This window comes from Cornus florida, unplaced genomic scaffold (genome assembly GCF_030987335.1).
Source record: "Cornus florida cultivar Cherokee Brave unplaced genomic scaffold, ASM3098733v1 CherokeeBrave_3.0.0_Hap2_Chr03, whole genome shotgun sequence".
Lineage (NCBI taxonomy): Eukaryota > Viridiplantae > Streptophyta > Magnoliopsida > Cornales > Cornaceae > Cornus > Cornus florida.
The window spans coordinates 65,909,943-65,982,031 of record NW_026775573.1 but is presented as its reverse complement, the minus strand read 5'-3'; the positions used below and the strand labels follow the sequence as shown (position 1 = coordinate 65,982,031).

General features: G+C 36.1%; 2 protein-coding genes across 8 annotated transcripts; one reads left to right on the top strand and one right to left on the bottom strand.

Moving 5' to 3' along the window:
- Positions 1-23,161: 23,161 nt before the first annotated feature.
- Positions 23,162-36,470, bottom strand: LOC132300704 (uncharacterized). Of its 7 annotated transcripts, XR_009480539.1 has the most exons (5): positions 36,122-36,469; positions 35,915-36,035; positions 33,041-33,102; positions 32,803-32,840; positions 30,175-30,398 (listed from the first exon to the last, which is right to left on the bottom strand). XR_009480539.1 is itself a non-coding variant. In XM_059797904.1 (4 exons), exons 1-4 carry the CDS (start codon positions 36,274-36,276, stop codon positions 24,196-24,198), a joined length of 390 nt encoding a protein of 129 aa, XP_059653887.1. In that variant the 5' UTR covers positions 36,277-36,470; the 3' UTR covers positions 23,162-24,195. The 7 variants fall into 7 exon arrangements, 2 of the variants coding, with proteins under 2 accessions (XP_059653887.1, XP_059653888.1); XR_009480540.1 differs by lacking the exon at positions 30,175-30,398 and adding an exon at positions 23,162-24,278 and having other exon boundaries at positions 35,915-36,470; XM_059797904.1 differs by lacking the exons at positions 30,175-30,398; positions 33,041-33,102 and adding an exon at positions 23,162-24,278 and having other exon boundaries at positions 35,915-36,028; positions 36,122-36,470.
- A 25,507-nt stretch (positions 36,471-61,977) lies between these two features.
- Positions 61,978-65,615, top strand: LOC132300703 (protein NLP3-like). The gene is made up of 6 exons (XM_059797903.1): positions 61,978-62,103; positions 62,214-62,345; positions 62,459-62,650; positions 62,910-63,624; positions 63,751-64,876; positions 65,024-65,615. The coding sequence occupies exons 5-6, from the start codon at positions 63,988-63,990 to the stop codon at positions 65,482-65,484; spliced, it is 1,350 nt and encodes a 449-aa protein (XP_059653886.1). The 5' UTR covers positions 61,978-62,103; positions 62,214-62,345; positions 62,459-62,650; positions 62,910-63,624; positions 63,751-63,987; the 3' UTR covers positions 65,485-65,615.
- Positions 65,616-72,089: the final 6,474 nt, after the last annotated feature.

Genomic DNA, 72,089 nt, shown 5'->3' with positions numbered 1-72,089 from the left:
AACATACTAAAACTTAATTTCCTAGAATACCACAATTTAATTCCATGTTATACGCAAAGCCATATGAATTAAATCTCAAATATAGAAATTAATTAAATTAAATTCTAAATCTTAAACAAAACATGCTCACAAATTGTATATGCTCATATAACAATCAATACAACATAAATATAATCCTAAGACACCCCCTACCTCAATTTGAGATGAAAATCTCAAAAGTCATCAAAACAAAACAGCTCCGAATCCGACGAAACTCCTAGGTTTTGTCGGGGACAACACGATCTATATGAATCTCCAAGAAGTGTCATGAAAATCCAAACTTGGCCTAAATCCCAAACTCAAAATTTGGTCAGAAATGGTTTCTAATAAGGGGTAATGGTAGAGCATGACGAGGCGAGCAACTAATGCAAAGGTCGAAGGATTTTCACTTAGGAAAAGTAGGTTAAAGGAGGAGAGAGAAGAGAGAAGCTCCATGGGCATCCATGGATGCCTTTGGTTGTGCAAGGAGAGGAGGAAGAAGAATAAATTTTGATTTTTCTTCTTTAAGGCACCTATTTGTAGTAAATCACAAAAAGTGCCCCGAAAGGGCCGCGCCGGGTCCGGAAAAGTGGTTTTTGAGCAAACGCACTCAAACAGAAAAACTCCATGAATGAAAAAGATTCAAAATGAGAAAACATGAACAACGAAAGAAACGGTGTCAAAAACCGAGTCCCGAGCAGAAAGTTATGCAACCGGGTCAAAAAACTCTAAAACTGGAGAAAAAAGACCAGAACAGAATTCTATGAATTTACAAGTGAACAAAAAGTGAAAATGAATCCCATACGAGGATCAGGCTCCAGATGAGACATTTTGCAATAACTTTCGTTAATTACACAATAGCCCCTACAAAAAGGGTTAACTGCGAAACTACCCCAAAATGAAAATATCTTCCAAAAGATATTTTCTTAGATGCCCCTGAAATAAAATATCTTCAAAAGATATTTATGAAAAATACCCCAAGAAATGAAATTAATTCCAAAGATTTATGCATCCATGCCCCTATGGGTACCGGGAGCAACCAGAGTACTTTCTTGCAAAAGTAAAGATACGTATTTCGTGGAAACCACTCACGATAAGGATACATGAAGTCAAAAACCAACTCCGAGTACAAGAAGCGAGGTTGTGCCAAAAACTGACAAACGGAGATAAGACGAAATAAGGAAAATGACAGAATAGGGAAAAGACGAAATAGCGTATAGTGTCCAAAAACGAAAAATGCGAAAATGACTCGGTCCTCAAAAGAAGTTGTCAATTCACATGAAAGAGTCTCAGAAACCAATTCTGAGCACTCGAGATGACACTAAGCGACAAAAAACCATCTACAGAAAAGAAAAGACAACGAAAAAATTTATCCGCAAAATTTGAGGAAAAAGGGAAAAAGAAGAAAATGACCGGGTCATTACAATTTTTTTTTCCCTCCATGCAATGCCCATCAATCTGATTGGCCATTCTAGAGTCTATGTTATAGTCTCAAGTCTATCTCTCTCCATTTCTCCTTTTTTTTTTTTTTTTTTGTCACATAAAATAAAATAAAATTCAGAAGCAACAACCTATAATCGTGCAATCCTTCTAATTGGATTTTTTTTTTTTTTTTTATCACGAATAGGTATGCACATAAAAAGAATATATATATATATATATATATATATATATATATATATATATAGTATATGTGACGGTTGTATTGTGAACCTACTAATAGCATAATTTCATGAAAAAAAAAAAACAAAAAAACAAAAATTTAAGAAAAAAGGGGTGATTTGTACCGGTTAAAAAAAATCTAAAATTTGAATGTATCGTATTTTAGATTTTTTTTTTCTACCAAAGTGAAATTGAGAATAACCCTAATTCAGTTGAAGCAAAATAGACTAAAGTAGTCAACCAAAATAGATAAAGATTTAAAACCAAAAGGTGCACATGATATAGTTTTCTTGGATAAATTTAAAAAATCATGTAGTTTACCACTAGAAGGAGGTTTCACCTCAACGATTCCATAAGTAGGTTCTAAATTTTATGAAGAAACATTTTTTTTTTTTGGAAAGGTTTGGTGAAGCAGCTTCCCACCCGTGTATACAATTAAAACATGGAGAGTCCATAAAAAATAAAAAAAAATAAAAATGAAAAGGGTAAAAAAATTCATTTTAGTTTTTATATAACTTTATTGGAAATAAATTTCAAAAGAAGTGGACTTCTTTTTCATATTGAAAATTTTATAGTACTGAATTATGTTACGAAATAAGGATCAAGTAGGAGTTTACGAGAGCAAGAGAAAAAAATAAATGACAAGAAAAATAAAATAGCGCACACACAAACGAGACAAGGATTTACGTGGTTCGGCTATGCCTACGTCCACGGAGAGAAGACAGATCAATATTTCACTATAGAAATAAAGAGATACAAGGTTAAGTGGCTCACACCCAAAACCCAATTACACCCAAAACTCTCAAACACTTTGCTTTTCTTTACTGAGCAAACTCACTCAATTGTTGGATGATAAAACACTATGGGAGCAAGGCTATTTGAAGCTAAAATGTCATCACACAGTTTGTGAACTTGGTGACCACGTATGGGGTAGCTTGCTGAATACACACCTTGGCTGCCAAGCATGATGAAGTAATAGGTGATCCAAGAGGTGATGTAAATGATGACATCAGTATTGAGCCACAAAAGTCAACAAATCTCCACCTTGGTGAAAATTCAAATGAGCCACTATATCTCTACAAAATAAACTGTCTTCTCCACTAAGCCCTTAAGGAAATTTCAACATTTGAGAATACCAACCAAATCCAAACAATGCTTGAACTTGAGAGCCAGAATGGACTTTGTCATCATATCCGCCGGATTTTCAGCTATGCCAATGTTTTTCAATGTAGTAATTCATCTGATATGACATCCCGAATAAAATGATATCTTACATCAATGTGTTTGGTTCTCTCGTAATACATTTGATTTTTTGGTCAAACATATCACACTCTGACTGTCATAATAAATAACAGTTGAGCTCTGCTGCAAACTCAAAACATTAACCAAACCTCTCAACCAAAGGGCTTCCTTCACTACTTCAGTGGCCACCACATATTCTACTTCTGTAGTAGAGAGAGCAACTGTAGATTGCAAAGTTGCTTTCCAACTAATTGCACAACCTGAGAGAGTAAAGACGTATCTTGTCAGAGATCTTCTTCTGTTTAAATCACTAACACAGTCGGAGTCCACAAAACCAACAACACTACCAAAATTATAATTGATTTTCTGATAAACCAAGCCAATATCTGTAGTGCCTTTCAAATACCGAAGAATCCACTTCACGGCTAGCCAATGCTCTTTTCCTGGATTATCCATATATCTGCTAACTACACTGACTGCGTGTGAAATATCAGGGTGAGTGCAAACCATTGTATACATCAAGCTACCAACTGCACTAGCACAAGGAACACATGACATGTGCTCCTTCTCCTCTTCGGACTGCTGTGACAAAGCTGCAGAAAGACAAAAATGTGTAGCAAGTGGTGTAATGACCCGGAAATTTTCGGATAAATTTTTTCCATTGTCTTTTCCCTTCTGAGTTTGGTTTCTTGTCGATTAGTGTCATCTCGAGTGCTCTGGAGTGATTTCTGAGACTCTTTTCTTTGGATTGACAACTTCCTTTGAGGACCGAGTCATTTTCGCATTTTTTCGTTTTACGACACTATTTACTTTTTGTCTTTTCCCTATTTTGTCTTTTTCCCTATTTTGTCTTTTCCTCGTTCGTCACTCTGTTTGCATAACCATACTTCTTGTGTTCGGAGTTGGTTTTTGACTTCACGTATCTTCATTCTCAGTGGTTTCCATGAGATACGTATCCTTACTTTTGTGAGAAAGTACTCTAGTTGCTCCCGGTGCCCATAGGGGCATAAATGCAAAGTTCTTTGGAAACATTTCCTTTTCTTGGGGTGTTTTTCGTAAATATCTTTTGAAGATATTTTATTTTAGGGGTATCTAAGAAAATATCTTTTGGAAGATATTTTCATTCTGGGGCAGTTTCATAGTTTTCACTTTTTAGAAGGGTCATTGTGCAATTAATGAAAACTATTGCTTAATGCCTTATTTTGAGCCTGGATCCTCGTATGGGATTCATTTTCACATTTCGTCGAGTTGTAGACTCTTAGAATTTCCTCCTGGACAATGTTTTCCAGTTTTAGGGTTTCAGGCCCTAGTTTGCCCCAAACTTGTTTTGAGCATAACTCTCTGCTTGGGACTCAGTTTTTGACGCCGTTTTTTCCGTTATTCATATTTTCTCATTTGAAATCTTTTTCATTCACGGAGTTTTTCCGTTTGAACGCGTCTGCTCGAATTTCACTTTTCCGGACCTGGCGGGGCCCGATCGGGGCAATTTTTGAGTTTTTTCTATAAATAGGAGGTCTTAGAAAGAAAAATCAGATTTTTCACTCTCTCTCCTCTCTCATGGCCGGTCCAAGCTCCTCCCATGGCTGCCACCGTCTCTGTCCTCTTTTGGACTTCTTCCCTTCATTAAAAAGTGGTAATGCCTTTATGTTTATTGTTCCCCTCGGCGAGGCCTTCGATTCCAACCGATTGGAATCTCGTTTTGGTCATTTCTTGAGTTCAGGTTTGAAGTCAAGTTGTGTTTTTGATGGGGTTTCCTCGGGATTCATGCTCGTTGTGTTGTCCCCGACAAAACCTGGGAGTTTCGTCGGATTCGGAGCCAATTTATTTTGGTGGGGATTTGAGATTTCATCTCAAATGGAGGTAGGGAATGTTTTAGGCTTTTGTGTGTGCTGTATTGAGTGTTTAGCATGATTATACAACTTATATATGTGCCTTGTATCAAATCTAAAAAGTTAGTAATTTTTAATTCTTTGTATAAGATTTAAAATTCATGATGATATATAACTTTGATTTGAATTGTGGCATGGTAGAAAATCTTATTTTAATATGTTGGTTAACATATATTAAATTTGGATTAATTAAATAAGAATTGCTCTTTTTAATTAATATTTAACTTTTGTGAAAGATTAAGGTTCATGGCTGTACCTTGCATGAAATTGAGTTGTATTATGCTTCTAAATTAAGTTTTGGCATGTTTGTTAACATACTTTAATTTGAGAACATTTGGTTGAGTTTAAAAATTTAGAGACTTTAATTAGGAGAATTAATTAAAATTTAATTTTGTGGTTTCATGGGCCTAATTAAGCTTTTGTGTGAATATATGTAATGACCATGATATGTCTATTAGCATCTATTAAATTAGGGCCAATGGGAAATGGTTTGAAATCTTGAGAGTTTAATTATTTTGATGTAATTAGATTCTATCTTGTTTATCCATGGATTTAATCATGTTTTAGAAGGTGCTTCTATTTTAAGATCATGGATTTAGACTTGTGAAGTATTCACTTGATTGTGTTATATGCATTGAAGGACATTGTTGTTAAATTTATATTCATGAGAGTATGTTTCTAATATGAATATATTATTGGCTTGTGATTTCATAGCATTATGGATATGAAATGCTTATTATGCACAATTGAGAGTTATATTGCTAACTTTTTACTATGTAATAGTAATATGTATAAGTTATGAACTTATTTGGCTTATTTTGGAATCTTGGAACATTGTTGAGTTGAGATGGCTAGGGTTTGGCTCTAGTACGGGGACGAGAGTCCTCTAAGTCATTGAGATAGTGCGCACTTAGGGTGGTCTTCCCTACGGGTTAGTGCCCAGAATAACCACTGAGGTCTCAGCAGAATTCCGAGCGTGATGTCCAAGTCTTCCACTGTTTGTTTTCGCATTCAATTCTAAGTTGACAATCATGTTTACCTTGTTGACTTATGGTTTTGGCTATTGGCGATTTGATGTTGTCAAGTACATTCATACTAAATTGCTATATTTAGTTGATTTCACACTTTTAGATTTCTAGTTGATAACCTAGAGAATCTATGTCTTGATGTGTGGTATTAGATATTCTAATTATGCTAAATTGTTATATTTAGTTGATGTTGCATTTTAGACTTCAAGTTGATAACCTTGAGAATCTATATGTTGTTGCTTTATGTAAGCATGAGCCTATGTTGTTACTTTTTGTAAGCATGCTCCTATGTTGTTGCTTTGTGTAAGCATGCTCCTATGTTGTTGCTTTGTGTAAGCATGACTATTTGTTGCTAAAATTGCATGAATGAGGTGATTGATGCTAGAAATAATCTTAGGTAGCTAGGATGCTTCTTGAGTCTCACATTTGACATAGATGTTAGGTTGAATGAACCACAATAATTAAATCATGCAAACTTGTAAAACGTAGGTCGATGCATGCTCATTTCCTACGAGCAACTTTATATTACTCACCCCTATGATATAGGGGCATATTTCAGGTACAAGAATTAAAGTTGAGACTTCCATTATGCTTGGATGACTTGTGGACTCGAAGACTTCCATTTTTATGAAGGTTGGCTCGGAATGCCAATTGTAGTCTTAATTGTCAAAGGTGTATAAATGATTCGAAACTTGTAATATGTGCCTAAGTACACTGTTGATTCTCATTTTATGTATATGACATGAGGCCAAGGGCCAAACTTCTTTTAGAATCTTATTTATGTCATGGATGTTGATTTTTGCCTTTAATGAGATTATATGAAATTCATGCGTTTTAGTACGCTATTTTGCACCGGAGCCTGTATTGTGTATGAAATTCATTATCTAGAATTCATTTAACATGTATGAGGTGTGGCCAAGGGCCAAACATCATTTTGAAACCATCTCATGATTTTAAATTCCAAGTTTTCGTTTCAAACTTCATTTATGGCATTTTGGCCGTTGGGGGGTCATATTTTGTATCATCCATGGACCATTGTAGCACATCTTACTAGTGAAGTTATGTTTGCATGCATGGTCATTTTCAGGCAAAGCTTCTTCTTTGGTGAAATGAGCCTCCTACGGACTCATTTTACACTTTTGTTGCATAATCTGACCTAAGGGTATTTTGGGAATTTTTCTTGTAAAATAAATTCCGTTCTTCACATAGTTGAATAGAAAATGTGATTTTAGGGGGGTTTCTTCTTCATGATTTTCCAGGAAATGTCTTCTTGGCATCGCAAATTGATCCCGAAGTTTAGCTCTCAGTTTTTAAATTTAGCAGCTTTTTGGACCCTCTGGACCAGTTTTTTTGGGAGGGCATTTTGGGCATTTCAAAGTGCTTATTTTTTTTATTTTCCTCTCAAGTCGCGTAGAAAACTCGATTTTGAGGGGGGTTTCTTCTTTGTGTTTTTCCAGAAATTGTCATCTAGGCCCTCAAATTTCCATTTTTTCCGGAAAAACCCCTGCTGCCAGGTTTTTGGGTCACACCCTTACTGCCCTTTCACATCTAAACGTTTAGATGGGGTCTTGTAACCGGTTCCATGAGTGTGGGCAGCGTTTTTGTCACTGTTTTTGGCCTTCTAACCGGTTAGATGGTATCTAACTGGTTAGATGTTCTTGGGTTTGTACTTTTTGACTGTTTTGCCCTTCTTCTTCCGTTAGCCATATCTTCTTCATCCGGACTCCAAATCAAGTGATTCTTGAGTCTAAATTCATTAATTTTTTGTTGTCTTTCCAATGGTGTGCTCAGTGGCACCCACTTTTAAGCTGGAAATGATCTTTTTCCCCTAGGTTCATTCTTGTTTGTTTTTGAAACGTTGCTTCCGTATTTATTTCCTTTGGGTTCCGTGACCTTGTTGAGGGTCACATTAGTGTCTTAGAGTCATGTTATATCTCTAGAGACCATTGTTTTGTCTTTTGCTTCCACATTTTGAGTCCGTTATCGGGTCATTTTTCGGTTCATCACTGACGCACCGGGTTGAAAAACTTAGGCCTTCACAAGTGGTATCAGAGCTCCTTGGTTTGAATACCTTGGACGAAGGGTTTTGGGTGCATATCATGCTTATGTTGCCATGCTCTATGTGTTTATATGCTTTATGATAACATGTTTTGGTTGATAACATGTTTATGTGTTTACATGCTACATGTTGTATGACGTTTGTTTAGCATTGTTTTATTTTAATGTAAAGAGCATGACATGTAACGTATGCTAGATTAGAATTGTATATGCATAATTGTGTTGTATACTTGGCATGACACGGGATTGGTCATTGAAGCATGAGTTGAGGTTGATGGTGATTGTAGTCACAGTCTCGTGGTGATGTAGGTTGTTGTCGACCTAGTATTGGTTTTGAGGTAGGTGGATGGTCACCTTTTATTTAGGCTCTTATGAGATGAGTCATTTGGCGTTACCGTAGTGGTGGATTTGTTGGTTTTGGGCCATGATGAGGTTATGGACCTCTTAGGATCCTTGATTGTTCAGGATGATTCCTCTGGAACTTGCGTTTTTTCGTAGGCGGGTACGTTTGTGGGCGAGTGCATGGCACTGTCATGCTACTATGCTGGTTAGCTACAAGTATAGTTCGGATGGAATCAATATTAGTTTTGTTTTGATAGGTGTTGTCCTTTTGATCGATGATGATGATGGTTGTTTTGGAGATCAGTCATAGTGATTGATTTGGTTGTTATTAGTATGGCTGTAGTTGTCATTTTCCTTGAGGAGTTCTTGCGTGATGACACTTTTGGGATCAAGTCAATTGATTGATGTTACGGATAGTGAGAGCACTGCACTATTAGTGTCACTTGTAGTGTCACCTTTAGATTCAGAGTTAGATTGTTAGAGTTTTACCGTTGTAGTAAGGGCTCACGTTTGTTTGGAGACAGGTTGTTATCGCACTGGTTTTGGAGTTAGTTTATGGCTAGGAATTGTCTTTCCTTTTACCTAGACACTCTAGGATACGATGTCCATAAGGTTCATTGTTTCATCATGTTGTCTTATGCTGTTTTGTTTACTACCATGTTAGTAGTATGATTTATGATATTGTGATGCATGAGCAGGTGGAGGTGTATCCACATTTGCCTTCTTGGTGTGTGGCATTAGCATGCCTTCTTTATATACATAGAGATACCATGTTGTTTATGTGCTTTACTAACATGATTTCGTGTTTATGTGGAGACGTGTAACATGTATTTTTGATTTTTATCTACGTGAGTAGATTTTCTTTCTGGTAGTTGCATTCCTTATCATATGCATAACTTCCAGGTTTGGTTTTCCCATTCATTTCCCTCAGTCACATATAGTGTGTATGCGGATTTCCACAAAGGTTTCGTGTTTGGTTCAAGTAACGGACTTCACATGGAGTGAGTCTCTTCTCTTTATTGCGTTATATACATTTTTGGGGTTGACTGATCCGTGAGGGTCACCATCGTTGTCTTGAGTCCTTGGTGAGGATTTGTTAGATTGTGGTCGACTTACTTCCATGTAGGGGGTGAAGTCTTTGGCCTTGTTGTCTTTCGTTACAGAGATGGAGTCGTAGAGTTGTCCTTTTTAGGACTGGTGGTTCCCTTTCTTTCGAGTCTTCCCTTGGGGAGTTTTTGTCATGGTTGTTGACAGCTGTGGTGCTTAGAGTGAGTTGATTGGTGTGAGATCATTTTGTGGGGACTTATGTCCATACCATTGAGGATTCGTTTGATTCGAGGGGTGAGCTCGATGCTCTTTTGAGAACGTCTTTTAGAGACTTGTTTCAGTTTTGGAAATCTTGATTTTGTTGACTCTTAGGAGGAATTTTGAAGGATCGCTGTTCGATATGACTGTTTGTGGAGTTTTCTCATCTTAGTTATGGCTAGGCGTAGTTTTAAGGAATCGTAGTTCCAGTGGTTGTTTATGGATCGATAGAAATTGAAGAATTTTGATTTAGTTTGGTGTTGCCAAGCATGGTTTTGAGAGATTCATCTTATGACCTTGGTTGTTGGCATTTTGATGTATGTGTCACTTGGTGGATTTGTATTTTGAGGATTTAGTTATCCAGGATAGGGATGCGGATCTGATGTTTGATTGCGGTGTTGTCTTGTAGTTGATCTGTTTCAGGGAGATATGAAGGACTTTCATTGAAATGTCTTATTGTGAGGTTCATTTTGATTTCTGTAGGCGTTGATTTGCTTGTCAAGTTTTGGATTCCTGATTAATGTTGTTAATAGGGGTATTTTAAGACATTGGAGATGTTGGTTTTGCTCTATTGAGGATTTGGGGCCTTAAGCATAGCGGTACCTATAGCATTATTGTCAGAGTTTTGGGATTGGCCAGGATGGTCGGGCCGGACATCTTTGGACCATATCTCAACTCTCCCAAAATGTTGGTCCCCGTAGTGCTTTTGGTAATGATCATTTTTGACATTGATATCATTTGTATCGAGAGGTTTCATGGGTAGACCTAGTGGGGGGCAGGTTATGAACTAGTGCCTTTTAATGTCATGCTATCGTACAAGTTGTGTGTTGTGGGCGAGTACTAGTTGCCGTCAATGCTACCTTACTGACGAGTAAGTGTGGGCGGGCACTAGGTACTGTCATTGTTACCACACATTTGAGTACGTTGTGGGCGGGTTTTGGTCACTATTTAAGGTGGGAAGGTTGTAATGACTCGGATTTTTTCGGATAAATTTTTTCCGTTGTCTTTTCCCTTCTAAGTTTGGTTTCTTGTCGATTAGTGTCATCTTGAGTGCTCTGGAGTGATTTCCAAGACTCTTTTCTTTGGATTGACAACTTCCTTTGAGGACCGAGTCATTTTCGCATTTTTTCGTTTTACGACACTATTTACTTTTTGTCTTTTCCCTATTTTGTCTTTTTCCCTAGTCGTAGACTCTTAGAATTTCCTCCTGGACGATGTTTTCCAGTTTCAGGGTTTCTGGCCACAATTTGCCCTAAACTTCTTTTGGGCATAACTCTCAGCTCGGGACTCGGTTCTTGACATCGTTTCTTCCGTTGTTCATATTTTCTCATTTGGAATCCTTTTCGTTAACGGAGTTTTGCCGTTTGAACGCGTCTGCTCGAATTTCACTTTTCCGGACACGGTGGGGCCCGATGGGGGCACTTTTTGAGTTTTTTTCTATAAATAGGAGGTCTTAGAAAGAAAAATCAGATTTTTCTCTCTCTCTCCTCTCTTATGGCCGGTACAAGCTCCTCCCATGGCTTCCTCCTTCTCTCTCCTCTTTTGGACTTCTTCCCTTCATTAAAAAGTGGTAATGCCTTTATGTTTATTGTTCCCCTCGGCGAGGCCTTCGATTCCAACTGATTGGACTCTCGTTTTGGCCATTTCTTGAGTTCGGGTTTGAAGTCAAGTTGTGTTTTTGATGGGGCTTCCTTGGGATTCATGCTCGTGGTGTTGTCCCCGACAAAACCTAGGAGTTTCGTCGAATTCGGAGCCGATTTATTTTGGTGGGGATTTGAGATTTCATCTCAAATGGAGGTAGGGAATGTTTTAGGCTTTTGTGTGTATTGTATTGAGTGTTTAGCATGATTATACAACTTATATATGTGCCTTGTATCAAATCTAAAAAGTTAATAATTTTAATTCTTTGTATAAGATTTAAAATTCATGATGATATATAACTTTGATTTGAATTGTGTCATAGAAGAAAAACTTATTTTAATATGTTGGTTAACATATATTAAATTTGGATTAATTAAATAAGAATTGCTCTTTTTAATTAATATTTATCTTTTGTGAAAGATTAAGGTTCATGGCTGTACCTTGCATGAAATTAAGTTATATTACGCTTCTAAATTAATTTTTGGCATGTTTGTTAACATACTTTAATTTGAGAACATTTGGTTGAGTTTGAAAATTTAGAGACTTTAATTAAGATAATTAATTAAAATCTAATTTTGTGGTTTCATGGGCCTAATTAAGCTTTTGTGTGAATATATGTAATGACCATGATATGTCTATTAGCATATATTAAATTATGGCCAATGGGAAATGGTTTGAAATCTAGAGAGTTTAATTATTTTGATGTAATTAGATTCTATCTTGTTTATCCATGGATTTAATCATGTATTAGAAGATGCTTCTATTTTAAGATCATAGATTTAGACTTGTGAAGTATTCACTTGATTGTGTTATATGCATTGAAGGGCATTATTGTTAAATTTATATTCATGAGATTATGTTTCTAATATGAATTTATGGTTGGCTTATGATTTCGTAGCATTATGGATATGAAATGCTTATTATGCACAATTGAGAGTTATATTGCTAACTTTTTACTATGTAATAGTAATATGAATAAGTTATAAACTTATTTGGCTTATTTTGGAATCTTGGAACATTGTTGAGTTGAGTTGGCTAGGGTTTGGCTCTAGTACGGGGACGTGAGTCCTCTAAGTCATTGAGATAGTGCGCACTTAGGGTGGTCTTCCCTGCGGGTTAGTGCCCGGAATAACCATTGAGGTCTTAGCAGAATTCCGAGCATGATGTCCAAGTCTTCCACTGTTTGTTTTCGCCTTCAATTCGAAGTTAACAATCATGTTTACCTTGTTGACTTATGGTTTTGGCTATTGGCGATTTGATGTTGTTAAGTACATCCATACTAATTTGCTATATTTAGTTGATTTCACACTTTTAGATTTTTAGTTGATAACCTAGAGAATCTATGTCTTGATGTGTGGTATTCGATATTCTAATTATGCTAAATTGTTATATTTAGTTGATGTTGCATTTTAGACTTTAAGTTGATAACCTTGAGAATCTATTTGTTATTGCTTTATGTAAACATGGGCCTATGTTATTACCTTGTGTAAGCATGCTCCTATGTTGTTGCTTTGTGTAAGCATGCTCCTATGTTGTTGCTTTGTGTAAGCATGACCCTATGTTGCTAAAATTGCATGAATGAGGTGATTGATGCTAGAAATGATCTTAGGTAGCTAGGATGCTCCTTGAGTCTCACATTTGACATAGACGTTAGGTGGAATCAACTACAATAATTAAATCATACAAACTTGTAAAGCGTAAGTCGATGCATGCTCATTTCCTACGAGTAGCTTTATGTTACTCACCCCTACGATACTGGGGCATATTTCAGGTACAAGAATTAAAGTTGAGACTTCCATTATGCTTGGATGACTTGTGGACTCGAAGACTTCCATTTTTGTGAAGGTTGGCTCGGAATGCTAATTGTAGTCTTAATTATCAAATGTGTATATTTGACTCAAAACTTGTAATGTGTGCCTAAGAACACTTTTGATTCTCATTTTATATATATGACATGAGGCTAAGGCCCAAACTTCTTTTAGAATCACATTTATGTCATGAATGTTGATTTTTGCCTTTAATGAGATTATATGAAATTCATGCGTTTTAGTACGCTATTTTGCACCGGAGCGTGTATTGTGTAAGAAATTCATTATCTAGAATTCATTTAACATGTATGAGGTGTGGCTAAGGCCCAAATGGCATTTGGAAACCATCTCATGATTTTAAATTCCAAGTTTTCGTTTCAAACTTCATTTATGGCATTTTGGCCGTTGGGGGGTCATATTTTGTATCATCCATGGACCATTGTAGCACATCTTACTAGTTAAGTTATGTTTGCATGCATGGTCATTTCCGGGCAAAGCTTCTTCTTTGGTGAAATGAGCCTCCTACGGACTCATTTTACACTTTTGTTGCATAATCTGACCTAAGGGTATTTTGGGAATTTTCTTTGGGAAATAAATTCTGTTGTTCACATAGTTGAATAGAAAATGTGATTTTAGGGGGGGTTTCTTTGTCGTGTTTTTCCAGAAAATATCGTCTTGGCATCAGAAATCGATCCTGAATTTCAGCTCTCAATTTTTAAATTTAGCAGTGTTTTGGACCCTCTGGACCAGTTTTCTTGGGAGGGCATTTTGGGCATTTCACAGTGCGCATTTTTCGATTTTCTACCAAACTCATGTAGAAAACTCGATTTTGAAGGGGGTTTCTTCTTTGTGTTTTTCCAAAAAATGTCATCTAGGCCCTCAAATTTCCATTTTTTCCGGAAAAACCCCTGCTACCAGGTTTTTGGGTCGCACCCTTACTGGCCCTTCACATCTAAACGTTTAGATGGGGTCTTGTAACCGGTTACATGAGTGTGGGCAGCGTTTTTGTCACTGTTTTTGGCCTTCTAACCTGTTAGATAAGCCATCTAACCGGTTAGATGTTCTTGGGTTGGTACTTTTTGACCGTTTTGCCCCTTCTTCTTCCGTTAGCCATATCTTCTTCATCCGGACTCCAAATCAAGTGATTCTTGAGTCTAAATTCATTAATTTTTTGTTGTATTTCCAATGGTGTGCTCCGTGGCACCCACTTTTAAGATAGAAATGACATTTTTTCCCCTAGGTTCATTCTTGTTCGTTTTTGAAACGTTGCTTCCGCAATTGTTTCCTTTGGGTTCCGTGACCTTGGTGAGGGTCACATTGGTGTCTTAGAGTCATGGTGTATCTTTAGAGACCATTGTTTTGTCTTTTGCTTCCACATTTTGGGTCCGTTATCGGGTCATCTTTCGGTTCATCACTGACGCACCGGGTTGAAAAACTTGGGTCGTCACAAGTGGTATCAGAGCTCCTTGGTTTGAATACCTTGGATGAAGGGTTTTGGGTGCATATCATGCTTATGTTGCCATGCTCTATGTGTTTATATGCTTTATAATAACATGTTTTGGTTGATAACATGTTTATGTGTTTACATACTATATGTTGTATGCCGTTTGTTTAGCATTATTTTATTATAATGTAAAGAGCATGACATGTGACGTAGGCTAGATTAGAATTGTATATGCATAATTGTGTTACATACTTGGCATGACACGGGATTGGTCATTGAAGCACGAGTTGAGGTTGATGGTGATTGTAGTCACAGTCTCGTGGTGATGTAGGATGTTGTCGACCTAGCATTGGTTTTGAGGTAGGTAGATGGTCACCTTTTGTTTAGGCTCTTGTGAGATGAGTCATTTGGCGTTACCGTAGTGGTGGATTTGTTGGTTTTGGGCCATAATGAGGTTATGGACCTCTTAGGATCCTTAATTGTTCAAGATGATTCCTCTGGAACTTGTATTTTTTCGTGGGCGGGTACGTTTGTGGGCGGGTGCATGGCACTGTCATGCTACCGTGCTGGCTAGCTACAAGTACAGTTCGGATGGAATCAATGTTGGTTTTGTTTTGATAGGCATTGTTCATTTGATCGATGATGATGATGGTTGTTTTGGAGATCAGTCATAGTGATTGATTTGGTTGTTATTAGTATGGCTGCAGTTGCCATTTTCCTTGAGGAGTTCTTGCGTGATGACACTTTTAGGATCAAGTCGATTGATTGATGTTACGGATAGTGAGAGCACTGTACTGTTAGTGTCACTTGTAGTGTCACCTTTAGATTCAAAGTTAGATTGTTAGAGTCTTACCGTTGTGGTAAGGGCTCATGTTTGTTTGGAGACAGGTTGTTGTCGCATTGGTTTTGGAGTCAGTTTATGGCCAGGAATTGTCCTTCCTTTGACCTAGACACTCTAGGACCCGACGTCCATAGGGTTCATTATTGCATCATGTTGTCTTATGCAGTTTCGTTTACTACCATGTTAGTAGTATGATTTATGATATTGTGATGCATGAGTCGGTGGAGGTGTATCCGCATTTGCCTTCTTGTTGTGTGGCATTAGCGTGCCTTCTTTATATGCATAGAGATACCATGTTGTTTATGTGCTTTACTAACATAATTTTGTGTTTATGTGGAGACGTGCAACATGTACTTTTGATTTTTATCTACGTGAGTAGATTTTCTTTCTGGTAGTTGCATTCCTTGTCATATGCATAACTTCCAGGTTTGGTTTTCCCATTCGTTTCCCTCGGTCGCTTGTAGTGTGTATGTGGGTTTCCACAATGGTTTCGTGTTTGGTTCGAGTAATTGAGTTCACATGGAGTGAGTCTCTTCTCTTCACTACATTATGTACAGTTTTGGGGTTGACTGATCCGTGAGGGTCACCATCGTTGTCTTGAGTCCTTGGTGAGGATTTATTGGATTTTGGTCGACTTACTTCCATGTAGGGGGTGAAGTCTTTGGCCTTGTTATCTTTCGTTACAAAGATGGAGTCGTGGAGTTGTCCTTTTTAGGACTGGTGGTTCCCTTTCTTTCGTGTCTTCCCTTGGGGAGTTTTTGCCATGGTTGTTGACGGCTGTGGTGCTTAGTTTGAGTTGATTGGTGTGAGATCATTTTGTGGGGACTTGTTTCCATACCATTGGGGATTCGTTTGATTCGAGAGGTGAGCTCGATGCTCTTTTCAGAACGTCTTTTAGAGACTTGTTTCAGTTTTGGAAATTTTGATGTTGTTGACTCTTAGGAGGAGTTTTGAAGGATCGCTGTTCGATATGACTAGGCATAGTTTTGAGGAATCGTAGTTCCAGTGGTTGTTTATGGATCGATAGAAATTGAAGAATTTTGATTTAGCTTGGTGTTGCTAAGCATGGTTTTGAGAGATTCATCTTGTGACCTTAGTTGTTGGCATTTTGATGTATGTGCCACTTGGTGGATTTGTATTTTGAGGATTTAGTTATCCATGATAGGGATGCGGATCTGATATTTGATTACGGTGTAGTCTTGTAGTTGATCTGTTTCAGGGAGATATGAAGGACTTTCGATGAAATGTCTTATTGTGAGGTTCGTTTTGATTTCTGTAGGCGTTGATTTGCTTGTCAAATTTTGGATTCCTGATTAATGTTGTTAATAGGGGTATTTTGAGACATTGGAGATGTTGGTTTTGCTGTATTAAGGATTTGGAGCCTTAAGCATTGCGGTACCTATAGCATTGTTGTCAGAGTTTTGGGATTGGCCAGGATGGTCGGGCCGGACATCTTTAGACCATATCTCAACTCTCCCAAAATGTTGGTCCTCGTAGTGCTTTTGGTAATGATCATTTTTGACATTGATATCATTTGTATCGAGAGGTTTCATGGGTAGACCTAGTAGGGGGCAGGTTATGAACTAGTGCCTTATAATGTCATGGTACCGTACAAGTTGTGTGTTGTGGGCGAGTACTAGTTGCCGTAAATGCTACCTTACTGACGAATAAGTGTGGGCGGGCACTAGGTACTGTCATTGCTACCACACATTTGAGTACGTCGTGGGCGGGTTTTGGTCACTATTCATACTGCCATGTTGTGCTTGTTCTGTACCCTGATTTGATATATGGTTATCTTGGAGTTTTTTTGGTGGTTTTTTTTGGTTCCTTATGATGGTTTGTCAGGAGGGACGCTTACGGTTGTTGTTTTTCGTTCTTTTGTCTGACCTTGGGTTCTCTGTGTGAGTTTAGACTTGTCATATGGCCATGTGGTCACTTTTCCCTAGAGGGGTTATCTTGTCATGTGCACTCGGGTGTAATTGACAATGGTTTGTGTGTTCCTTTCAGCTTCGAGGTCGCCGGTGTAGCACATTGTGAGGGATACTCGGAGATGTACTCTGTAGTTATCCTAGTTTTGCTTTCCGTTTCGTTGGGCTGGATTTTGGGGACGAAATCCCTTTAAGGTGGGAAGGTTGTAATGACCCGGATTTTTTCGGATAAATTTTTTCCATTGTCTTTTCCCTTCTGAGTTTGGTTTCTTATCGATTAGTGTCGTCTCGAGTGCTCTGGAGTGATTTTCGAGACTCTTTTCTTTGGATTGACAACTTCCTTTGAAGACCGAGTCATTTTCGCATGTTTTCAGTTTACGACACTATTCACTTTTTGTCTTTTCTCTATTTTGTCTTTTTCCCTATTTCTTCTTTTCTTCGTTTATCACTCTGTTTGCGTAACCACACTTCTTGTGTTCGGAGTTGGTTTCTGACTTCACGTATCTTCATTCTCAGTGGTTTCCATGAGATACGTATCCTTACTTTCGTGAGAAAGTACTCTGGTTGCTCCCGGTGCCCATAGGGGCATAAATACAAAGTTCTTTGGAAACATTTCCTTTTCTTGGGGTATTTTTTGTAAATATCTTTTGAAGATATTTTATTTCAGGGGTATCTAAGAAAATATCTTCTGGGGCAGTTTCGTAGTTTTCACTTTTTGGAGGGGTCATTGTATAATTAATAAAGTTATTGCTTAATGTCTTGTTTTGAGCCTGGATCCTCGTATGGAATTCATTTTCACATTTCGTCGGGTCGTAGACTCTAAGAATTTCCTCCTGGATGATGTTTTCCAGTTTCTGGGTTTCTGACCCCAATTTGCCCCAAACTTGTTTTGGGCATAACTCTCTGTTCGGGACTCGGTTTTCGACGTTATTTTTCTTTTGTTCATATTTTCTCATTTGGAATCTTTTTCGTTCATGGAGTTTTTCCATTTGAATGCGTCTACTCGAATTTCACTTTTTTGGACCCGGTGGGGCCCGATCGGGGAACTTTTTGAGTTTTTTTTCTATAAATAGGAGGTCTTAGAAAGAAAAATCATATTTTTCTCTCTCTCTCCTCTCTCATGGCCGGTCCAAGCTCCTCCCATAACTGCCACCTCTCTCCTCTTTTGGACTTCTTCCCTTCATTAAAAAGTGGTAATGCCTTTATGTTTATTGTTCCCCGCGGCGAGGCCTTCTATTCCAACCGATTAGAATCTCGTTTTGGCCATTTCTTGAGTTCGGGTTTGAAGTCAAGTTGTGTTTTTAATGGGGTTTCCTTGGGATTCATGCTCGTGGTGTTGTCCCCGACAAAACTTAGGAGTTTCGTCGGATTCGGGGCTGATTTATTTTGGTGGGGATTTGAGATTTCATCTCAAATGGAGGTAGGGAATGTTTTAGGCTTTTGTGTGTGTTGTATTGAGTGTTTAGCATCATTATACAACTTATATATGTGCCTTGTATCAAATCTAGAAAGTTAGTAATTTTTAATTCTTTGTATAAGATTTAAAATTCATGATGATATATAACTTTGATTTGAATTGTGGCATAGTAGAAAATCTTGTTTTAATATGTTGGTTAACATATATTAAATTTGGATTAATTAAATAAGAATTGCTCCTTTTAATTAATATTTATCTTTTGTGAAAGATTAAGGTTCATGGCCGTACCTTACATGAAATTGAGTTGTATTATGCTTCTAAATTAAGTTTTGGCATGTTTGTTAACATACTTTAATTTCAGAACATTTGGTTGAGTTTGAAAATTTAGAGACTTTAATTAAGAGAATTAATTAAAATCTAATTTTGTGGTTTCATGGGCCTAATTAAGCTTTTGTGTAAATATATGTAATGACCATGATATGTCTACTAGCATATATTAAATTGGGGACAATGGGAAATGGTTTGAAATCTAGAGAGTTTAATTATTTTGATGTAATTAGCTTCTATCTATTTTATCCATGGATTTAATCATGTTTTAGAAGGTTCTTCTATTTTAAGATCATGGATTTAGACTTGTGAAGTATTCACTTGATTGTGTTATATGCATTGAAGGGCATTGTTGTTAAATTTATATTCATGAGAGTATGTTTCTAATATGAATATATTGTTGGCTTGTGATTTCGTAGCATTATGGATATGAAATACTTATTATGCACAATTGAGAGTTATATTGCTAACTTGTTACTATGTAATAGTAATATGTATAAGTTATGAACTTATTTGGCTTATTTTGGAATCTTGGAACATTGTTGAGTTAAGATGGCTAGGGTTTGGCTCTAGTACGGGGACGAGAGTCCTCTAAGTCATTGAGATAGTGCGCACTTAGGGTGGTCTTCCCTGCGGGTTAGTGCCCGGAATAACTATTGAGGTCTTGGCAGAATTCGGAGCGTGATGTCCAAGTCTTCCACTGTTTGTTTTCGCATTCAATTCCAAGGTTACAATCATGTTTACCTTGTTGACTTGTGGTTTTGGCTATTGGCGATTTGATGTTGTTAAGTACATCCATACTAAATTGCTATATTTAGTTGATTTCACACTTTTAGATTTCTAGTTGATAACCTAGAGAATCTATGTCTTGATGTGTGGTATTAGCTATTCTAATTATGCTAAATTGTTATATTTAGTCGATGTTACATTTTAAACTTCAAGTTGATAACCTTGAGAATCTATATGTTATTGCTTTGTGTAAGCATGCGCCTATATTATTGTTTTGTGTAAGCATGCTCCTATGTTGTTGCTTTGTGTAAGCATGCTCCTATGTTGTTGCTTTGTGTAATAATGACCCTATGTTGCTAAAATTGCATGAATGAGATGATTGATGCTAGAAATGATCTTAGGTAGCTATGATGCTCCTTGAGTCTCACCTTTGACATAGACGTTTGGTGGAATGAACCACAATAATTAAATTATGCAAACTTGTAAAACGTAGGTCGATGCATGCTCATTTCCTATGAGTAGCTTTATGTTACTCACCCCTACGATACTGGGGCATATTTCAGGTAAAAGAATTAAAGTTGAGACTTCCATTATGCTTGGATGACTTATGGACTCGAAGACTTCTATTTTTGTGAAGGTTGGCTCGGAATGCCAATTGTAGTCTTAATTGTCAAATGTGTATATTTGATTCGAAACTTGTAATGTGTGCCTAAGCACACTTTTGATTCTCATTTTATGTATATGACATGAGGCCAATGGCCAAACTTCTTTTAGAATCACATTTATGTCATGGATTTTGATTTTTTCCTTTAATGAGATTATATGAAATTCATGCGTTTTAGTATGCGATTTTGCACCAGAGCGTGTATTGTGTATGAAATTCGTTATCTATAATTCATTTAACATGTATGAGGTGTGGCCAAGGACCAAACAGCATTTTGAAACCATCTCATGATTTTAAATTCTAAGTTTTCGTTTCAAACTTCATTTATGGCATTTTGGCCGTTGGGGGGGTCATATTTTGTATCGGCCATATTTTTGGGACATGAACCATTGTAGCACATCTTACTAGGTAATTTATGTTTGCGTGCATGGTTGTTTCCGGGCAAAGCTTCTTCTTTGGTGAAATGAGCCTCCTACGGACTCATTTTACACTTTTGTTGCATAATCTGACCTAAGGGTATTTTGGAAATTTTCTTTGGGAAATAAATTCCGTTCTTCACATAGTTGAATAGAAAATGTGATTTTAGGGGGGTTTTTTTCTTCGTTTTTTTTCCGGGAAATGTCGTCTTGGCATCGGAAATCGATCCCGAAGTTCAGCTCTCAGTTTTTAAATTTAGCAGCTTTTTGGACCCTCTGGACCAGTTTTCTTGGTAGGGCATTTTGGACATTTCACGGTGCGTATTTTTCGATTTTCCTTTTGATTCACGTAGAAACTTGATTTTGAGGAGGGTTTCTTCTTTGTGTTTTTTCAGAAAATGTCATCTAGGCTCTCAAATTTCCATTTTTTCCGGGAAAACCCCTGCTGCCAGGTTTTTGGGTCGCACCCTTACTGCCCCTTCACATCTAAACGTTTAGATGGGGTCTCATAACCAGTTACATGAGTGTGGGCAGCGTTTTTGTCACTGTTTTTGGCCTTCTAACCGGTTAAATGTTCTTGGGTTGGTACTTTTTGACCGTTTTGCCCCTTCTTCTTCCGTTAGCCATATCTTCTTCATCCGGACTCCAAATCAAGTGATTCTTGAGTCTAAATTCATTAATTTTTCGTTGTCTTTCCAATGGTGTGCTCAGTGGCACCCACTTTTAAGCTAGAAATGATGTTTTTTCCCCTAGGTTCATTCTTGTTCATTTTTGAAACGTTGCTTCCGCATTTGTTTCCTTTGGGTTCCGTGACCTTGTTGAGGGTCACATTGGTGTCTTAGAGTCATGTTGTATCTTTAGAAACCGTTGTTTTGTCTTTTACTTCCACATTTTGGATCCATTATCGGGTCATCTTTTGGTTCATCACTGACGCACCAGGTTAAAAAACTTAGGCCGTCACAAGTGGTGTGCTCACAGGCTTGGAATTCTGCATGTTGAACCGCTCAAGCACTTTCTAAATATAACTCTTCTGTGACAAACTCAACCTGCCAGCTTAGTGATCCCTCTTAATTTCCATGCCCAAAATCTTCTTCGCTGCACTAAGATCTTTCATCTCAAATTCAGTATTCAATTGAGATTTTAACTTGTTGATTTCTGACATGTCTTTTGCAGTAATAAGCATATCGTCAACATATAACAACAAGTATACAAAAGAACCATCTGAGAGCTTCCGATAGTAAACACAACTATCATAGCTACTCCTCAAATAGCCATGTCCAACCATAAAAATGTCAAACCTCTTGTACCACTGCCTTAGTGATTGCTTTAATCCATACAAGGATTTCTTCAACAAACAAACGTGGTCTTCTTTTCCCTAAACAACGAACCCCTCTGGCTGATGCATATAAATTTCTTCTTCAAGCTTACCATGTAGAAAAGCTGTTTTAACTTCAAGTTACTCAAGCTCTAAGTTAATAAAGCAACCATGGCAAGCAACAAGCGGATAGAGGTGTGTTTCATAATTGGTGAGAATACTTCATTGAAATCCACACCTTCTCTTTGACTATAACCCTTTGCCACCAAACATGCTTTGTACCTTGCATCTTCAACACCTAGAGTTCTTTCCTTTTTCTTAAAGACCCATTTGCAACCAATAATCTTCTGGCTTTTAGGAGGTTTTACCAACTCCAATGTCTGATTCTTATGAAGAGATTCAATCTCCTCAGTCATAACAATAGTCCACTTGGTAGATTCATTTCCTATAACAGCTTCTTGGTAGGTGGAAGGTGGTGTATCTAATTTTACCACTCGCAATATAATGATTCCGTGTAGGATAGCTCTATGTAAAGAGGATGTTGAACCCACAGGGAGATGAGATTAGTATTTAGTTTTTACTTTAGTCCTAATGGTTTACAGGTAACTGGTAGAAAAGTTTGCTTGGTTGTCATGATTAAAAACAAACTAAAATTGAAACGAAGTATTAAACTAAATTAAATTAAGTGATCAAAGAAAGAAATCTTAGGACTTTGACTTCACCACAATCATCATACTATGGTTAATTATATCAACTCTGGGAATTTAACCGATTATGTTTTTAAAGGAATTGAACTCAATAACATTCGTTCAATTCGGGTTTTAAAGAAAGGTGATTTACAAAATTCAGTTAACTATAACCTATCTACGTTTAGCATGGATTATCCACCTACCTATTCTAACTACTTTGTAAACAATCCACCTTTCCTTAGCATAGATTATGAAAATATTCTTTTATAAAATAAAAATAAAAAAACATTAGAACACCATTATATGACCTCTATTCTCATGTCCGGCAGGGCTCCGCCAGATACCGTCCACTAAGATAGGTTGAGAATAGAAAATAAACAATTATATCTAAGACAAGGTAATAAGAATTTGTAATCTATTTAAAGCATGAAAACCAATTGAGTTGTCTCAATTACTCATAGTCATATAATCAAACATAAAATACATTAAAATAATCCCAGAGTTAAGAACAATCAAACCATAATACTAGATTGGATTACATCAGTGCCCTAAGAGAGAAATTAGCTACTCATGATGATGTCAGATATCATCTGTGTTGGAGTTGTCTCCATCGTCACAGACGACACTTCCCTTCTCAAGATCTTCACCTTCTAAGGTTGTGGAAACCCTAAATGCCACCACAGTATCAGCCTTCTGAATAACATGGCAAAAGGACTTAGAATTTTAGACCTCTTCTATCAAGGCTTAAGCCTTTTTTTATAGAAGAAAATAAGGATCTGGTGGGCTTTTAGGTCTTCTAGCCTATCTGGAATGAGATACGGCTTGAAAAGAGAACATTCCCGTAACTTAAATCTGACATGGCATGGAAGGCTTGAGCTTTAGGAACAAAGACTTGAGCTTTAAATTTCAGGCTCGAGCTTAAGGAATAAGGCTTAAGCTTTTCTGGATTGATGCTTGAGTTTCAAGAAAGGTGTTTGATATTCACTTTAACACTTAGCCAAATTTCTTCAATTACTTTCCAAAGCGTCTTTTTCTTCAACACTTAGAATATTCTTGGGATTGAAATCTTTTAACATTGCTTGATCAAAGCTTCATGGGCTCGAGCACTAGGTACCAGGCTCAAGCATTTGGTTCTCAAGGCTCAAGCTTCAATGGATGGTGCTCGATCCTTGGGGTTATGCACGAGGTCTAGGAGCTTGGAAATCAACTCTTCTTATTCTGACACCTTGTGCTCGAGCTTAATGGTCAAGGCTTAGGCACCCTATGGTCAGGCTCGAGCACCCTTTGTTCAGGCTCGAGCTTGAAGGTACAAGGCTTGAGCATTAATTCCTTATTGATTTTTCTTCTTTGGCTTATAAGGCTCGAGCCTCAAGACTTGGGCTCGAGCTTTGGATATTAAACTCCTCCAAACTTCACCATTAAAGCTCCTGGCTTACTCTGGATGACCGACAATGACTCTGTAAGCTTCGATATCATCATAAAGTCCTGGTTTTAACCATTTCTCTGGGAAAATACCTACAAACACACATCAAGCATAAATCAGTCTAATAATAGATAAAAGTATCATTTTAGGCTATAACATATGTCTATTTAGGGGCTCAAATATGCAAATATTCAGTGCTCATCACACCCCCAAACTTACAGATTGCTAGTCTTTTAGTAGTACAGAACTAAAAATCCACTATCGTGGGGATCACTGTTGCATTTAGCTTATGCAACAAGCCTTTAAAGTCCTAGGTTACCCCTAGTGGACAAGTTGTAGTCTCATGAGGGTTTCCTGTGAAGATACCCACAAACTTCTCGAATCAGTGCCTTAATTACACAGTAAGCTTATTCAAGTCTGTTTTCAAATCATATTATTCTTGCAATTCATTAATCAGTCAAATATAGGAAGTACAACCAATTATTTAATCAGGAAAACTTTCAACTTCTAATGTGAATTTAACAGCCATGGTCCCCATATATCAGTTTAATCATTCATTCAATAATCTTAATCTTCAAAACACTTTTGGAAAGTGATTGTACAATTCAATATGTGGCTTACTATCCGTACTTGCATTTATTTCTAACTATTCCTCAATTCACAGGCAAACTTTTCAAATTCCAACTCCTAAGGCATTTATTATTATTATTATTTTTTCAAGGTATGCATTTTTCCAAAAAGGATACTGTGCAATGTTCAGGTCTATTAAGCTTTCTAAATCACCCTTGTAATGAACTTTCAGCCAATGACTCCCAGACCAGATGATCTTAGGGCATTAAGTGATAAAGCACCCCTAAGGACTTAATTGTTCGAGTAATATAGGCAACCTAAACCCCTTATGTAACAAGCTTTCAGTCAATGACTCCCAGACCAGATGGTCTTAGGGCATTAGGTATCATAACACACCCCTAAGGACTTAATCACTCAAGCAATCTAGGTACAGAACCTGAACTTGATCCTCTTCCACTTCTTTTCTTTATTTTTCTTCTTTCTTTCACATTAGTGAAGAATTTTTTTTCTTTTAGTACATTGCATACATACCAATCTTTTCTATTTTTTTTTCAAATTTATTTTTTATTTTTTTTATATATATGCCTTGGTTATCAAAATCATCAAATCTATCTGTTCATCTCAGTTTAACTCAAAACAAAACAAGACTTCTAGTATTTACTCCACAGAATTCATGTAAGTGTGAATATGTGCAAAGTGTAGCATCTCCAAGATTAATCTTATTAAACAAGGATCATCCTAATAAAGTGGATCACAGGCCACCAACTGATTTCAAAATTTTTAAGAATCCATTTTTACAATATTTTAGCATACAAACCATATCTTACCAATATCAGATTACAAACGAAGTATATAACAATCAACAGACTCAAACTCATGCTATTAGCATCAAATATCATATCCTTGGTATGCAATTTTTAAATTTTCAGCCTCAAACTACCTTACCCCTAAACTTATTTTGCACATTGTCCTCAATGTGTGAGAACAAAAGAGAGATTAGAAAGATATTTCCAGAAACACAGACCAGCAAAGTTAGACAAAACTAAAACTCAGAAGGGTAAATTAGAACATCACCCCCAAACTTAATCTGTAACATCTGGCAAAATCAACCAACTCAAAACATATCAGAGTATCAAGCATATGTAGTAATAAGAGAGAAATATCACAAGTAACTCAAATATCAACATAAGGAAATAATAGGCAGAAAGTATGTATATATATCAGCAAAATGAGTACAATGCTTTTCAAAATAACAGACTTATGGCATATATACATTATAATGAAAGAAATACATCAAAAGACTGTCCTAGTCAACAAAAGAAACTATAGAAAAGCCCTAGTCAGCTAATCTATCTGAGGTGGAGGCAGATCAGTAGAGTTAGAAGGGGCAGACGGGGTGCGGCGTAAAAGCTCCTCCAGAATGCTCTGCTGTGCAGTCAGCATCTGTCTCAGCATCGTCTAGCTGTCCTGTAGCTGGGCCACCCTGGCCTATAAAGCTCTAATCTCAGCCTGAGAAGAACTCTCAGGCTAGGCTACAGGAACTGGACTCCTCCTCAGCGGGGCCTAGTTATCAGAGACATCCTTCTCGTCCTCTATAGCGTCATTATCTGCCTTCCTAATAGCAACTGCTACGTATCCCTCATCACTAAACTCTACTACATCACGACAATGTGCCGGCATATGCGCCCATACTTTATTCCATTCGTAGATACATAGAGAAAACCTTGAGAGACTCTTTAATAAACGGACATCCTTTGTGTAATAGAAAACGGAGTACTCAATTTCCTTATGTTTAAAGACTTTCAAAACCAAAGGCTCGAGCTTAAAGGATGTAAGCTCGAGCTTGCCGCCACAAATTATAGAGTTAACGATGATGAAAGGCTCGAGCATAAAGTACTAATGCTCAAGCCTTTAATAGCTAATGCTTGAGCCTCAAAGTTCAGGCTCGAGACAAATTTTTGGTTTTTTCTCAATTTTTCAATTTTTATTTTCTTTTTCTATTTTATCTAAACCTAGACTAACTTAAACCTAAAATGAATTTAAAATAAACCTAAAACCTAGAAAAGACAAAAAAAAATTAAATAATACAAAATATATAAATAAATAAAATAAAATAAAATAAAATAAAACTATGGTACAACATACAAATGCTAAGTTTAATGTCGATAGCTCGACGAAAACTTGACCTCTCTAGTCCAAGTAAATAGGATCATGAAGTTCTACTGACTCCACTGTGCCTCTCTACACACTACCCTCGATGTAGGGCTTCAGTCTTTGTCCATTGACCTTAGACAATTGTCCAATCTTACAATCTTATATCTCAATTGCACCGTAAGGTGTAACAAAAATAACCATATATGGACCTTCCCAATGTGACTTCAGTTTGCCAGGAAAAAGTTTCAGTCGTGTATTAAACAACCAAACTTTCTTCCCAGGCTTAAAAGTCTTACGTAAGATATGTTTATCATGAAATGCCTTAGTCTTTGATTTATAAACCTTAGCACTCTCATAAGTATCATTACGTAATACTTCGAGCTCTATTAGTTGGAGCTTCTTGTTAGATTCAGCAGAGTTCATATCAAAATAGAGTTTTTTTATGGCCCATAAAGCTCTGTGTTCTAATTCTACAGGAAGATGACACCCTTTACGATAAACGAGACGGTAAGGTGACATAGCAATCAGAGTCTTATAAGCTATTCAGTAAGCCCACAAAGCATCATTCAGTCTTAAAGACCAATCTTTACGATCTGGCTTAACCATTTTCTCAAGAATTCTCTTAATTTCACGATTGGATAATTCAACTTGGCCACTTGTTTGGGGATGAAAAGAAGTAATAACTTTATGAGTGATGGAGTATCTTTGTACCAAAGTACGAAAATACTTATTATAGAAATGAGCACCCCCATCACTAATCATAGCTCGTGGCATACCAAACTAACTAAAAATGTTCGTTTGAATGAACTTAATCACGACTGCGTGATCGGCAGTTTTAGTAGCCACTGCTTCAACCCATTTAGACACATAATCAACAGCCACAAGAATATATTCATTTTTTTTTATTAAACAAAATGACTCATGAAATCAATACCCTAAACATCAAAAACCTCAATAACTAAGATTAGAGTTAAGGGCATCATACCTTTTTTAGAAATTGATCCTAACTGCTGACATCGAAGGCATGACCTACAGAACAAATACGCATCCCGAAAGAGTGATGGCAAAAAAAAACCGCATTGACCTCCACAAGCTAAACTATGACAGAAGGTCAGAATACTATGAAATTCACTCTCAGGAACACATCTACGAATGTTTTGATTAACACAGTATTTGAAGAGCTGAGGATCTTCCCAATAGTACATCTTTATTTGAGAGAAAAATCGATCATTTTTCCTACTTTGACCAAGACAAAGGGATTCTGCCTATTGTGAGGTAGTTCACAATTTCAACAAACCAAGGCAAATCTGAATAAGAATCACAAACAGTTGTTCATCCGGAAAGGAATCATAAACTGGAAGTGAAGTTGAGGTATCCTCAATACGAATTCTAGAAAGATGGTCAGCTACCACATTTAATGACCCTTTGTTATCCTGGATCTCATAATTAAACTCTTGAAGTAAGAGGATCCATCGAATCAAACAGGGTTTGGTTTCCTTTTTGGAAAGAAAATGTCTCAAAGCAGAATGATCAGAATAGACCACTACTTTAAAACCCAACAGATAAGATCTGGATTTATCTAAAGCAAAGACAACTGCAAGTAACTCTTTTTCAGTAGTTGTATAATTCAATTGTGCTTGTGAAAGAGTTTTGCTCGCATAGTAGATAACATAAGGAAGCTTATCTACTTGTTGTCCTAAGAAAACACCCATAGCATAATCAGATGCATTTCTCATAATCTCGAATGGAAGAGCCTAATTTAGAGGATTCATGATGGGAGCTAAAGAAAGAAGCGAGCGAAGCTTGTGGAAAGCTTCTAAGCATGACTCATTAAAGACAAAAGGAACGTCCATTGCAAGTAAATGACACAAAGGACGAGAAATTTTGCTAAAATCTTTAATGAAGCATCGATAAAACCCGACATGCCCAAGAAATGATTGGACTCCCCATACGGAGGTAGGAGGAGGCTATTTGGAGATCAAATATACTATAACGACCCTAGATTTTTCAACCCAGTGTGTCCTATGATGAACCAAAAGATGACCTAATAACGGATCCGAAATGCAAAAGCAAAAGAAGCAAAATGGCTTCAAGAGACGTACGTCATCCCTAAGGCACCAAGATGACTCCCCATGAAGTCACAGAACTCAAATGAGCCAAGCAAATGAAGCAAGAATACCAAACCCAAAAAGAATGAACCAAAGGCAAAATGGTCATTTCACACAAAAATGGGTGCCACCGTGCACACCATTAGAAAGATTACGAAAAATGAACGTAGTTAGACTCAAGAATCACCTGATTCAGAGTCCGGATGGAAAAGTTATGAATTTAAAACAAAGTGGTCTTCTCCATTTAAGAATTACCATGAACCTATCTCACTAAAACTAGAATAACTCACACTATAGAAGGAGTTTAGATGAGTTGTTGGTACCATTGGAAAGAAAACTTCAAGCTCTTGAACTTAGACTCAAGAACGACCAGATTTGGATTAGTAATGAAAGAGATATGATTCCCCAAAGTTGGAATAACAAAGCTGTCCAAGGAAAAGATGAAGAAGATGGTCCCAGGGAGGATCGGTTGACTGAAATGCAACCATCGGCCGGTCGAAACTCAACCGTCGGTCTGCCGAAATGAGGTTTTTCCTAAAAAGCCTATTAAAATGGTCTCGAGAGTTTGGTCAGCCGGCTGATGGGTACTCATCAGCTGACCGACACATCTGCTGCAGTAGAAAAAGCTGTTACAATGTGTGTGTGAGGTGCTTGGGCCATCTCTAAAGCTCTACATGCATTCTACATTATCTAAACAAGCTTGAAAACATTCCCTAGCATCATGTAAGCGTCCAAAACATGTCAAAACAAAGAGGAACTTAAAATGATGTCCCAATGCATGAATTTTCATGAAAATTCATAAAATAGCCCAAAAATAGTTCCAAAGTTGAAACTTAAGAGTTTTGTGAAATGTGGATATGCACGCAAATGTAAAAAGACATTTAAGATGCGTCCTAATAGTCCGCGACTTCAAAATATCCCAAATGCAAAATAAGACCTCTTAACGGTCAAAAATGACTTAAAATACTATAAATTGAACCACAATACAAAACCTAGAGTGAAATGGTATTTGGCCCTTGGCCACACCTCATACATGATCATAGGAACCCTATGAAAGAAAAAGAATGGAATTCCCACACCCAATGCAAAAGTTATGAAGTAATGACTTAGCATTTTTCAATATTATCATAATAAACCTGGAAAACAAAAGTGCATAGAATACAAAATACATGTCATTGGCCTCCGGCCTCATCTTATACGTGTTAAATATACTGAAAAGAGTGTAGTTATGCACAATTTACATATACGGAATCAAAGAATATAAGTTTTGATACATAAGGCTATGAAATGATATTTCACACTAACATTTGCATGAAATGAAAACCTAAAAGCTACAAGTCATCCACGGAGCGATGATCATCACGAACCAAGTCTTCGTACCTGAACAAAACCCCAGTAACTTCAGGGTGAGTAAAATAGTTTACTCGTAGAGAATGAGCATGCATGACTCGATTTCTTATAGATTTTTACATTAACTTGAAACAATTCAAAAGGGTCATGCCACCTAACGTCTATGTCAGAGTGAGACTCAATGATCATCCTAAGCTACTCATGTGATTGAAACGAGATACACGACATATAAGCATACCGGTTATAAATGTACTAAATGAAGATGAAAAAATGCGAGGTAAGTATACAAAACATAGGTATACTAATGAGATTGGAAACACATAAGGCAAGTATACAAGACACGAGTATGCTAAATGGAATCTAGATACAAGAAGCAAGCGCGCAGTTTCAAGTATCCTGAATGAGGTTTAAATACACGAAGTAAGCATAATGTCCATGCAATTAAACAAGGTAGGAAATACTCCATATAACACGACAAGGTCCTTATATCTTCAAGAGATATCACTTGAAATCTAAGGGTTTAGAAATTTTGCATATTGATATAAATCATTACATGTGGACCATGCCACCTAGAATCTAAGTCAAGTTACATGTATATGATCATTCCGAAGTCACGATAGCATAAAGTAACATGGAACGAGATAACTAAGAAAATTAACAAGATTGAAACAATTCAATTAACACGACAAGGACAAGGCGTGAAATCAAAGAAAATGCATAATATCTGTTTAAATTCAAGGAATTATGTAAATGTGTGATTGGCTCTAGTTCAAAGGGAGCTAATAAATTGGATGATTACCATAAATGTCCTTGCAGACTCACCCTTGTCGATCAAAATTACCCATGGTTTACGAGAAATATGTGCGCTATACATGATAGATTCACACAGCTTCCAAAAATACGTAAAAGTTTATCAATGGTGGTGTGAACATAAAATCAATAGAAGTATTTATAAGTGATTAAATATGTACACACCCCTTCTACTTCCTTTAACCATGGTGAAATGTAATTAATATCAATCATGTGGACCAATAAAATCTCAATCAATGAAAATTCTATCCATCGAATTAAATGCCACAATACTACAGTACAGTCAAGGTTCAATAAATTTTTTCTTCAAGCTAGCAAATCCAGTGACCAACCGATAAAAATATTTTTATCTATTCAGGCCATTTGTTGATGATTTTTTAAAACTAATTTGCCACATTTTTTAAAACTTTTAAGAAGTTTATTGTGGATTTGATAACACCTAAATATGTCCCAACTCCACTAAAGAGAAACATTAGACACCCTTCCCTAATTATACCAAAAAGATTAAAAACTTAAATACCATATTGTTTCAGCAAGAAATCAGTAAACAATACCATATACCTCATCTATATCAAGGCCAAGCCCTTTTGAGACAACAATTATGGCCATGGTGGTGTCATGTGGAATTAAACAGACCCCCTTTAGGGATCAAAATGCAACCTTCATGCAGAAGCAGAAACTCTCCTGCATGGCCATAGTTTTGTCCAAACTATTGATTCAATTTTTTATTTTTGTTAGGAAAATAAAAATAAAAAAATAAAAAGAAAGAATGGATAAAAATCATTTGCATCTTTATATTCTATTATGGGCCACTTAGTTCAGTACATTATATGCAGCATCTGGATGTGTACTTGAATTGGTTTAGTAGAAAACTTAAATCTATCTTGCTTTCTATGTATGGACAGATATGTTTTTGGCAAAAATAATGATTTTTTTGGATGCTTATAGAAAGTATTATGTAGTGGTATCCCATTTCATGTCACCAACTTACCACATAAAGGATATAAGCTATAATCTCCAAATTTCAGATATTCCTATGATATTTTACACTGGAATGTTTAATCTTATCACACGGGTTTTAGAAAGAAAAAAATTATAACATATGATAAATCTATGACCCAAAAAATTTTGCACCGAAGTTCAAACTCTAACATTGTCAGACTTTAATCTTAAACTCACAAAGATTAATTTGATTGCATTGTCTAACTTAATTAGCTTATGTTGCAGTTAATTAAGAAATCTTGTGTTGACTCTTAATTAAACATAGGAAAAAGGGACACAATTCTAAAGGACTCAGTTCAAACTCTTAACATTGTCAGACACAATTTTTTATTTTTCTAGTTTGTTCTAACGGATATTTGTACTGATTTTGACAGCCTGGAGTGCTCCTTGACATCACACCTGAAAAGATTGAAAAGTTCTCTATACACCACAAAAATGGTCACTTTAGGCATATGACCCCCTATACACCGCAAAATTGGTCACTTTAAGACACGTGACCCCCTTAACATGAGTCTAACATGGAGGTAGAAATGTATAATTCATCCAAATATATAATTGACAATTTATAAAGAAAAAAAAAGACAACAATGAAAAAATGGAACCTATGAGTTAAATATATTACCTTTGAGCATGCTCCTAATGACCTTGTGAAAATTAACCCTGTGAGGAAAAAGAAAAATAAAAATGTAATGCCAACAAATCTAAAAATAAAATAAAATCATATAATAATGACTACTTCCTAAAAAAAAAAGGTGCTTATTGATCACCTCTATAAAATTTAAGCTTTAACTTTTAATTAAATATATAATTAATGTAAAAAATATTAACTTTTATAAATACAATCTATTACATATAAGAACCTGTTAGCGATGTGCATCCATTCTTTATCCATCACCTAAACTTCATTCGAGCATAAATTACCCTTGTACAAATAAATAAGAACAATATTACAACTTCTAATTGTTGAAAATATTCATGTTTCTTGCTATAGATAAAGCCATATTGGTCAAACAATCAACTTTCAAAATGAAAATTCTAATGCTAGTAAAGATATTTTCAAGTAACCATCACCATATGAAACTTTCTTATTTGTGTCTTCAATTAGATATTGACATGGAACTGCATTTAAATATAGAAGCATTTCAAGTTAGATAGAAAGAATTAAACAATTTTCAGATCTTAGAACTGGTTCGACTAGAATTACTTTACTTTCTAGATCTTCATTTAAATTGAAAAAAAAAAACACTACACATTTTCACTTTTTATTTCTACAGCTTAAATGTCCGTTTTATGATCAAATAAATTTTTTACCATGACTCTCTTGCTGTCATAGTTTAAACAATATCAAGATTAACCATAAAAAAAATATTTAAAAATCAATTATGCCAGCCAATCTTTTGTAGTTGAACATTATTTTTTATGTTTTTTTCTGGTGAGTAAAGTAACAAATGAGTATAATAGTGATACAAGGTTGCCAAAGGATTAAAACTAATAGACATACTATGTAACGCAGGAATATCACTGATGAATGCATTAACATCTATGAATGTAACTGGAGAATGGGGCATGGGAAATAAACAAAGTGCAAGAATCAAACAATTAAAGCAAAAGAGCTAGAAATAAAAAATTCAGAACTAATTTTCTATTTCCGCAACACAACTATCAGCATAGTTAGAAATAAAATCCCTGTTCTACAACTTAGAGCTTGGCCATGTAGAGTAGCAGAATGCCCATAACGAGTTTTCATTGGAAATTGCCTGAAAATTATTTTGTGATTAAGTAATTTATTTTCATTTTTTGTGATTAAGTAATTTATTTAGATTTTACTGTTAGTCTAATGTAGCTTAACTCCCTCTTAGCCCCATTCAGCCTATTTGATAAATTCAACCATCAGTCAAGTAGGTCACATCAATAGTAGTTCATGGTTTGCATGGCAGAAACTATGAGATTAATTAAAAGGTGATACATGCAACACAATTACATGGTCGAGTATCTCTTATTCATTATATATATATATATATATATATACTGGCTATTATGTGTTGGATTTCTCCCATAGATATTGTCAATAGAGTCAACTTATTAACAAAAATAAAATGAGACATCAAAGTTGTCCTTATGATTTCATTCTAACTTAATTTTTCAACTAAATTAAGTATATTATACAATTCCAGATGAACTAGGGAAAAGGATAAAATTACACTTCCCATTTTACAATGTCTAGAGATACGAGTATTCCATGTAAAAGCATTTGCCTGTTTGTTAAAGTGTCTGTAGCCCCTTTACAATATTGTTAAAGGGCAAACACTAGGCCCTTTAACAATATTGTTAAAAACTTGTGAACAAGAAGAAAGCAAATTCATCTCTATTGTAGTTTTGAGAGAGAGTGTGGCTCTTATGTCACATAAAAAGCTTGAGGAATGCTTTGATAACTTTGACCCGTGTCACCAATAAAATCTAGCTTAGATGATATAAGCTTCTCTTTCATTTCGAGAGATCAAGTGTTCGATGACTCTTAGTAGGGGCAAAAATATATGGTAAGTGTGTGCATTTGCATTAACTTTTAGAAAGAACATTTTTTTTTTTTTTTTTTTAACAAAAAACTGACTTGTGTCTCATTATCGGACCAACTGCTTTGATATCAGATATACCATTAGGATGAGGTTTGACAAATCACATTGAACATGAAGCTCAATGAAGGCCACAATCATGACTTTTTGCAAAATCAAACTAGAGTAATTTACATGAACTCTTAAAAAGCACATGGCATGTCCTTGTCAAACACACGACGCCTTGACATTAATGTGTGATATGTATCCAAAATGTATGGTTGGACAAACACCTAACAAGCATGTTAGATAATTCAAATTTATTATACAATCTTTTATTATCTTCATTTTCAGGCAAAAATTAAAAAGCTACATTAGAATAACAGTAGATTTTTTTGTGATTAAGTAATTTATTTTCATTCAACTTTTCCTGCATTAAGCAATATTTTTCTTTTGACTATTTACTAATTCGTGTCATCATATCTCTTTTAAAACTTGTGAAAATTATTTTGTGGTTAAGTTCTTTATTCACAAGGAAAAAAAATAATCCATATATATATAATTTATATGTTCACAAATTTTGATAAGACGAATTCCTAATTCCGGAGAATAGCCTCTTCATTCTTTTTGGAATTCTAACATTCCATTTCCAAGTGGCAAATCCTGTCTCACTCACATGAAGGAAGTAAAGGCTCATGATTGCCAACTATTTTTGCTCTTGTGATACACTCAATAAGAAGGTTTTCCAACACCATCCAAAATAAGTCGAATAAATAAAATAGTGAATCATAATGCCGGACTAGAATCAAGAGATGATTATATATAGCACAAACAATATATAGAGAGTACATAATACAAATAAAAAGAGAAACACAATCAATTAGGAAATGGAAAATAATAAAACCCAAATCCAACCAAAAAACAAACCAAATTCAGCCAGCACAATTTACAATAAAACCAGAGAAAAAAAATAAATAATAATAAATAAAAAAAACCATGCGTTAACCCTAAAAATGTTTGAGAAGTTGGGATTGAATAAAGCCCTAAAAATGTTTCAGAAAGAGAGACTGAAAAAAGCCCTAAAAATGTTAGAGAAAGAGAGATTGAAGAAACCCCTAAAATTTTTGAGAAAGAGAGATTGAAAAAAGCCCTAAAAATGTTAGAGAAAGAGGGATTGCAGATTACCTGAAGAATGAATGTGCGTTCAGATCCTTAGAGGGTAGAGAGAGGGTTGAAGATATAGCTCTGCCTTGGTCTGGGTCGGAATAGTTTGAGATGGTTTCTCTCTCAACTCTCGGACTTCAACCTCGCAGAAATAAAGGAAGAAAGAAATTGATTAGAGCCTTGGTCTGGGTCAAATTTGTCAACCAATAGGGAAATTTGAGTAGGAACCTTTGGGGTGAGTAGAAACGAGTGTAGACTACTCCGTCGAAGCTCAATTTCTCCGGTGGGCGTGGTGGGTTCAGAGGCTGTTGCTGTGAAAAAGAGATAAAGGCCTTTGGTAATGGGGACTGGTTGTGCTGGAGAACATTGGTTAATAAGACCATAAATGAAATTAGTACGATAGCCAAGGTTATCCGTTCGTTTGATATGAACAAGAAAGTCGGGATAGGCTTTTAATGGCGAGCTCATCCCAAGAACTTGGAAGTTCATGGAAATATTGGGGTAACCAGTATTTCATAGCATTTGGAGGAGGAAGACACCGAAAATATTTGCTAAATATCTTGACGTACTTTGAAAATTAGCAGAGGTCGCACAATTCTATTTTAAGAAATTATTTTTTCATTTACCTGTAAAGAAAGATAACTATAAATAAAGTTACATCATAAAATGAAGTCACCGTACATGTATGGAAAACAGAGTAATTTTGGTATGATGAATTTCTTGTCATGTAGCCAAATAGCAATATCTTTTGCTTTAAATTGAATGACATTCATGGGAGCTTCAGCGTCAATACCTTGAATGCCAATGGGATGTTTCATCTGTCGCCATTTTTCGGATAGAATAGCGTTATAGCGACAACAACTGGTTGTTGCGCCGGTGTCGATGAGAATGCATAAGCTATAAGGTTTGTAACCCTTAAAGTTAAGAATACCGTTTACGTAGGTATACTTGCACTTTTTCCCTTAAGAAGGTGCAATAAGGATTTCATCATTTCCGTGTTGGAAGTGGAAAAACTTTACAGACTTCATGGATTGAGTGGAGCCAGGAAGGAAAGGTGCATCAATGGGAGCTTTTCCTTTTTCGGCCCATGTAAACCTTCTACGAGGTAATTCAGAAGGATGAACATTAGATGTTCGTGGAGGAAATATCTTCTCCCATCCAGTGGAGTTGCTGTTTATGTGGGCTGAGGCTGAACGTTGCAGCTGTGGTGGTTTTTCTTTATTAGTTATATAAAGATTTCAACCGGAAGCTTGAATTGTGGTAACAGTAGGCTCTGAAATACGCAATTTTGGTTCGGAATTGATATTTTCGAATAACCAATTGCGAGGAATTTCAAGATCTGTTTAGTTGAGTAATTTTGGTTCAATTACTGAATCAAAAGGACGTGGTTCAAACAAAGTGACTAGTTTAGAGTCAAGTGTAGGAATGGTAGCTGTTTCAGGCTCACGGGTAAGTTTGTAGAGAACTTTCCACTGTATGCCGAGGCTTGGGGAGTTAAAATCCATTTTGAGGTTGGAAAGTTAGAGTTTGACTTGAAGAACTTTCTCAATGTTTGGATTAGTGAGAGAGACAAAATAATTTGGTGTGATTTTGAACCAAATTACGTTATTAACTAAATTGGATTGAACGCCACCGATGAGGGCGTCAATAGGTTTATGGAATCGATTATCCATAATGAGAGCAAGGATTGGTTGATCAGTTCCTTTGCGAAACAAAGATGTAATCTTGATCTGAACTCTACCAATATGAATATAACGAGCGAGAGGATTTTGCTGTCGCCATCGTGCAACCTTGTCATTATTGAGGATATTGAATCCACATCTTCCATTCGAGGTATAATCGATGGTAGTATCTCTGCTGAATTGTTCAAGAATTCGTTTGGAAAAGATAAAAAATTTAGAAGTTTTGTAGACTTCTTCTTTCTTCAGCTTTTGGAGTTTTGCGAACTGAATGAGTTGTTCGTTCGTAAACTAGACTTCTTCACCAATAACACTACTTAATTTAATGTTAGAGGTTTCGCCAGGTTGTGGAGAAGTAAACTGCATCATACAGATATCTTCATCGATGTCGTCACTAGCACTCGATTCTGAGAATTGACTGGAAATTTCATAAAGGATAATGTCAGAATCGGAGAGTTCGCTGCCATAAACAACACAGAGGTCTTCTGCGTTTAGTCGTTTGATCATTTTAGATGCACTTTTGCCTTTTTGTGGACAATTTGGTGCAATATGACCAGGTTCATTGGAAATGTAACATTTGCAATGTTGGTTTAACATACTTTTTGATTTTCTGAATCGGTTTTTTACCTTTCTTCCATTTTCGCTATTTTAACTTTTTGGGTTTTTTATAGGAACGACCTGAAGGGGTAGATCGGCTGGGTGCACAACCAACCTTCCAGAAATCCAGAAAGTATGTTAAACCAACATCTTCATCCAATACTAAACATAAAGGACAGAAGGGAACGAAAGATCCAGAGATCAAAAAAGATTATACTACTGGATAAAGTAGATTGTTTATCTACTTTATCTTTATCTAGTGGATCATCAGGAGGGTAGAGATCAGATAACTTTGCTTTTTTTAATTTTGCTAGATCTATAGTCATCTGATGAATCTGATCTTTTAGATCTTGAGTGTCCTGAGTTTCAGATATCAAGATAATCTGTGTAAAAGTCTGAAGCTTATCATTTAAGGAGATCATTCCTTGTTGCAAATCATCAAATGAGGTTTTCATTTGAGAATTTGTAGACTCAAGGTTAAGTTGAAATGAGTATTTCCAATCATTAACCATGTCTATTAAGAAGTTCATTCCTGCTCCAATTTGGTTAAAATTAGATGGTTCTTAAGTTAAAAAATGTGGAGTATGATTATAATTATTAGGGTCTTTTCCTACGATATTACAGATACATCCGACAGAGGTAGTTTGTGCCATAAGAAACAGTTAAGGGTTCTTAAGACCATTTGATTCCTGTTATGGTGCCTAAAACCGTATATTCCTGTGACAAATCTTTTAAACAGTCGTACAGACAAACAAGCTAAAACAGGGCAATATGGGCTTTAAACAGTAATCAAACATATGAGATTTATAACAGTAAATAAAGCACAATACTGACACTGTAATAGTATTGAAATATAATAAGGAAAGCTTACAATAATGGTCCAAGCACGAGGTAAGGCTCTGATACCAGTTATAGAAAAGTGCGGATTAAATACAAAATATAAAACTGAGAATGTTTTACAAGAAAGAGAGATAAGAATAAGCCAGAGAAAATATAAAACTTCAGATGCCGAAACCTTAGTGGAGTCTCGGTTTAAATAATATTACAAAAGGTAAACAGTATTTGAGAAGATAAGAAAGAATCTTTCTTTTTACTGTTCATTAAAGTGGATGTTGGCAACTTTCACTGTTGATGAATAGTTTGTCGGCAACTTTCGGCTACTTTCACTGTTAATGAATTGTAGAAATGACAACTCCTCTTGTCGTGTGCTGGATGAACTGCAGTCGATTAGAGAGAAGAGTGACAGATTATCCTTCCATTGCATTTATGAGATTATGGAGTTCATTTTCATCAAATGGAGGAGTGTTAACTGGAGATTAAGCATCGGCGATATCCCAATCGAGATTGATGTCATCGGCACCTATACGGATGACTTCTGGAACATCAATTGTATTAGCCACGATTTCTTTTAAGAATTCTTTGGCTGTCGAAACATTATTCTCGGAATAGTCTTCATAATACATATTCAGAGAAGTGACGAAAAGTCGTCGTCCATCACAACAATAACCGAGCTGGTCATAGTTGTTAAAGGTTCTGTTTAGGATTCTGCGAGCTTTGTCGTATAGGTGAAGAAGACTGTGCATTGCAAGTTCATATGGCTGGATGCCATTGGCAATTTCTTCGGAGTTGAGAAACTGTGTGTGCTCATATTCATCAGCTTTAGTAAGCTTAAGAAACCAGATCTGATATGGTTGGAAGACTCAAGTTTTTTCTCTCTATCCAATAGTACTTGAAATCCAGAAAGTGAGATTTCGACTGTACTGCCATTGAGCAGTGACTTTATAGATCATTGTTTTCATCATTGCCGAAAAATCTTTGTAAGAGTCACTGGATGAGAAAGTAATTTTGTTAATTACTCCCTAATCGACAGGTTCCATTGACCAGGGAAAACCGGGGATAATGAAAAGAGTCAGTTTTGGGACTTTTTTCCCATTGTAAATATCATCAAAGGTATTGATGTCTTCATGGTTTGCAAAATAAAAGTTTTTGATTGTTGTAGAATGATCCAATGCTTTGGAGAGGATTATTCGAAAAAGTTCAGGAGGAAAAATGTTTCTTGCTTTTTCAAGAAGACATATACGATTGATTTTTGCAAACGTATTTTGTGGAAAATCTAATTCTCCAACTAACTGGGCAAGCTTTAGAAAACAATTTATTTGTGATAAAGAAAAATATTTTTCCCAGTCGATTGTGAGACAGATTTGGATGCAAAGCTTTTTCAACTCATCAATCATAGCTATTTGTTCAGCTACAAGAGCAGTAAGAGTACTCAGGTGTTGCCTGAATTTCTTATTAGCACCGAGTTTATGACATTTCCAAACATTAATAATTTCATTATAAAAATTGTTTGGAAGTCCGGGATCATAGAAGTCTTTTACCTCTATTTGCTCCTGGAGTTGTGAAAACATTTTTTGTGAGGCTTTGCCCACGTTATAGAAACATTTTGAGCATCTATAAGTGTGTCATAAGCATGAGCCAGGAAATGATTGTAACTGTTTGTGACAGTCGTTCCATTCGGCATAAATTCCTGGTTGGTGACCAGCAAAAGCCACAAACCATTTGTTTGGCTGTGATGGAGTTGGTTTATCGATTGCCTTTTTAGCAATTGTGATCCAATCATCTTTGTCTGGACAAGGCTTTTTACCTTGATCACTCATTTGTAGGAAAAAAAATATCGTGGTGAGATACTTCATTATGATTTCTGCTTAAAAAATCTGCAAGAAAATTATTAGTACCTTTAATATGTTCAATAGAAAATGAATATTGAGCAATTACATTGTACCATTTTAATCTACGTCCATCTAAACAATTCTTTTTGTTTATAAGGAAATCTTTAACTGTTTGATTATCAGTTCGAATGATAAAGTCTTCTGGAGCAAGATAAATATGAAATCTTTTTATTGCTAATTTAATTGCCAGAAGTTCTTTTTTATAAATAATATAATTCTGTTCATTTGGTTTAAATTTTCCAGAATTATATCCACAAATCAATTCTTCTTTTTGAAGCTTTTTTGGAATTGGTGCTTTTCGGGCACGAATCTGGTGATTAGTGAAAATAGCTTCATCCTACTTATCCTGTGGAATAGCTTTTAACATACAACCCCAACAAAAGTCGGAGGCGTCTATTTCAAGAATAAGTTTATCATCGTTTTGGGGAAAATAAACTTCAGGGATTTGGACAAGTTCACATTTGATTTGTTGGACAATAGTGGTGTCGCTATCAGTCCAGTCAAACACTTTATCTTTTTATAGCTTCTTTATTAAAGGGAGTTCCTTTTGAGATAAATCTTTAATAAAGGTGCGGCCATAATTCAAGATTCCTAAAAAGCTTTGTAGCTGCTTTTTATCTTGAATGATGTCAGGAAAATCACGAATCTTAATAATTATATGGTCATGTAGTTTTATACCTTTTTGAGTTAAAACTAGACCAAGGAAATCAATGGATTCCTGTTCAACATCTATCTTTGTTGGAGATAAGATGATTCCATGATTTTTCAGTTTTTCTGAAAGATAATGGAGATGTTTTTTGTGTTCTTCTCTTGTTTTAGAGAAGACCAAAATATCATCGATGTATACAACAACAAAGTCTTTAAGGTCATTAAAGATCTTGTCCATCCATCGTTGATAAATTTGAGGTGCAATATTGAGACCGAATGGCATTACGGTCCACTGATAATGACCTCTTGGTGTGCTGAAAGTAGTTAATGGCTTTAAATGTTTTCGTAATTTTATTTGCCAAAAACCTGCTTTGCAATCAAACTTGCTGAAGATTTTTACTCCGCGAGTTTGATTAATGAGAACATCTTTTCGAGGAATAAAATATCCATCAAAAATTAAATGTTCATTAAGCCGTTTATAGTTAATTACCATACGGGCTTTACCTCTTTTTACCTCACTATGGTTTCGGACCATAAAAGCAGGGCTGCTATGAGGGCTTTTTGTACGCTCGATGAGCTTCTTTTCAAGAAGATCATGGAGTTAATCATCAAATTCATCGATATCTTTCCTAAGATAGATCATTGGTCTGACACGAATGATGATGTTATCGTCTTTAAGTTTTAAGCTGCAAAAACAAGGACTCCTTTGCCATAGAGTTAAAGGATTATCAGAGAAATTTTGTCTTAAAATAACATATAACCAGTGAGTTTCGTTTAAGACAAAAAGTTCATTATGTTCCCTTTTTGGGGGAGAAAATTTTTCATTACAAATAGAAACTAAATTTTCTTGAATTAAAATTTCAACAACTGTTTTGTCTTTTAAAGTTAAAGAAATTGTTTTTTCATTTAACTGTAAAGGAAGATAACTACAAATAAAGTTACATCCTAAAATGAAGTCACCATGCATGTATGGAAAACAGAGTAATTCTGGTATGATGAATTTCTTGCCATGTAGCCAAATAGCAATATCTTTTGCTTTAAATTGAATGACATTCATGGGAGCTTTAGCATCGATACCTTGAACGCCAATGGGATGTTTCATCTGTCGCCATTTTTCCGATGGAATGGCGTTATAGCGACAACAATTGGTTGTTATGCCGGTGTCGATGAGAACGCATAAGCTATAAGGTTTGTAACCCTTAAAGTTAAGAATACCATTTACGTAGGTATATTTGTGCTTTTTCCCTTGAGAAGGTGCAATAAGGATTTCATCATTTCCGTGTTGGAAGTGGAAAAACTTTGCAGACTTCATAGATTGAGTGGAGCTAGGAAGGAAAGGTGCATCAGTGGGAGCTTTTCCTTTTTCGGCTCATGTAAACCTTCTACGAGGTAATTCAGAAGGATGAACATTAGATGTTTATGGAGGAAGTATCTTCTCCCATCCAGTGGAGCTGCTGTTTATGCGGGCTGAGGCTGAACGTTGCAGCTGTGGTGGTTTTTCTTTGTTAGTTATATAAAGATTTGAACCGGAAGCTTGAATTGTGGTAACAGTAGACTCTGAAATACGCAATTTTGTTTCGGAATTGATATTTTCGAATAACCAATTGCGAGGAATTTCAAGATCCGTTCAGTTGAGTAATTTTGGTTCAATTACTGAATCAAAAGGACGTGGTTCAAACAAAGTGACTAGTTTAGAGTCAAGTGTAGGAACGGTAGCTGTTTAAGGCTCGCGGGTAAGTTCGTAGAGAACTTTCCACGGTATGCCGAGGCTGGGGGAGTCAAAATCCATTTTGAGGTTGGAAAGTTGGAGTTTGACTTGAAGAACTTTCTCAATGTTTGGATTAGTGTGAGAGACAAAATAATTTGGTGTGATTTTGAACCAAATTACGTTATTAACTAAATTGGATTGAACGCCACCGATTAGGGCGTCAATAGGTTTATGGAATCGATTATCCATAACGAGAGCAAGGATTGGTTGATCAGTTCCTTTACGAAACAAAGATGTAATCTTGATCTGAACTCTACCAATATGAATCTAATGAGCGAGAGGATTTTGCTGTCGCCATCGTGCAACCTTGTCATTATTGAGGATATTGAATCCACATCTTCCATTCGAGGTATAATTGATGGTAGTATCTCTGCTGAATTGTTCAAGAATCCGTTTGGAAAAGATTAAAAATTTGGAAGTTTTGTAGACTTCTTCTTTCTTCAGAAGAAGTCTACAAAACTATTGCCCTGTTTTGTAGACTTCTTCATCGATATAATCGATGATATATCTTTCCTAAGATAGATCATTGGTTTGACACGAATGATGATGTTATCTCCTATTACATTTGCAATGAACCTGGTCATATTGCACCCAATTGTCCACAAAAAGGCAAAAGTGCATCTAAAATGATCAAACGACTAAACGCAGAAGATCTCTGTGTTGTTTATGGCAGCGAACTCTCCAATTCTGACACTATCCTTTATGAAATTTCCAGTCAATTCTCAGAATCGAGTGCTAGTGACGACAGCGATGAAGATATCTATATGATGTAGTTTACTTCTCTGTAACCTGACAAAACCTCTAACATTAAATTAAGTAGTGTTATTGGTGAAGAAGTCCAGTTTACGAACGAACAACTCATTCAGTTCGCAAAACTCCAAAAGCTGAAGAAAGAAGAAATCTACAAAACTTCCAAATTTTCTATCTTTTCCAAAAGGATTCTTGAACAATTCAGCGGAGATACTACCATCGATTATACCTCGAATGGAAGATGTTGATTCAATATCCTCAATAATGACAAGGTTACACGATGGCGACAGCAAAATCCTCTCGCTCGTTATATTCATTTTGGTAGAGTTCAGATCAAGATTACATCTTTGTTTCACAAAGGAACTGATCAACCAATCCTTGCTCTCGTTATGGATAATCGATTCCATAAACCTATTGACGCCCTCATCTGTGGCGTTCAATCCAATTTAGTTAATAACATAATTTGGTTCAAAATCACACCAAATTATTTTGTCTCTCTCACTAATCCAAACATTGAGAAAGTTCTTCAAGTCAAACTCTAACTTTCCAACCTCAAAATGGATTTTGACTCCCCCAGCCTCGGCATACAGTGGAAAGTTCTCTACGAACTTACCCGCGAGCCTGAAATAGCTACTGTTCCTACACTTGACTCTAAACTAGTCACTTTGTTTGAACCACGTCCTTTTGATTCAGTAATTGAACCAAAATTACTCAACTAGACAGATTTTGAAATTCCTCGCAATTGGTTATTCGAAAATATCAATTCCGAACCAAAATTGCGTATTTCAGAGCCTACTATTACCACAATTTAAGCTTCCAGTTCAAATCTTTATATAACTAATAAAGAAAAACCACCACAGCTACAACGTTCAGCCTCAGCCCGCATAAACAGCAGCTCTACTGGATGGGAGAAGATACTTCCTCCACGAACATCTAATGTTCATCCTTCTGAATTACCTCGTAGAAGGTTTACATGGGCCGAAAAAGGAGAAGCTCCCATAAATGTCATTCAATTTAAAGTAAAAGATATTGCTATTTGGCTACATGACAAGAAATTCATCATACCAAAATTACTCTGTTTTCCATACATGCATGGTGACTTCATTTTGGGATGTAACTTTATTTATAGTTATCTTCCTTTATAGTTAAATGAAAAAACAATTTCTTTAACTTTAAAAGACAAAACAGTTGTTAAAATTTTAATTCAATGATGATAATTTCATTAAATTCAGAAGAAATTCAATGATGATTTCATAATCTCCAATGTTGTCATATTCTTCTTTGTTGTAACTCGATGAGGGTTGCTCATTGAGTACCTTAATGTCAACATTACCATAAAAAGGGGTTTTACTTTATATATGGTTCGTGTAGAAGTAGACCTATTATCTTCTGTATGGGAAGAAGGAGTAGATTGAGTAGATTGTTTATCTACTTTATCTTTATCTGGTGGATCATCAGGAGGGTAGAGATCAGATAACTTTGTTTTTTGGAGAATCTTGTCGCAACAATGCTGTCCTTTAGGGGTGTTACTAATTTGATTTTTCACTTGTTTTTTGGCTTTGGTTTCCAAACATTTTTCCTTAATAAGACAATAAATGAAATTAGTACGATAGCCAAGGTTATCAATTCGTTTGATACGAACAAGAAAGTCGGGATAGCCTTTAATGGCGAGCTCATCCCAAGGACTTGGAAGTTTATGGAAATATTGGGGTAACCAATGTTCCATAGCATTTGGAGGAAGACGCCGAAAATATTTGCTAAATATCTTGACGTACTTTGGAAATTGGCAGATGTCGCACAATTTTATTTTAGAAAGAGTGAAATTAGCATCATCGGAAAGAAGGAGTTCACCAGTATGGCCGACGAGTTCTTCTTTAAGGATTTTTACAAATCCACGTAGCAACTGGTCATATTGCAATTAACCGTGTAATTCAGAAGGATGAAGAATAGATGTTCGTGGAGGAAGTATCTTCTCCCATCTAGTGGAGCTGCTGTTTATGCGGGCTGAGGCGGAACGTTGCAGCTGTGGTGGTTTTTCTTTATTAGTTATATAAAGATTTGAACCGAAAGCTTAAATTGTGGTAACAATAGGCTCTGAAATACGCAATTTTGGTTCGGAATTGATATTTTCGAATAACTAATTGCGAGGAATTTCAAGATCTGTCCAGTTGAGTAATTTTGGTTCAATTACTGAATCAAAAGGACATGGTTCAAACAAAGTGACTAGTTTAGAGTCAAGTGTAGGAACAGTAGCAGTTTCAGGCTCGCGGGTAAGTTCGTAGAGAACTTTCCACTGTTTGCCGAGGCTTGGGGAGTCAAAATCCATTTTGAGGTTGCAAAGTTAGAGTTTGACTTGAAGAACTTTCTCAATGTTTGGATCAGTGAGAGAGACAAAATAATTTGGTGTGATTTTGAACCAAATTACGTTATTAACTAAATTGGATTAAACGCCACCGATGAGGGCGTCAATAGGTTTATAGAATTGACTATCCATAACGAGAGCAAGGATTGGTTGATCAGTTCCTTTGCGAAATAAAGATGTAATCTTGATCTAAACTCTACCAATATGAATATAACGAGCGAGAGGATTTTGCTGTCGCCATCGTGCAACCTTGTCATTATTGAGGATATTGAATCCACATCTTCCATTCGAGGTATAATTGATGGTAGTATCTCCGCTGAATTGTTCAAGAATCCGTTTGGAAAAGATAGAAAATTTGGAAGTTTTGTAGATTTCTTCTTTCTTCAGCTTTTGGAGTTTTGCGAACTGAATGAGTTGTTCGTTCGTAAACTGGACTTCTTCACCAATAACACTACTTAATTTAATGTTAGAGGTTTCATCAAGTTACGGAGAAGTAAACTGCATCATACAGATATCTTCATCGCTGTCGTCACTAGCACTCGATTATGAGAATTGACTAGAAATTTCATAAAGGATAGTGTTAGAATCGGAGAGTTCGCTGCCATAAACAACACAGAGGTCTTCTGCGTTTAGTCGTTTGATCATTTTAGATGCACTTTTGCCTTTTTGTGGACAATTTGGTGCAATATGACTAGGTTCATTTAATAAATTTTTTTTTTCCACGCGGGCTTTGACTGATTATCAACTTTGGCGCGGGAGTGGGAAATTCTGTGGGCGGTAAAATTAGGTGCTTATATCAAGTGATATTTTACCCTATTTTATCCCGCGAAACTGTATGGGAAAGGTGAAATTTTAGCCTCCTTCATTAACGAGGCACTTACATCCCGTTAAAATTGACTTTCATTAACGAGGCGCTTACACCTTGTTAAAGTTGACCTTCATTAACGAGGCGCTTACACCCCGTTAAAGTTGACCTTCATTAACGAGGCCCTTATATCCTATTAAAGTTGACATATATTAACGAGCACCTTTAACACCCCGTGAAAGCAATATTTTACGAGGATTCTATTCCTGACCCTATAAAAGCGTGTAGCAACTACAAGGAACCCTTCTGAACCTCATCAAATGTAGTTTTTATGAGGCAAAATAAATAAGCCTCGTAAATGCTAGTCGTAAAAACACACTTTTCTTGTAGTGCTCCCTGGCGCGTGTCTCACTCCACTAGACAAGGACTGTGATTCTACACTCACATGAGCCTTACTCGCATCAACCATCAGACTATGGTCTTAAAATACCCAACCAAGAAAACAAACAAGAAGGTTCTCGACATGGGTCCTTACAGTATGAATTTCTCTTATCCAAGGAAGAACTTCGTAAAACAAGAACGCATCCAAGGGATACGACAGATCCTAAGAGACAATACTAAAACCAGACATAAAAAGAAACAGCTAGCATGCAATCTTAGCATCAGACTATCTACTCATACAAGTAGTAAGAGCACATAAAGCATGCCAGTATATATAGGAGAAGAACATAAAGCATAACGATATGCTGCATATAGTCATGTCAAGATGAACAAGCGTATACAATGTACTCAGACAGACGAGCATATACTATATGCTAAGATAACAAGCAGGTACAATGTGCTAAGGTAAACAGGCATATATCATATGCTAAGACAGTCAAAGTAAGCTTCTAAACAAGTTACCACATAAGCAAACAGACATATTATCAAATCAAAACATGGTATCAAGAAGCATGTAAGCACATGGTACGACAATACATGTGAATGAAATGCGTAAGGTATGCCGACATATGTCGCATACAGTCATACTAACATAAGCACGCAGACATGATATCATACTAGAACATAATAGTAACCCAGATCATGTTATCAAGAAGCATATATATACACATAAAGCATGCTTAACAATTAATAGGTGTCTCAAAATACCCGAGCATGTGAACATGTTATCATACAAGACATGTTATCAAGATACAAATGGAATATCAAGGCAAAACAATGTGAGCATGATATGCACCCAAAACCTGTCGTCCAAGGTATTCAAACCTGGACACTCTGATACCACCTGTAATGACTCTGGATTTTTTAACCCAGTGTGCCCTGTGATGAACCAAAAGATGACCCGATAACGGATCAAAAATACGAAAGCAAAAGAAGCAAGATAGCCTCAAGAGACGTACGTTACCCCTAAGGCACCAAGATGACTACCCATGAAGTCACGAAACTCAAATGAGTCAAGCAAATGAAGTAAGAATGTCAAGCCCAAAAATAATGAACCAAGGGCAAAATAGTCATTTCACATGGAAATGGGTGCCATCGTGCACACCATTGGAAAGATAACAAAAAATGAACGTAGTTAGACTTAAGAATCGCCTGATTCGGAGTCCGGACGAAAAAGTTATGAATTTAAAACAAAGTGGTCTTCTTCATTTAAGGATTACCACGAATCTATCTCACTAAAACTAGAATAACTCACACTATAGATGGAGTTTAGATGAGTGGTTGGTACCATTGGAAAGCAAACTTCAAGCTCTTGAACTTAGACTCAAGAACGACCAGATTTGGATTAGAAATGAAAGAGATATGCTTCCCCAAAGTTGGAACAACAAAGCTGTCCAAGGAAAAGATAAAGAAGATGGTCCCAAGGAGGATCGGTCGACCGAAATGCAACCATCAACTGGCCAAAACTCAACCGTTGGTCAACTGAACCCCAATCATCAGCTGGCCAAAACAAGGTTTTTCCTACAAAGCCTACTTGAATGGTCTCGAGAGTTTGGTCAGCCGGCTGATAGGTCCTTATCAGCCGACCGACATATCTGCTGCAGCAGAAAAGGCTACTACAATATGTGTGTGAGATGCTTGAGCCATCTGTAAGGCTCTACATGCATTTCACATGATCGGAACAAGTTTCAAAACATTCCATAGCGTCATACAAGCGTCCAAAACATGTCAAAACAAAGAGGAACTTAAAATTCATTTCATGAAAATTCATAAAATAGCCCAAAAATAGTTTCAAAGTTGAAACTTAAGAGTTTTGTGAAATGTAGACATGCACACAAACGTAAAAAGACATTTAAGATGCGCCCCAAAGGTCCGCGGCTTCAAAATATCCCAAATGCAAAATATAACCTCTCAACGGTCAAAAATGACTTAAAATACTATAAATTGAACCACAATACAAAACCTAGAGTGAAATGGTGTTTGGCCCTTGGCAACACCTCATACATGATCATAAAAACCCTATGAAAGAAAAAGAATGGAATTCCCACACCCGATGCAAAAGTTATGAAGCAATGACTTAGCATTTTTCAATATTTTCATAATAAACCTTGAAAACGAAAATGCATAGAATACAAGATACATGTCATTGGCCTCAAGCCTCATCTTATACATGTCAAATACATTGAAAAGAGTGTACTTATGCATACTTTACATATACGGAATCAAAGAATACAAGTTTTGATACATAAGGCTATGAAATGATATTTCACGCTAACATTTGCATGAAATGGAAACCTAAAAGCTACAAGTCATCCACGGAGCAAGTCTTCGTACCTGAACAGTACCCCCAGTAACTTCGGGGTGAGTAAACAAGTTTACTTGTAGAGAATAAGCATACATGACTCAATTTCTTATAGATTTTTACATTAACTTGAAACAATTCAAAAGAGTCATGCCACCTAACGTCTATGTCAGAGTGAGACTCAGGGATCATCCTAAGCTACTCATTCGATTGAAACGAGATACACGACATATAAGCATACCGGTTACAAGTGTACTAAATGAAGATGAAAACATGTGAGGTACGTATACAAAACACAGGTATACTAATGAGATTAGAAATACTGTATGAGGTTTAAATACACGAAGTAAGCATCATGTCCATGCAATTAAACAAGGTAGGAAATACTCCATATAACACGACAAGGTCCTTATATCTTCAAGAGATATCACTTGAGATCTAAGGGTTGAGAGATTTTGCATGTTGATATAAATCATTACATGTGGACCATGCCACCTTGAATCTAAGTCAAGTTACATGTATATGATCATTCCTAAGTCACGATAGCATAAAGTAATACGGAACGAGATAACTAAGAAAATTAACAAGATTGAAACAATTCAATTAACACGACAAGGACAAGGCGTGAAATCAAGGAAAATGCATAATATCTATGCAAGTAAACAAGAATGGAACATTCCGATTAACACAATAAGAGTTATACATGAAATCAAGAATAAGGCATAATATCAATGCAATTAACAAGATTGGAGCATTTCACATAATATGACAAGGTTTAAATCTTCAGGAATAGCAACTTGAAATTTAAAGAGTGAAATCAACCAATGTGGATACTCGGATATCTCCCGGATTAAAACCGTATTCTTGGGATCACTTTAGGGCTACTAACCCATGGGTACCTTCCCCTAGTTCGCACTATAGTGTAGGGAGCTCTCTATCTCCCGTACTAGAACCAAGTCTTAGCCATGTCAATTCTTGATTGATATACCATGTCCCAAAATTAACAAGTTATACAACCAAGCGTATATCCAGATACAAGTAATGCATTATAACACATTTCATACACAACCAAGATTTAGGAACACACAAGTCATGCCCTAAGTTCTCAACTATGATGGCATGTGAAATGTCAAGAAATCATAGATTGTATCTAAATAGACTACAAAATTAGGATTTAAAATACAAGGAATCCATTGATGTAATTATACCACTAGTATAAAATAAATGATTTAATTATTTGGTTAACAATACTTAAACAATTAAAGCATTCCAATGTAAGGGTGCGAGTTCATTAACTACATTAATGAAGCTAAGTTGCAACAAGTCACGATCCATGATAAAAAGGCAAAAACCCCTTGAAATACAAGGCTAACTCATTAAAACCCTAAGTAGAAATTAATTACCCTAATTAATTAATTTCTCTAGAAATCAAAGTTATCCAAAAATTCTCAAAATAATATATGTAAATGTCCATTCCATGGTGATTGCAAATATCACATCAATTTTACAAAGTGAGCAAGATATAATCATGTGGAATTTAATTACCCTAAAAATAATTAAATTACTAATTTTCAATAGTTACCCAAAAATTCTTAAAATAATATATATGAATATCAATTCCATGGTGATTGCATATATCAATCAAAAGTGCAAAATGAGTAAGATATGAACATGTATAATTTAATTAATTTAAAATTAATTAAATCTTTAGATTTCAAAGGTTATTCAAATGATCTCAAATTAATATATATTATGGATAAATTCATGGCCATGCCATATATCAAGTCAAAATTGGACAACAAGCAAGGTACAATTAAGTAGAATTTAAATCGAATTTAAATAAATTTCTAGATCTTGAACAAAAACAAGCATACAAGTTGTATAAGCATCAATAGCATGCAATACATCAAGAATACAATTTATAACACCCCCTACCTCAATTTGAGGTGAAAATCTCAAATCCCCATCGAAAGAAAAGTGCTCGGAATCCGACGATACTGCAAGCTTTTATCGGGGACAACATGGTGAACAAGAATCCCAAGGAAGCCCCATGAAAATCATAACTTGACTTCAAACCCGAACTCAAAAATTGGCCAAAAATGGGTTCTAATAAGGGGGAAAGGTAGAGCACGACGAGGCCTACGATAAATGTTAAGGCCGAAGACTTTCTACTAAGGAAAGGGCCCCGCCGGGTCCAGAAAAGTGGAATTTGAGTAGACGGGCTCAAACGGCAAAACTCCGTTAACAAAAAAGATTTCAAATGAGAAAATATGAACAACTAGAGAAACGACGTCAAAAACTGAGTCCCGAGCAGAGAGATATGCCCCGAACAAGTTCGGTAGCAATTGGGGCCAAAAACCCTAAAACTGGAGAAAAATGATCAGAAGAAAATTCTAAGACTACACGACTCAAAGAAATGTGAAAATGAATCCTATATGAGGATCCAGGCTCAAAATGAGGTATTTTTGCAATAACTTTTGTTTATTGTACAATGCCCCTCTAAAAAGGGTTAACTGCACTAATGACCCAGAATGAAAATATTTTTTAAAAATATTTTCTTAAAAACCCCTGAAATAAAATATCTTCAAAAGATATTTACGAAAACACCCCAATAAAAGAAAAAGATTCTGAAAAACTATGCATCCATGCCCTATGGACACCGGGAGCAACCAGAGTACTTTTTTACAAAAGTAAAGATACGAATTTCATGGAAACCACTCAGGATGAAGATGCGTGAAGTCAAAAACCAACTCCGAGCATGAAAAGTGAGGTTGTACCAAAAAGTAACAAACGGAGAAAAGACAGAATAGGGAAAAGGACGAAAAATGAATGTGTCGAAAAAATGAAAATGTGGAAATGACTCTGTCTTTAAAGGAAGTTGTCAATCTATACAAAATAGTCTCAAAAACTATTTATGAGCACTTGAGATGACACTAAGTGATAAGAAATGGAACTGATAAAAGAAAATTAAATGGAAAAAATTTATCCGTAAAATTTAAGAAAAAGGAAAGGGAGGAAAATGACCGGGTCATTACATCTACTTTACTTTTATCAACTTAAATACCTCTCTCTGAAATGATATGTCCTAAAATGATCCCTTCTTAAACCATAAAATGGCTCTTTTCACAATTAAGAATTAAATTGGTTTCCTTATAACGCTGAAGCACGAGGTACATATTTTGGAGACAGTTGTCGAATGTGGATCTGAAAATAGAGAAGTCATCCATAAAGACTTCGAGAAACTTTTCAACCATGTCCGAAAAGATAGACATTATACACCTTTGGAATGTTACTGGCGCATTACACAATCCGAAAGGCATCCGTTTATATGCAAATGTACCGAATGGATAAGTGAAAGTAGTTTTGTCTTAATCCTTATAATCAATGGCCACCTGATTATAGCTAGAATATCCGTCTAAAAAGTAATAAGAGCTCTGGCCAGCCAATTGCTCTAGAATCTGATCAATGAATAGAAGTGAAAATGATCTTTTCTAGTAGCTGAGTTAAGTTTTTGGTAATTAATACACACATGCCATCCAATGGTGGTGCATTGTGGAACTAATTCTCTCTCAGAATTCTCAGCTACAGTAATACCAGTCTTCTTAGGTACTACCTGAGTAGGACTTACCCCTTTGCTATCTGAGATGGGGTAGATTATTTCTGCATCTAGGAACTTCACAACTTCCTTCAACACTTCCTCATTCATATTAGGATTCAATCTTTGCTGGAGCTCCTGAGATGTTTGAGAATCCTCCTCTAAATGAATCTGATGCATGTAAATTGTGGGACTAATTCATTTTAAATCAGCTACACTCCACCCAATAGCCTCTTTATTTTGCTCAAGAACTTTTAAGAGATTACTTTCTTGGGAACTTGTAAGATTGGAAGCAATGGTCACCGGGAAGGTGTCATTTAAACCCAAGAAAGCATACTTAAGCTTGTCCTGAAGTGGCTTGAGCTTAAGCTTAAATGGAGACTCTAAAGAAGGAATAGGCGGAATGCTAGAAAGTGGTGGAAGAGGCTCTAATCTAGATTTTCATGGAGGAAAATCTGTGATAGGAGTGGAGTTGAGCAAAGAATTCACTTCAGCTATTGAAGATTTAATATCGAAATCTTCATAATTGAAGTGATTCAGACAAGCCTCTAAAGGATCCTTGGATAAAATAGTTGGGAGTGACTCCTCAACCAACTCATCAATAACATCAAGAAAGAAGCATTCACTATCATTGTGTGGATGATGAATAGCATTAAAGATGTTTAGCTTGACTTTCATATTTCCAAAAGATAAATCCATGGCTCCAGTTCTATAGTTAATGTAAGTATTTGCTAAGGCTAGAAAAGGACGCCCAAGAATAACTGGAATATACTTTTTGGAATCGTGGACCGGTTCTGTATCAAGTACTAAGAAATTGACCAGAAAGAATAACTTGTCCACTTTTATGAGTACATCTTCAACAATACCTCGTGGTTGTCTAACAGAACGGTCAGCAAGCTGTAGAACAATTAATGTAGGTTTTAACTCACCCAGACGTAACTTCTCATACACCGAGTATGGTATAAGATTAACACTAGCTCCAAGATCAAGAAGTGCTTGCTCTATCACATTGTTTCCAATGATGCAAGAAATTATAGGAGCACCAGGATCTTTAACCTTAAGAGGAGTGTTATACTTAAGAATAGCACGGACTTGCTCGGTGAGATAAATTTTCTTAGGAACTTGGCTTTTAGATTTCCTCTTAAAGAGTGCACAAGTCCTTTAAAAATTTAGAGTAGGTGGGAATTTTCTTTATAGCATCAAGCAAAGGAAGATTGATTTTGAACTGTTTAAAGACCTCCATCATATCTTGAATTTTCTCCCCTTGTTTACCAAAGTTGCAGGGTTCCTTGAGCTGTTTAGGATAAGGCGTTTTTGGCTCATAAGTTGTCTCATGATTAGGAGTAGATGAAGAAGTGACTCCACCTTCAACTCCAGTAGTGGATTATGGAATAGAACTTGAGAAAACATCATTGGGACGTGGATTATAAATGATAAGAAGAATGGGAATCCTAAGCCTTTCTTTCTCTTCCTGTCCTCTTTCAATTTAATTGTTAACCACTTTACCACTCCTTAAGGTAATGATAGCCTGAACTTGCTCATGATGAATACCTGAGGAATTGGTTCCATCAATCATGTAAGTCTGCCCTTTCGGGTTGGCTATTGGCTAACTAGGCAACTTTCCATCCTCTCTTAGAGATAGAGTACTCGCTATTTGCCTAACTTGTGCCTCTAGCTTTGATATGGCTTAAGAATAAGAATTAAGAAGTTGGGTATTGGCTTTAAGATCAACAAGAGCATTGAGTACTTGATCCTTAAAAGCAGAATTTCTAGGAGGAAGTGGAAGATTAGGAGTTTGAGTGGGTTGATTCCTAAACTGAGGTGGACAATAAATACCAAATTGGTTGAAAGAATTATTTTGTGGCATAGGATTGGATGAATTTTGATATTGTCCCTGAGATTGAGGAACTGTGGTTCCTTGACTTTAGTTATGCAATGATAGATTAGGATGATCTCTCCAGCCAGGATTATATGTAGAAGCATATGGATTGTATACTAGTCTAGAGAATACAGCGTTCACTTGCTCCTGTGGGATCTCAGATAATTGTCCCATCATAGGGCAAGTGTAAGCAAAATGGGAAGGATTAGCACAGATGGAACAAACTTCCTTTGGCAAGGCAGTTTGTGGACTAGTAATAGGAGCAAAGTCGGATGATAGAATTTGATCGAACCTACGGTTCAAGGCTTCTATTTGAGCAGCTAACTCACTAGATTTGTCTACCTCAAATACTTTTTTAACTTTATGCATTCCAGGTGAAGACCTAGACCTAGAGGAAGACGTATGTTGCGATGAATTTTCACTTAGAGCCTCAAACAGTTCCCAAGCGTCAGCTGGACTCTTACGCAAAAAAGCTCCATTACTAGAAGCATTAACTATGTTTCTATAAAAATCGGAGAGACTATCATAGAAAATCTGTACTAAGTTCCATTGTGCAATATCATGGTTTGGACACTTTCTTAGAAGATCATTATATCTCTCCCAAGTATCATGGAACTGTTCTCCTGGGATATGGGAAAATGCCATGATTTCTCTTTTTATTTGACAAGTTTTACCTACTATATAGTACTTTTTCAAGAACTCTTGTTGCAACATCTCCCATGTAGATATGGAATTTAGAGGAAGGGAATGCAACCAAGTTCTTGCTTTGTCCTTAAGAGAGAATTGGAAAAGTCGCATCCTGAATGAATCATTGGTAAGAGTGGTCAACTTAGTAGTTGAACACAATTCCAAAAATACATCCAAGTGCGTGTAAGGATCCTCTGTTTCATACCCATGGAAGGTAGGAAGCATTTGGATCATAACAGGCTTGATCTCAAAATAGGTTGCATCAGCATTCAGAAATACAAAGCACGAAGGAGAAGTGTATGCGGTAGGAATAATATGGTCCCTCAATTGTTGTTGTGGAGGAACAGGTGAAACCCGTCCTCCATTACCATTACCATTATTATTACCATTACCCGATGCATCACGAATATCAGCCATGTTATCAGAGGAAACTCCCTATATTATTCAAATATTTTTTAATTTTTCTTAACTGACTAAGAGTTCTCTCTATTTCAGGATCATGCACTAAAGGTTTTGACCTAGTTTGGCGAGTTAACATGCATTCATTCCACTAATCCTAAGTAGTGACAAAAATAAAAAATTTCAAGTAAAAGAAAACAGTAAAAACTCACAAAAGGTTTAATAAACTGAAGTTTTTATCCCTTAAGAGTCTTTGTCCTCACTACTAATTTCCTGTACCTAAAAAAAAATAATAATAATAAATAAGGTGAGATATCAAAAAGTCCGAAGACTGGTAAACCAAATTAAACTAATTAAAACTAAACTAAAACAAATCTCCCCATCAACGGCGCCAAAAATTGGTGTGTCTAATTTTACCACTCGCAATAGAACGATTCCGTATAGGATAGCTCTATGTAAAGAGGATGTCGAACCTACAAGGAGATGAAATTAGTATTTAGTTTTTACTTTAGTCCTAATGGTTTATAGGTAATTGATAGAAAATTTTGCTTGGTTGTCACAATTAAAAACAAACTAAAATTAAAACGAAGTATTAAACTAAATTAAATTAAATGATCAGAGAAAGAAATCTTAGGGCTTTGACTTCACCATAATCATCATACTACAGTTAATTGTATCAACTCTGGGAATTTAACCGATAATGTTTTTAAAGGAATTGAACTCAATAACATTCGTTTAATTTGGGTTTTAAAGAAAGATGATTTATAAAATTTAGTTAACTATAACCTATCTATAGTTAGCATGGACTATCCACCTACCTACTCTAACTACTTTAACTATTTTGTAAACAATCCACCTTTCCTAAGCATAGATTATGAAAACATTCTTTTATAAGAAAAAACATTGGAACACCATTATATGACCTCTATTCTCATGTCTGGCAAGGCTCCGCCAGATACCGTCCAATAAGATAGGTTGAGAATAGAAAACAAACAATTATATCTAAGATAAGGTAATAAAAGTTTGTAATCTATTGAAAGAATGAAAACCAATTGAATTGTCTTAATTGCTCATAGTTATATAATCAAAGCATAAAATACATTAAAATAATCCCTGAGTTAAGAACAATCAAACCATAATACTAGATTGGGTTACATCAGTGCCCTAAGAGAGGAATTAGCTACTCATGACGATGTCGGATATCATCTGTGTTGGAGTTGTCTCCATCATCACGGATGGTACTTCCCTTCTTAGGATCTTCACCTTCTAAGGTTGTGGAAACCCTAAAAGCTAGCACAGTATCAGCCTTCTGAATAACGCGGCAAAAGGACTTGGAATTTTAGACCTCTTCTATCAAGGCTTAAGCCTTCTTTTATAGAAGAAAATAAGGATTCTGGTGGGCTTTTAGGTCTTTTGGCCCATCTGGAATGAGATACGGCTTGAAAAGAGAACATTCTCATAACTTAAATCTGACATGGCATGGAAGGCTCGAGCTTCAAGAACAAAGGCTCGAGCTTTAAGGTTCAGGCTCGAGCTTAAGGAACAAGGCTCGAGTTTTTCCGGATTGATGCTCGAGGTTCAAGAATGGTGCTTGAGCTTCACTTTGACACTTTAGCCAAATTTCTTCAATTACTTTCTGAAGCGTCTTTTTCTTCAACACTTAGAATATTCTTCGGATTGAAATCTTTTAACATTGCTGGATCAAAGCTTTATGGGCTCGAGCACTAAGTACCAGGCTCGAGAATTTGGTTCTCAAGGCTCGAGCTTCAATGGATGGTGCTCAATCCTTGGGGTTATGCACGAGGTCTGGGAGCTTAGAAATCAACTCTTCGAATTCCAATGCCTTGTGCTTGAGCTTAAAGGTCAAGGCTCGAGCACCCTACGGTCAGACTCGAGCCTCACCCTTTGTTCAGGCTTGAGCTTGAAGGTATAAGGCTCAAGCATAAATACCTTGCTGATTTTTCTTCTTTGGCTTGTAAGGCTCGAGCCTTAAGACTTGGGCTCGAGCTTTGGATATTAAACTCCTCTAAACTTCACCATTAAAGCTCCCAGCTTGCTCTGGATGACCGGTAACAACTCTGTAAGCTTCGATATCATTATAAAGTCATGGTTTTAACCATTTCTCTGGGAAAGTACCTACAAACACACATTAAGCATAAATCAATCTAATAATAGATAAAATTATCACTTTAGGCTGCAACATATGTCTATTTAGGGGCTCGAATATGCAAATATTCAGTGCTCATCAGAAGGCTCTTTATCTTCAATATTTTCTGCCATAGACAAAGCATAAACAACTAAATCTACATAAGCATACCTCTTAGGAGGTTTAATTTACCGTTTTTGTCTCCCTGTAGCAATACTGTACTGTTACTCATCTGGTACTTGATCATCCTACACCTCTTTAATATTGGGCTGAACTGGAATATTGACTTGTTTCTCTAGAGCTTCAAAGTCATGCTCCACCTATTGCTTAACACCCTAAGATTCACCTGTAACAAAAGACTCCTTCCTCGGGTGAAGTAAAGCAAACTCATCAAAAGTAACATCTCTGCTGGTAATAAACTTAGGTGACTTAGGATTAGGACACCACAACCTGTATCCCCTTGCCCTAGATGCATAGCCAATAAAAATACATTTCTTGGCTCTAGGCTCAAGTTTTCCTTCATTAACATGAGCATAAGTAGGACATCCAAAAACTCTTAAATTAGAATAATTAGCAGAAGTACCAGACCATACCTCTTTAGGTGTTTTGCACTCAATAGCAGTCGATGGTGACCTGTTCACCAAATAGTAAGCTGTGTTGACTGCTTCAGCCCAAAATCCCTTAGACAACCCAGCATTGAAAAGCATACAACGAGCTCTTTCCAAGAGAGTTCTATTCATGCATTCTGCTACACCATTTTGTTATGAAGTCTTTCGAATTGTATGGTGTCTAACAATGCCTTCATTACTGCAGAACTCGTTAAACTCTCCTAAGCAAAATTCTAAACCGTTATCTGTTCTAAGACACTTAATCTTCTTTTCGGTCTGCTTTTCAATCATAGCCTTCCACTACTTAAACTTAAGGAACACTTCATATTTTTGCTTCAAGATATAAATCCAGACTTTTCTGGAGAAGTCATCAATGAAAGTCAACATATATAGAGAACCGCCAAGAGAGGGAACTCTGGAAGGACACCAAAGATCTGAATGAATGTAATCAATAGTGTCGTTGGTCTTGTGAACAGCTGTACTAAACTTGAGTGTTTTCTGCTTGCCAAGGACACAATGCTCGCAAAAGTCTAGCTTTCCCGTCTTCTGTCCACCTAGCAAACCTCGTTTGCTTAATTCTGTCAAACCCCTCTCATTCATATACCCTACATGCATATGCCATAAATAGGTAGTTTCTGAATCTTGATTAACTGAAGAAGATATTAAAGCAGCGCCTGTCACGGTATTGCCCTATAAAAAATGGAGGCCTTTTCTCTGTTTTCCCTTAAGCATAATAAGAGTACTTTTAGAAACTCTCAAAACTCCACCTTCATCTGAAAACTTGTAACCATTAGAGTCAAGAGTACCAAGAGAAATCAAATTCTTTTTCCAATCTGGAACATGCCGAACATCATTTAAAGTTCTAACCATACCATCATGCATCTTAATTTGGATTATGCCTATTCCAACAGTCTTACAGGGATTGTCATTCCCCAGTAAGACAGTACCACCATCAACAGAACGGTAAGTAGAAAACTAGTCCCTATTGGGACACATATGATAGGAACAACCAGAATCAAGAACCCATTCACTATTGGAGTGAAAATCACTGACAGAAACTGAAAGAATATTTTCGACATCCAAGGAACTTTCCTGAGCAACCCCAGCAACATCAAAAGAATTACTAGTGGATTTATCCTTAGACTCCTTTTTATCCTTTTTATCTTTCTTCTTATTTTTCAATTTTGGACAATTCTACTTAATGTACCCTTTTTGGTGACAATAATAACATTCAGTTTCTTTATGAGACATAGATTTAGATCTCGATTTGCCCTGTCTACCAGAACCCTTTTTCTCACTTCTTCCCCTCATAACCAGACCCTCGGCCTGTTCATCTCCATTATTCCCAGACACCTTTTTTCTCAACTCTTAAGAGTTTAGTGAGGATTTAACATCTTCTATATTAATGGTGTCTTTTCCATAGAGCAATATGGTAACAAAATCCACATATGAAGGAGGCAAAGAACACAACAAAATAAGGGCTTGATCTTCCTCATCAATTTTAATATCAGTATTTTCAAATCTATAATAATAGAATTAAAATTATCAACATATTCCTTAAGAGGCATACCTTCCTTCATATGAAGGGTGCAGAGTCTCTGTTTCAAGTAAAGTCTGTTGGTGAGAGACTTCATCATGTATAGACACTCTAATTTTAGCCACAACTTTGTCGCCGTGTCTTCATCAATAACTTCACGCAGCACCTCATCAACTAGATTCAGGAGAATCGCACTGCTCGCCTTTTCGTCTACCTCATCGTTGTCTTCATTAGACATAGTTTCTGGCAACTTGTCCTTCATGAACAACACCTTCTTTAGACCTTGCTGAGTGGCCTGAATCTTAATGCGCCAAAGACTGAAACTAATCTTGCCATAAAATTTCTCAATTTCAAATCTGGTCGACATCTTAAAAAAAACTCTCCAAAATATTTCTTGGCGAATAGTACCGTATTTGTGAACAGTACTCGAAAAGTATCTGTGAACAGTACCGTCTGTGTGAACAGTATCTGTACACAATACACGAACTTGGCTTTGATACCAGATTGTTACGAAATAAGGATCGAGTAGGAGTTTATGAGAACAAGAGAAAAAAATAAATGACAAGAAAATAAAATAGCGCATATACAAATGAGACAAGGATTTACATGGCTCGACTATGCCTACGTCCACGGGGAAAAGACAGATCAAAATTTCACTATAGAAAGAAAGAGATACAAAGCTAAGTGGCTCATACTCAAAACCCAATTACACGTAGAACTCTCAAACACTTTACTTTTCTTTACTGAGCAAACTCACTCAATTGTTGGATGATAAAACACCATGGGAGCAAGGCTATTTATAGTTAAAATGTCATCACACAATTTGTGAACTTGGTGACCACGCATGGGGTAGCTTGTTAAATACACACCTTGGCTGTCAAGAATGATGAACTAATCGGTGATGCAAGAGGTGATGTAAATGCTGACATCAATATTGAGCCACAAAAGTCGAACAAATTATCTTTAAGTTTTAAAAGTAGGATTAGAAGGTAATTTTCCCTTTATCTCTTTCTATGGTGGGACAAATAAAAAAATCACCATTCCAACCTTTAACTTTTCTTTGCGCGATTCTACATCTTTTGTTAACCCTTTAAAAAAAAAAAAGTTTCAATGTAGTTATTATATATATTGATGTGCTTTTATCAGGTTGTTCATTGACGGAAGATATGACAGATCCTTTTGATTATCATGAACAATATCAAAAATTCAAGAACAGGAATTTCATGAAAGATTTGCCGAGTGAAGCGTCTTTCCGGCGACCGTCGTCGATAAAACACGGTTCCAACCTTAACTTTTCTTTGCTCGATTCTACATCTTTTGTGAACCCTTTACTTAAAAAAAAAAAAGTTTCAATGTAGTTATTATATATATTGATGTGCTTTTATCAGGTAGTTCATTGACGGAAGATATGACACAGCCTCTTGATTATTATGAACAATATAAAAAATTCAAGAACAGGAATTTCATGAAAGATTTGCCGAGTGAAGTGTCTTTCCTGCGACAGTCGTCGATAAAACACGGTTCCAACCCTAACTTTTCTTTGCGCGATTCTAAATCTTTTGTGAACACCTTACTTTAAAAAAAAAAAAAGGTTTTAATGTAGTTATTGTATATATTGATGTGCTTTTATCAGCTAGTTCATTGACAGAAGATATGATAGAGCCTTTTGATTATTGTGAACAAAATAAAAAATTCAAGAGCGGTAATTTATTGAAAGATTTGCCGAGTGAAGGGTCTTTCCGGCGACCGTCGTCAATAAAACACGGTTCCAACCTTAGCTTTTCTTTGCGCGTTAGGAGTGACCCGACGTCTCTCCCTCCTTGCTGTAAGCTGCTTTTCTCTATCTCTGTTTTTTTGTCTACCCTCCCTTAATTAAATATCTATATTGTTCGACTCAAAATATCTATATTGTTGGCATGGAAATTTTATTCAATAGCAGCTTAGCTTCCATTCAACCAATTTTTATTTTTTTAATTTTTTGAAGGAAAAGAAAATTTTATCTCTATCTTGGAAAACCACCATGTGTATATAATAATAATAATAATAATAATAATAGTAATAATGTTGTTGAATTGAACGTGTAGGTGGTGGTAGTATTTTCGATTCGGCAACTCACACCTCCACCACAGACAAGATCAAATCTGCCCTTCTACACTTCTATCAAAAATCTTCTATTGATCAAGTTCTAATACAGTTTTGGGCACCCATCACAACAGAAACAGGGTGCGTCCAACTTGTTACTTCAGACCAACATTTTGCTTTGTCTTATAAACTTGATGAACGACTTCTTGAGTACAGGAAACAGTGTTTGCAATATAAACTTAATGTGGAAGAAGTAGAACACCTTGGAATCTCTGGCCGTGTGTTCCGCCAAAAATGGCCGGAGTGTATACCAGATGTGCGATTTTACTCTATTAAAGAGTACCCACAGCGTGATTTTGCTCTAGCTTGCCATATTTCGGCTTCTTTTTCTTTTCCGGTGTTTCAAACCTCTTTCCAGGACTGCATTGGAGTACTTGAGTTTGCTGCAACTAGCAAGTACGATTTATACTGGACGTATGATTGGTTTTTGAAAGATGAGCTCCAGGTTTGTTGAACTTATATTTGGAGATGCTATGATTTTATTATACTTAAATTCTTGTAATTAATTTGATGAGGACTGAGGTGATCGGATATGAATGCATCATATTTGGAGATGATCGATATGATGTTACCTTTTTATTAATTTAAACCTCACCAAAATTTCTGTTGCAGCCTGCGGTTCTGAAAACTTCTTTGTGTGATGCTTTTATTTGGAAGGTAAGTTACAGCTGTAATATCCAAATGTGAGATTTGGTACTTTCTTTCCTTATTTATTTGTTTCCACTACTCTGTTCTCTCGTCCACAAATGTCTATTCCAATCAACACTTGTAATCCTGGTTCAGGATCTAGGTAAAGATGATGGAGATATATTGGCTGAAATCTACAAAGGGTTGGAAGTGGTGTGCAAAACTCACTCCTTACCTTTGGCCAAGACATGGGTTCCGTGCAGGCATTTCAATACGTTTGATGTCTTTCACCAAGAATACAAAGCATCTTATCTTTTAGATGGTCATCTGGGGAGTTTCTACTATGGGCAGAATAACTTACAAAAGGGGCAGGGAGTTGTTGGGAGTGCATATATGTCACATAAACTATGTTTCTGCAAAGATCTAACTCAATTCAACAGAATTGAATACCCCGACCTGCCCCTTGCACGCTCTTTTGGGTTAACAGGTTGTTTCGCAATTTGCTTGCAAGGTACTTGTGCCAAAAATTATGATTACATACTAGAGTTTTTTCTGAATCCTAAAAACACATATGGTGAATATCCAAGTACCTTCTTGTGCTCAATATTAGAAACAATGAAGCAATATTTCCCAAGCTGTAAGCTTGCTTCTGGAGAAGAACTCGGAAAGGAATTATCGATTGAATTTATTAAACCTCGCCTGAACCAAAAGCCTGCTTCATTTCAATGCCAAACTACTTCATCTCCATCAAATAGGCCTGGAGTCTTACAAAATGGACAAGAGATGATGCAGCCACATTCATCAAATCAACAGCTAATAGTTGAAGTTGATGATATCAACAATGACTGGGATGTTGTTGATGCGGATCAAAATAACATTCTTGTTTCTTGTTCGGATGAGGAACCTGCAACTTTTCAATGCCAAAGTACTAGATCTCCACTTGGGTCTGGAGCCTTACATAATGGACAAGAGCAAAACAATGTTCCCGTTGCTCGTTCAGATGAGGAGGCACGCATGAATCAGGAACCTGATTCTTCGCAATGCCAAAGTACTATATCTCCGCCTGGGTTTGAAGTCTCACATAATTGGCAAGAGACAACGCCACCAAATCAGCCAGTAACAGAGGAAGTTGAAGTTGATGATGTCAACAATGGAAGGACAGTTATTGCAGAACAAAATAACACTGACGGTTCTTCTTCAGAGGATGCAAATTCAATCACTTATGAGGAGCTCGAAAAACATTTCGGGAAGAAAATTGAAGATGTTGCAAAGATTTTTCGTGGTAAGCTTACATACTAATTGAAATTGTGGCTTGTAATCTTGCACTTATTATTTTCAACTTTTGAGTTTCTTCTTATAGAAATAATAGTTTATTCTTTTGCACATACAAATTATTTGATTTTTTGCTATTGAATTCTTATTTTTGCAGTGAGCAGATCTACATTTAAGCGTATATGTAGAGAGAAAAAAATCAGCCGCTGGCCACAAGGTAGGGGAAAAAAGTTTAAAGGATTTTCCTCTAGACGAAACCCTACATGTTCTGAGTTGCCTGCTAAGAAACTTGTGGCTACTGATGCTTACATGACTCCACTTGTAAGACCACCACCAGAAGTAAGGATGATGACTATAAAAGCAACCTATGGAGATGATATGATAAAGTTTCAATTACCTTTTTCATCAAGAATGGTGGAGTTGGAAGAGGAAGTATCCGAGAGCTTGAAATTAAATGTTGGAACCTATAAGATCAAATATTTAGATGATGATGGTGATCGGATTTTAATAACCCGTGACAAGGACTTGCAGTATTGTATGAGTGCTTCCAATTCATTGGGCATGGATACCATCAAAATGTTCATTGAGCCAATTACCAAAATTTCACCTTCAACCTGACTACTTATGCGTGTATGTTCCTAACTATTTGTTGATACCAAGTAATCAAATTATTCTTCACTACGTATTTATGTTAATCAGTAGTTTCAATGTCCTCCTAACTCCCACTTTGGCAATTCTGTATTTCAATGTTTGCATACATTTCAGATTCTAATTTTTTTTGGAAGGTCATTCAGATTCTATATTAATTTTTTTCATTTGATGAGCTAATTAGTTGTTGTAGATACACTGATGGTAGTGCGCACAATGACCATGGAAGCTCAATTTGTCCCCGTGACTTACATCAACGAACCCCCGACCTTCTTTTTGGAAGGCGAAGGCGTACCACTAAACTAATAGCCTTGGGCCACTCAATAAATTTTTTAGAACAAACAACTTCTTAGTTGTTATGCAGCCAAAATTGAGCCACAAAACTTGGTTTTCTTACAGATTATTTCAAAAGCGAGAGGTTTAAAAATGCAAGTTCTCAAGTTTTCATAGAAGCTAATAAAGCATTGGAATTCTTAAATTCTAAATATCATAAAATCATAAAAGGCTTTCCTAAATAATGAACTCTAAAAGAAAATCATAAAATTTTGGGGGGCCTAAAAAGCAATTTCTCAAGTTTTCTTAAATAAATGGATTTTAAGTTCTTCAAATAAAAACTGGTTAAAAGTCATAAAATACACTTTAAAGATACACAAACCCTAAAATTCACAAAATTTTAGGTACAATCCTCTTAAGAAATAATATTTGAAGATATTTTAAAACCCACAAACCTTGGATCACAAAAAATTGTTTAAAAAGAAAAAATAATGTTTAAATGAAATAAACCCTAGAATTTGTAAATTTTAGGTCTAGCTCCTTAAGAATTATTGTAAAATTAGGTCTAGGCATCTTAAGAATCATTGTAAAATTAGGTCTAGGCATCTTAAGAATCATGGATTAATAACCTTTTGCTAATTTTCTTAAATGCAATTGTGATGTTGTGGTCGGAATTTGGTGTAGGGTCGCGTTACGATCCGCTTACGACCCGACGACCCGTTGAATGAGCTTTGTGGGAAAAAATTTGAGCCGTAGAATGAGCTTTGTGGGAAAAAATATGGCCCTTTTTTTTTTTTCTCATGGGTCATGGACCCTAATTAGTCTCTTGAGCACTTAGGGTTCGGAGTGCGGGAAGAGAGACTCTGAAATTCGTACATAAACAGAGTAAGTGGCTGAAAACTTGTAATCTCCGATTTAACACATAGTAAAAAATTTCGTCGGATCCCAACTGCGAACGTAGGCTGTTGCCAAACCACATATAAATCTTTGTATTCTTTGTGTAGCGTGTTTACTTTCCTGTCGTGACTCTTGGTTCAACTTTGATTCGTTGCGTTTGTCATAACAACAATAAATATTTGAATCCAAAAATTATAAGCCTTGAATAAAAGAAAACAACTTGAAAATTCTTTGATAAAGTTAGGTTAAAGCAATTTAGCTTGATAGAACAAAATTCAATTTTCATCTGTTATATTTGCTAATTGTGTGTGTGAAACCCTAACAATTGGTATCAGAGTTATAGTGACAACTATTATAGATGGAAAGTACGTGGCCGAGAAGTTTGATGGAAGAAGGAATTTCAGCCTTTAGCAAGTCCGGATGCGGGATTTACTAATTCAGCATGGTCTAGAAGAGGCTTTGGGTAAGAAACCAAAAAAACATGGAAGATGCAGATTGGGGGAAGATCAACTTGAATGCAATGAATGCGATTTGATGTTAATGGATAATATTGTGTATGATGTGATAAAATAAGATTTAGCTGCATACGTGTGGAAGAAGTTGGAGATTCTGTATATGGGAAAGAATTTTACCAACTGGTTACTTTAATGTATATTGGAAAGAATCTTACCAAACGGCTACTTTTAAAGTAAGAGTTGTATTCCTTCAAGAAAAAAAAAATGGGTGTGGCAGACTGAATTTTGGATTATTGTTATTACTTAATTTACTTCGTACAAAAATATTTTCTTACAATCACTTTTTTAAAATTGTATAGTGATAAGAAGGATCAAACCATAAATTCAATTGAAATTACATTTTGAAAAATATTTTAAAAACATTGTTTGTGATTTGGAAACTAACCTATTGAAATTTAAACATCTACTCTAAAGACAATGAAATTAAGAAAGCATAAATAAACATGAGGAAAATGATAACATAATTGAAATATATTGAATAAGAAGAATGTAAAAAATAAATTTGCAAGCATTGAGCTAACTAGCTCTGTCCAACTCCCAAACCGGGCTCTCTTTGTTCTGTTTCGAATACCATATATATAGGCGAAACACACATTCAGCCCTTACAACCATTCTCTTTCCTTCCCACATTTTGCCCATCAATTCAGCAGTCCTTGTCTCCCACGCGGCTTGCCATCTTCTCTTTTCTCTTCTTTTTTTATTGTTCTCTCTCCTCCCTTATTTCCTCTTTTTGACTTCTCCTTCCCCATTTTTCTTACCCACTTTCTTTTTATATTTCTCTCTCTATCCTCTCTCCTACTTTTCCCTTCTCATCTTCTCTCCCTCGTTCACGTGCTCGCTTCTTTCTTCTTTCATTTATACATACATATATATATATATATATAAAGATTTTGCTGATGGCTGAGTTGTTGATGATGTGTCAAGACATTGGGTGAGATCCAAACGCATAAACCTTCTTTGTTAGGTCATAGATTCCAAGATTGGATGCGTAGGATGAAAGTTTCTCTACACAACCAACTCTGCTGAAGTGCTCTTATGCTTCATTGTGGTTATAAATGAATATAACCTTCGGCTATGCCACACATCTTCACTTTTGCTTCTTTTCTTCTCATTCTCTAATTAATACAAATAAAACATAAAACATAAATATAATAATCTTTACGTAACATAAATACTACTATAATATATATCTTGAGTATTTAAAAAAATGGCTTTTGTGTACTTGTCAGGTGAGCCTACAAGAATTTCTTGTTGAGTTCAACAAAAGTATTTGTAATTTATTTAATATTGATGTCAAGTTAAGTGATGAGGATAAAGAAATTATTTTGTTAACATCAGTACGTTCTACCCATAAGCATTTATTGAATACTTTACTTTATGAGAGAAATACCATCTCGGTGGAACAAGTTAAGAGTGCTTTTTCCTAAATGAAAAGTTGAATGATGAAGAAAATCATGATGCTCCGTCTTAAGTTCTTATTGCTCAAGAGAAGAAGAGATTTAGAGCTTCAAAAAACCTTGTGCCATTATCAGAGAAAAGATTTTACAAGTGTGGAAGACCGGGGCATTGTGATACCCCCAGATTTCCAGATGCGGGTTGGCCAGGCGCACGCCCGATTACCCAAGAATATCAAACCAATTAGCAATAAGCGAATACAGAATACAATTAAGATAAACAAGAATAAATAAAACTGCTGAAAAGAAACTAAGAAGATAATCCAAACCTGAAACCTCAGAATAAAATTTTATAAATAAGAAAATTATTCTTATACATCCAACTTCTCTATTTCTAATACAACTCGGGAATCCATCTGGTGGACCCCTAATAAAAACCAATACTAGAAAACGAACAACCAAAAAGAAGTCCAATGCTAAACCATGAAGAAACCTCCTACGTCGTCGGTAGAATGAGTAGCCGTCTCTGCTCAGCACGAACAAGCTCTAAGACCTGGAACCGTCCGTTATTTGAAAAATAATAGTGGGTCAGGCCTACAAACAAGTTTTATCCTAACTACAATCCAAACAGAGACCAAATACGCAGATACATCCTAGATGTCTCAACCATAACTATGTAGTCCGTAAATAAATATATATCCACACTACAGGACATTCACTAGACTATGATGAGGGTTTCAACCTAAATAAAAGGCAACATGCAAAACGCACCTAAGTGGGCATGACTACCTAAGCCTAACAGGATATACCTCAACCAACATAGCCAGCTACGCATTCTACTGCATATACGCTCCCTAACCGATGATCTTGAGACTCAAGCTCATACTGCGGTACCATAAATATATATTTAAAGTCTGATCCTATCCATCCATAAGAAATTCAGTTAGTCGTTCAGCTTGTTCAGCCGCACAGACTAACATAAATATATGAGCTGGCTCTGCATTTTGAGGGAGCCGGCTCCCTCTTCTATAGAGCCGGCTCTCTCCCTCTCTGAGCCTTGTTCCGTTTCCGCTTCGTCTTCTTCATTTCCGGCTGATTCCAACCCCTCCGTACTTCATTTATATTGACCTTATGAGTCTAATATGCATCCAATAATATCCCAGTTATTCATTCCAATCAGTTTGCATCAAAAAGAACTATAAAAACCATTGCCGATTTAATTACGTTTTAACAACAAGCAACATATTTCAACTTTCAGAAACCATTACAGTTTAAGCTAAATACATAGACACGAGTAATTAATCATTTGATAAGCATGCAATATTCAATTAATATCCAATTAAGATCCTAGAGATCATCTAAGGATGCACGGAACATAGGTCAAAGGGAGAGAGATAGAATAGAACTTGCCTCTGTAGTTTTGGTTTGAAACCTTTAACCGTCCTCTGTCCAGACTTTCCAGCTACCTCTTGATTGTCGTCCACTCCTTTGTTGCCTTAGGTTCAACCCATGATCAACACCCCTTCTTCCTCTTCTTGGTTCAACCTTGGTTCTTGGTCAGAACCCTAATTCTTCCTCCTCTGTTTTCTCTCAAAACTCAATTCGTGAAACGAGTTCTTTGTTGCTTCTAAACCCTAAGTCGACGTAATATTATAATTATATAGGCTTAGTGCAAAACCTAGTTCTATTCCTAGGAGGAAACCGAAAGCAAAAGAAAATAAAATAAAATATAATATAAAATAAATAATATATAAGACGATTACGGATGTTGACGAGGCCGCTTGTATACGTCAAAATAATATAGTGAATGTGCGGTTCAAGAAAAGCCTTTTTGGTCAAATTTAAATTTATAAAAACCACTACCACCACTACTACTAACGTAGCAAGAGTGAGTAGGGATCATCCCAAGGGATTATACGTGTTGGAAATTAACTTCGACTCTAGTGGATCACAAGATTGCAAAGGAGAGATTGATTGTTTGAATTAAACTAAAATTCTATTAATTAAAATGCAAGAAAAGTAAACTAGTGAGAGATAGAGATTTAAGAGATATGAAGAGAGGTCTTAGGATGTTGGAATCACCATTAAGCTCATGTAATTAACCACTTGCTTTCCATTAATGGGGAATACATTGTTGTGAACAAAATGCGACAACCAATTGCAATATTAAGCATGGACCATCAAATTAAAGTATGAATTGTCTACTTAAACTAAATGTAGCACAACCCATCAATTCTAAGTATGACCCATCAAACTAGTCACAATTGTAGCACACATCAATCTAGAGAATCATGGAATTTGCAATAATAAGCCATGGAAAATCAAAGCAAGTAAAGATTGTCTACCTACCTACAAGCATGAATTAACTTGTAGAACAACCCATCAAGCATAAATATAATCCATCAAATTAATTGACAAACCCATCTAATGAAAACCCATGTCTAGCCATCACTAGATTCTCAATCAACCACATATAGACATGCAATTAATATAGAAAAACTAGTGTAGAGATCAATTCCCAAATAATCACACATAAGACAACATGTAATCAAATAGAGAATTAATAGAAAGACTTAATCCATATGAATCATGTAAGAAATAATTCATAATTTAATCACACATAGATATGTAAATAAACTAGAGAATTAATAGGAAGAATTAAACTATAGAAATCATAGAAATGTACCAAGATTCATTAAATTCACAAGGCTAGAACACTAATCACAACAATATATATAAATCCCCAAAAATAGAAATACAAGGGTTTAGATTACACAAGACTTAGGACTCACCCAAGCCCTAAGTGTAGATCTAGCCAATCATAGATGAGGTAGATGTGGCCATGAAACCTTCAAGGGTAAGCTCCAAACATGGCTCCATCTTCTTCTTCTTCTTCTTTGAAGCTTTAGAGAGAGAGAGAATGATTCTAGAGATGTGTTCTTGAGATGTGCCTCCACTTCCCTCTTTTCTTCTAATCCTAATCTCTAACTTTTCTAGAAAGAGAAAATAAAAATTACAATGTAAAATAAAATGATAAAAAGCTCCTTTACAAAATGGGTCACTTCCCTTTATATAGAAGGTCCTTTTTCTTAGTCACTAAGTCAGGAATATAGCTCCAAAAATATCTAATCTCGTACTATGTGGTAGGTGGGAGTTTTGGGCGCGCGCAGGAATAAGATAGCTCGCTTCCAGCAAAAGTTCGATCGATCAGACTTTTTCTTCGATCGATCCAACTTTTATTTTCAATCGATCCAACTTCGATCGATCTCAGAAAAAGCGATCGATCTCAGAAAAATGTTGGATCAATCCAACTTCGCAGTTTTTTAGCATTAGCCTCCTTTCGCTCCAAATCAGCTTCCTTTTGCTCCGGATCCTCACTAAGACTTAGTTTGATTCCAAAAAGGCCTTAAGAAACCATTTTTAGCCTATTTTAACATTATTGACCCGAAATAGACAAAAACACAAATAAGTACTAAAACGAAAAAATAAGATAGAT

Coding starts and splice junctions, on each gene's coding strand:
- LOC132300704 (XM_059797904.1), bottom strand. CDS start 36,276: ATGGTCTTATTAACCAATGTTCTCCAGCACAACCAGTCCCCATTACCA. Junction 36,029..36,121: donor CGTTTCTACTCACCCCAAAG/GTTCCTACTCAA, acceptor GCGAGGTTGAAG/TCCGAGAGTTGAGAGAGAAA. Junction 32,841..35,914: donor AACGCACATTCATTCTTCAG/GTAATCTGCAAT, acceptor TTTTCCTCACAG/GGTTAATTTTCACAAGGTCA.
- LOC132300703 (XM_059797903.1), top strand. CDS start 63,988: ATGTCACATAAACTATGTTTCTGCAAAGATCTAACTCAATTCAACAGA. Junction 64,877..65,023: donor TGTTGCAAAGATTTTTCGTG/GTAAGCTTACAT, acceptor TTATTTTTGCAG/TGAGCAGATCTACATTTAAG.